General features: G+C 42.1%; 3 protein-coding genes and 1 non-coding gene across 6 annotated transcripts; all 4 read right to left on the reverse strand.

Moving 5' to 3' along the window:
* Positions 1-905: 905 nt before the first annotated feature.
* On the reverse strand, positions 906-19,397 carry LOC135550476 (amyloid beta precursor protein binding family B member 1-like). Of its 2 annotated transcripts, none has more exons than XM_064981323.1 (14): positions 19,284-19,397; positions 17,702-18,519; positions 17,333-17,538; positions 17,013-17,075; positions 16,784-16,860; positions 16,618-16,678; positions 12,612-12,758; positions 12,396-12,523; positions 11,119-11,233; positions 10,881-10,965; positions 9,337-9,417; positions 7,233-7,348; positions 6,921-7,097; positions 906-5,723 (listed from the first exon to the last, which is right to left on the reverse strand). In XM_064981323.1, the coding sequence occupies exons 2-14, from the start codon at positions 18,498-18,500 to the stop codon at positions 5,562-5,564; spliced, it is 2,217 nt and encodes a 738-aa protein (XP_064837395.1). In that variant the 5' UTR covers positions 18,501-18,519; positions 19,284-19,397; the 3' UTR covers positions 906-5,561. The 2 variants fall into 2 exon arrangements, with proteins under 2 accessions (XP_064837395.1, XP_064837393.1); XM_064981321.1 differs by having other exon boundaries at positions 9,322-9,417.
* A 2,043-nt stretch (positions 19,398-21,440) lies between these two features.
* Positions 21,441-30,567, reverse strand: LOC135549370 (fibroblast growth factor receptor homolog 1-like). The gene is made up of 9 exons (XM_064979357.1): positions 30,557-30,567; positions 26,677-26,834; positions 26,462-26,560; positions 23,975-24,135; positions 23,717-23,854; positions 23,514-23,625; positions 23,323-23,422; positions 23,106-23,205; positions 21,441-22,962 (listed from the first exon to the last, which is right to left on the reverse strand). The coding sequence occupies exons 1-9, from the start codon at positions 30,565-30,567 to the stop codon at positions 22,870-22,872; spliced, it is 972 nt and encodes a 323-aa protein (XP_064835429.1). The 3' UTR covers positions 21,441-22,869.
* Positions 30,181-59,830, reverse strand: LOC135550477 (ubiquitin carboxyl-terminal hydrolase 32-like). Of its 2 annotated transcripts, none has more exons than XM_064981325.1 (34): positions 59,578-59,830; positions 50,353-50,480; positions 48,584-48,689; positions 48,196-48,314; positions 47,679-47,838; positions 47,435-47,566; positions 47,241-47,348; positions 42,704-42,819; positions 42,510-42,572; positions 42,329-42,412; positions 42,168-42,229; positions 41,967-42,069; positions 41,666-41,858; positions 41,343-41,506; positions 41,086-41,226; positions 40,858-40,978; positions 40,046-40,200; positions 39,805-39,886; positions 39,647-39,721; positions 38,020-38,158; positions 37,767-37,872; positions 37,442-37,615; positions 37,084-37,258; positions 36,669-36,820; positions 36,441-36,564; positions 35,902-36,107; positions 35,609-35,793; positions 35,401-35,487; positions 35,189-35,309; positions 33,404-33,595; positions 32,957-33,176; positions 32,468-32,853; positions 32,252-32,344; positions 30,181-32,111 (listed from the first exon to the last, which is right to left on the reverse strand). In XM_064981325.1, exons 1-34 carry the CDS (start codon positions 59,633-59,635, stop codon positions 31,938-31,940), a joined length of 4,704 nt encoding a protein of 1,567 aa, XP_064837397.1. In that variant the 5' UTR covers positions 59,636-59,830; the 3' UTR covers positions 30,181-31,937. The 2 variants fall into 2 exon arrangements, with proteins under 2 accessions (XP_064837397.1, XP_064837396.1); XM_064981324.1 differs by having other exon boundaries at positions 32,957-33,200; positions 59,578-59,822.
* On the reverse strand, positions 50,760-50,835 carry trnaa-ugc (transfer RNA alanine (anticodon UGC)). The gene has a single exon. It is a non-coding gene; the product is annotated as a tRNA-Ala (tRNA).
* Positions 59,831-64,520: the final 4,690 nt, after the last annotated feature.

Raw genomic sequence — 64,520 nt, forward strand, 5'->3', positions numbered from 1 at the left:
GGAATCTCATTGATCAACGTATCTACCAAATATTACCAAACTCTCCACATTGAAATGACGCAGTGTGCCCAGTGGGCTCATTCATTGTTTAAACAAACCTTCAAATATAGGAGAAAATTATGGAAATAATGAATGATGTGATGAGTCTTAAAAAGCTGAATTACATTAAATCATGATTAGCACCTTGTGAATACAGGCAGAGTATAAAAACAGCTTTTTTTGTCTTCTTCATTTCAAACAGGGGAGCTGTAGGCCCATCAGCTGCATCGAAAGTAATAATCTATGATGACAAACAAAGCTCTGTGAGACAACAGCGTAGTTTGGACCAAGAAAGGAGGCGGCATACTGAAAATCAACAGAAGCACTGCTGGGGAACCCAACGTCTGTGACGATTAGAGAAACAGGATGAAAGCAAATACAGGGACGGGAGAATATGGAACTGGTAATCTACCGACTGTGTCAACTGGAACACAATATATTTACATGTGAATATATTTACCCCTGGCTGGGTGTGTGTGTAACTCATTTAGGATATTAACAGCAGGCAAAGTGGAAAGGGAGAATAAAACATTGAAATAATTGTAGATGGTGTTGGCTTTGTTTTATTGACACAGCCTCATAAATATTCATGTTAGTAAAGTCTTCAATTCAGCTGTAAACTGAGCTAACCAAGGGCATGACAATTATTCTCAATACTGTTCAGTCTTTTGAACAGTGGCACTCACGTTGATGATAAAATAAATATATCCAAGTAAGTCTTGGAGAACTGTGTGTGTATGCATTAACTCTGCAATAATTTACATTTGTTTTTAAACCATTCCTGGAGTGCATTGTGAATATGAGGTGATGTGTAAGTAGCTACTCACAGTGTTATTCAGCAAACACCACAATGGCCCACAAAACAATACAGTTCCACTTTTTATTTTGTCCTGTGACACAATATTAACATACATGTATATGTATACAGTACCAGTCAAAGGTTGGACACACCTACTCATTCCAGGATTTGTCTTTATTTTTACTATGTTTTACTACATTGTAGAATAATAGAAGACATCAAAACTATGATAACACATATGGAATCATGTAGTAACCAAAAAAGTGTTAAAAAAAATAAAAAAATATTTTATATTTGAGTTTCTTCAAATTGCCACCCTTCGCCTTGATGACAGCTTTGGCACTCTCTCAGTCAACTTCATGAGGTAGTCACATGGAACGCAATTCAATTTAACAAGGTGTGCCTTGTTAAAAGTTAAACGCCACAAATTATTTCCGTCTTAATGTGTTTGTGCCAATCAGTTGTGTTGTGACAAGGTAGGGGTGGTATACAAAAGACAGCCCTATTTGGTAAAAGACCAAGTCCATATTATGGCAAGAACAGCTAAAATAAGCAAAGAGAAACTGTCCATCATTACTTTAAGACATGAAGGTCAGTCAATCTGGAAAACTCCAAGAACTCTGAACATTTCAAGTGCAGTCACAAAAACCATCAAGGGCTATGACGAAACTGGCTCCCATGAAGACCGCCACAGGAAAGGAAGATCCAGAATTACCTCTGCTGCAGAGGATATGTTTATTAGTTACCAGCCTCCAAAATTGCAGCCCAAATAAATGGGCTGCATTTCACAAAGTTCAAGTAACAGACATCTCAACATCAACTGTTCAGAGGAGACTGCATGAATCAGGCCTTCATGGTCAAATTGCTGCAAAGAAACCACTACTAAAAGGACACCAATAAGATGAAGAGACTTGCATGGGCCAAGAAACAGTGACACTGTGATTTACTTAGAATTCAAGGCACACTTAACCAGCATGGCTACTGCAGCGATATTCCATCCCATCCGGCTTGCGCTTAGTGGGATTATCATTTGTTAGTCCCACTAAAAATGACCCAACACACACCTCCAGGCTGTGTAAGGGCTATTTTACCAAGGAGAGTGATGGAGTGCTGCAGCAGATGACCTGGCCTCAATCCCCTGATCTCAACCAAATTGAGATGGTTTGGGATGAGTTGGACCACAGAGTGAAGGAAAAGAAGCCAAGAAGCGCTCAGCATATGTGGGAACTCCTTCAAGACTGTTGGAAAAGCATTCCAGGTGAAGCTGGTTGAGAGAATGCCAAACGTGTGCAAACTATCAAGGAAAAGCATGGCTACTTCAAAAAAGCCTAAATATATTTTGATTAATTTAAGACTCTTTTGGTTACTACATGATTCCCTGTGTTACTTCATAGTGTGTCTTCACTATTATTCTACAATGTAGAAAAAAGTAAAAATAAAGAATTCTTGAATGTGTAGGTGTACAAACTTTTAATTGGTACTGTATATACATACACACACCTCATTTACATTCTTCAGATATGTAAATGACCACTTTTTTTGCATTACAGTCACCAGTGGATATTAAAGAAAATAGAAGCTAAAAAATACACATGGCTGACAAACAGGAGTGTGAACAAAAAGGTATCACTTCATTGTAAGGTTTCCTTAATAAGGCTTAATAAATACCTCACATCGAAAGGTTAACAACACACTGAACACATCTGAAAAACAAAAAGGCAGACATAAAAGTTCACGTTTGTTAAAAACTGAACCTAGATATTTTCCATGGCCTATGACAGAGGACATGATCACAGCCCTATCATATTAGTGTTGCGGTACATTTGGATCAAAGTCAGTTTCTTATCTTCAACACATGTAAATCCTTCAATAATTTATCTTAAGTTAAAGAAAAGCATGTATTACTCATTTTTATTGCAATGATTAATCCTTAATAAGACAAATATTTAACCTTGAACATCACCAAAGCAACCTAAATATCTTGAGCATTACAACAAGGAATCTACATTGACAATCCGATGGGGTTTTTGTTAGTAGGGCTAACGTATACCAGTACTCAGACTTCCCATCGTGGCCTATATTTGTCCTTACATAGCTGAAAACACACTGAGGACCCTCTGTGTCCCCTGTTCTGAGAAGCTAGGGTCAGTTCTTATATAACAGCCATGCAAAGTGCACCCACTGGTTAACATCTACACTGAATATATAAATGGGTTATAACTGATTTCTCAGCAAAACAAAAGAAACAGGTGAGCAATAAGTGGATTAGGGACATGTGCAGTGACAGTCACTATTGAAATGGAAAACATTTGACACGTGAAATGTACAGTCACATGTATAGCAACAACATGCACAAATTTTTGATAGTACTTTTGAGGCCTCAAAGCATGGTCCAATATTACAGTGTGAATTAAAAATAAGATATACTAACAGCAGGAAGCTCTGTTTGTACAAGGCAACCAATGTCTGACATTTACAGTAAGTAGTGTAGAGTACTTAGTGTGTAGAGTAAGGAGTAAAGATTATAGGCGTGATGAAAATTGCACAAATTCAGTTACAAAAAAAACAATGTCATACTAAAAAAAACTACATTGTACATATACGTGTCTGTTTTCATTAGTCAGTACTTAAGAGTGAGCGAGCAACTAAAGCCAGGCCAAAGCCTAACCTATGGCTTCTTGTCTGGTCAAATTGCTGTCCAAAACAGATGAGAGCTGGAGAAATGTGGCACAATAAAGTGAAGGAGGGGGATAAATAGTATGGTGATACAGATTTGGAAACACTGCTGCAACAGTGACCACATAGTGGTAGGAGCTGTTACACACACACACACACACACACACACACACACACTTAGAAAAATATAATAATTTAATTTAAAAAAAGAAAGTATTTTTAACCAATTGCATTCAAAAACAAAAAGGGAAGACTATGCTCTTGTCAGTCAACTATGGGATAGTGTATTTTAAAGATGTGTTTATCTGCAGCGAAGTGTTCATATGATTTACACATACTGCACGCTAAGGAGAACACTTCCACACATACAAAATGCATCAGGCTTGTTCGCGCTCCTGTTGTGTCGTCAGACACACTGCTAATGAAAAATAACTATTCTAAAGCCCAGCAGAGGGCAGTCAGGAGTTTATAAAGTGAAATAAAAAAAACAAGTGGGAGTTAAATGACTTGTGAGTTACTGACAGACACTGTCAAGTTCAGTGATGAATGACAGTAGTGTCTCATCCCTTAGACCCAATTAATTAGGAGGCATAAAAGTTGTCAGATCTTATAAACAGTTTGAAAGGACAAGGGGGTAGCTATAAATAGCCGTCACTGCTCAGATGTAACTAAATTAAAACAAGTTTAGACATACACAATGGAGTAAAGGAAAACAATTTTAACACTTGACACGTGTAAAAAAAAAAAAAAGTTCAACAGATAAAAAATAACTGGTTAAACAGACTAACATACAACATCTGATCACAAAAAAAGGATGACAAAATCAACTTCAGATCCATTTCCACACAATAGAAAGCTTCCATCTTCCTCCAACATACTGCCCAATTGGAGTGCAGTAACAGATAGCCTAAGCTTTCATTGAGACATGAGGTTTCACTAAAACTTGAGTCATGCTCTAAAAATATTGCATCTCCATTTTAGATTTGAGGAGTTGAACTACAGACATTTTACTGCAATTTGCAATACACATACAAATAAAATGTTGCACTTGCTGGTTTACCAGCTCCCCCAGAAGGAAGAGGGGACTTAAAACAAAATGGCATTACAACAAATGTACTATACAAACTATATATATCCAAAATATTTATTTGCCAAATATTATATTAGCTAGCTAGCATGTTTTAGTGCTTCCAGCTCAACACTCATTCACCATGCTGCATTTTATGTAGACTTCTCATGCCACTGTTTCTAATTTCTTTCAAGTCGATATCCATTTTGAAATGAAAACCAACATGATAGTGCCACAAGCACATGGCATGAGCTCAACCACATTCACAATTCAATTGCACATCTTCCATTTCTATTTTCACAAATAATATACTATATTTGTTCTGCAAAACAAATAGAGACAATGTTACAGAACATAACTGTTTTCCTAAGCATAGTGTTGGTACTTTGTAAATTAGACCAAGTTTAATCAACTCTTGCTGTCATTCAAACCACTGTCCAAGAGTCCAGCAGTTTCAGTAACAGACCAATAAGAAAGAGTTCCAAACATCTCTTCCGATAAAAATTAATTTTCGGTTCCCCCCCCTCAGACCACTCCCTGACAGTCCTAGCTAAATTCTTGAGAAACTGCTCTTTGCTAAGAAGCTGTTTTTGTTTATTTTTGACCATTTTACCTGAAAACAAATCACAGTAAAGTACTTTATTCTTACCCAGAAATTATTTGATATTGAGATAACTTCTGCATTGGACCTTTAATAATTCACAGATTAAACAAACAAGTGAAAAGATGGCCTACTTGTCCAACCAAAGGTGAAGTGAAGGAAGTGTAACACATGGAGGAGCTGTGGGCAGCGCTAGGTTTACTGGTACCCCAACCCAACAGGCAGCCCACAGTGCCCATGAGAAGGGAAGCAGGTTCTACGATAACACCTCAGAATGGGGGTGATAGAGAGATAGTGGAGGAGTGAGGAGAGCCATGGCTATCATGGTGGTCTTGGCCTGGGGGTAGAGTGGTGTGTAGTGGGTTAGTTGGCACCTCTCAGGGCGTCTGGGACCCAGACCTCTTGAAGCTGCCCAGCAGGCTCTGAACTCCCTTCTTGACACTTGAGCCCACACGGCGTGCCACAGAGTCAGCCGGCGGGCCTGGCAGGCAGGAGCTGGTACTGGGCGGCCTGGCGTCCAGACACTTCTGGTAGCGCAGCTGTCAACAGGCACACAAAATTAGCACCAAATCTCATTCGAAATATAAACTTGGAATTCAAAATATATGGTGCAACAAGGCTGTGTAAGTTTACTATTTTCTCTTCGTAAAACAGTCCAATCCTGGCAAACTCCTCATATCGAGAAGAACCTCTCACCCAGTGAAAAAGTTGCCATATCAAATAAGAACCCATCTGAATGCAGTAATTTGTTGGGTAATGCCTTTTCAGGACTACACATTGCTGATTCACTGATATCACATGGAAGTGACTACAATAATCATGCAAGGAGGAATGATAGCCTACCAAGTCAACGTTGGCTACTTGCACATCTCTGTCCACCTGGCTTGTAAATAATCTGTTTCAGTGTCAATCTAATTTTCCACTCGTCTGTGCCTCCATCCTTGGTACAGTAGCTAGTAAGCCAACTATAGCTAGCTTGATTTGCATTGTTTGGGGCATTTTTAAGCTAACTACACAACCAGGGATTAGATTTGAAGTAGAGGAGGGAAGCAAAAGGACTTCATCTAAATAGTCCCCCATGCTGGACTTCTATGACATTTCCGTACATTTTCTTATAGGTGGCAGCGTTCTTTTTTTTATTCGTTATTTTACCAGGTAAGTTGACTGAGAACACATTCTCATTTGCAGCAACGGCCTGGGGAATAGTTACAGGGGAGAGGGGAATGTACGAGGCAATTGTAAACTGGGGATTATTAGGTGACCGTGATGGTTTGATGGCCAGATTGGGAATTTAGCCAGGGCACCAGGGTTAACACCCCTACTCTTACGATAAGTGCCATGGGATCTTGAATGACCACAGAGAGTCAGGACACCCATTTAACGTCCCATCCGAAAGATGTCCCATCTGTCTTATAAGGATATCTAGCAAAACATAAAATAGTGGAACACTTCTCTCCTGTCTGCACACAACTGTCACAAACTCAGTGGCTCTTGAATCTTTGCAGGCAGAGCCCAGTTGATACAATGTTGAAAGTTTGCTAGCGAGAGTGTGAGCTCAAAACAGACAGGCAGAGTAGAGAGATGATGTGATTGAAAGACAACCTGAACCAAGCTCCATGAACGGCCTGTGAGATTTATAGAGGATATTGATTTTCAATAGGATATTTTCTGCCGGACAATTAATTTGTATCGGACAAAAGCCAGCAATTACTGGCTGATGGAAACATTGCACTCACCATGCAGGCGGCCTGCACGGCCTCACTGAGGCTGGCTGCATTGGGCTCACACCAGAACATGTGGCAGATGAAGTCCCCGGGGCCCTCGGCCATGATGAAGGCAAAGGTGTGGACGTCCTTCCCCACGCCCATGAAGGACAGGAACCGCACCCGGCACTCTGACAGAACCTCCTCTGTCTGCAAGAAACAACAGAACGCCTTGGGTTCTATTCCCACAGAAACTTAAACAACCTCAGACCTTCAAATTGGAAAGACATAAAAAATATGAGATTATGTGTATATTTGAGTGCGACCATCTATATGTGTACTCACCTCAGCAGTGATTATGGTAAGTGTGGCTGAGGCCACGTTCACAGTAACTGACGTCCACTCTTCCTTGACTTTGGAATTCATTGCTGTGTCGAGGGCAACATTAACTAGGTCCATACCTGGATAGGAATGACAACCACCTAGGTTAGCTAGCAGCTACATCTTCAGTGCATTCGGAAAGTATCCAGACCCATTCCCTTTTTCAACATTTTGTTTCATTAGAGCCTTTTTCTAAAATGGATTGAATCCTCATCAATCTACACACAATACCCAATAATGACAAAGCAAAAACCGGTTTAGATTTTTGTGGCACCAAAAATGTTTTGCAGCATTGAAGGTCCCCATGAACACAGTGGCCTCCATCATTCTTAAATGGAAGAAATTTGGAACCACCAAGAATCTTCCTAGAGCTGGACGCACGGCCAAACTGAGCAATCGGGGGAGGAAAGGGCCTTGGTCAGGGAGGTGACCAAGAACCCGATGGTCAAAGCTCCAGAGTTCCTCTGTTGAGATGGGAGAACCTTCCAGAAGGACAACCATCTCTGCTGCATTTCACCAATCAGGCCTTTATGGTAGAGTGTCCAGACGGGGAAGGGGATACCTCATCCGTTGTACAACTGAATGCCTTCAACTGAAATGTGTATTCCACATTTAACCCAACCCCTCAAGCAGAGAGGTGTGGGGGCTGCCTTAATTGGAATCCACGTCTTTGGCGCCAAGGGAACAGTGGGTTAACTAACTGCCTTGCTCAGAGGCAGAATGACAGATTTTTACCATGTCAGGTCAGCGATTCGATCCAGCAACCTTTCGGTTACTGGCCCAACGCTAACCACTGCCGCCCCCGGTAGCCACTTCTCAGTAAAAGGCACATGACAGCCAGCTTAGATTTAGCCAAAAGACACCTAAAGGGCTATCAGACCAGGAGAAAAAAGATTCTCTGGTCTGATGAAACCAAGATTGAATTCTGTGGCTTGAATGCCAAACTTCACGTCTGGAGGAAACCTGGCACCATCCTTACGATGAAACATGGCTAAGGAAGCATCATGCTGTGGGGATGTTTTTCAGCGGCAGGGACTGAGAGACTCGTCAGGATCGAGGGAAGGATGAACGGAGCAAAGTACAGAGAGATCCTTGATATAAACCTGCTCCAAAGCAATCAGAACCTCAGACTGGGACGAAGGTTCACCTTCCAACAGGACAAGGACCCAAAGAACACAGCCAAGACAACACGGGAGTGGCTTCTGGACAAGTATCTGTAAGTCCTTGAGTGGCCCAGCCAGAGCCCGGACTTGAACTGATAGCTGTGCAGCGACGCTCCGCATCCAACCTGACAGAGCTTGAGAGGATCTGCTGAGAAGAATGGAAGAAACTCCCCAAACACAGGTGTGCCAAGCTTGTAGCCAATAAGACTCAAGGCTGTAATCGCTGCCAAAGGTGATTAAACAAAGTACTGAGTAAAGTGTCTGAATACTTATGTAAATGTAATCACTTTTTTTTTATATATATACATTTGCTAACATTTCTAAAAACCTGTGTTTGCCTTCTCGTTATGGGGTACTTATTGAGGGGTAAAAAAACATAATACATTTTTGAATAAGGCTGTAACGTAACAAAACATGGAAAATGTCAAGGGGTCTGAATACTTTCCAAATGCACTGTACATCTGTCAGAGTACACTCAATACCTGAGAATATTAGGAAAATGGAAGGAATGAATTACTAGAAATGTGTTAATTCATAATTCACTGAAAACCAAGAGAGTTAAAAGCTCAATATCCATAACAAGAGGATAGCTCATTGAAGTTGAGACTTCACACAGTAAGAAATCGGTATCACAATCTGTAGGAGAAATTAGTAGAATACGTGCAATAATTTGAGACATTCAATTAAGTAAACGTGTATTGAATGCATTTCATTGAGTGAAACCAAACTTAGTAGAAAGTTAGCATTCATTTAAACAATACCAACATACAGGAGGACAAGTGGAATGTTAAATACAGGCAGTGACTGAGAAGTTTCCCTGAAACATTGTTCAAAACACCACAAGATACACCAACAAACAGCTAGGAAAGAGAAGAAAAAGCATTCCTTACCAAAGCGTTCCTTACCTACGGGTTTGGCCACAGGCACGTTACCTAGGTAACATACCTGGAAGCGCTGGACTAGCTCATTCTTTGGTGCAGGGAATTCTGTAGGGAGAATAGAGCAGAGTGAGAGAGACAGAGCTCATGCTTAAACCATACAAAGGACCATAGATGCATTTGGTTTCAGATTATACATAGTATATAGTCATTAGGGATGACGAATGTTACCGAACCGTTCTGTATGCCCCCTACGGTTCAATACGCACACGTGAACAGTGGAATTATCGTATGCTTGTCATTTTCCTATCATTTCCAAAACTTGCTTATTGCGCTGCAGACTACACGCACGTTGTACATTCAAATCCACAGAAGCAAACGCTCAGCTTGTGGCCGTTAGGGAGCTCCTGGGGCTGACAAACTTTACTCCACAGCAATGTCTCAAAATGTGGCAACCGCAGTGACCGCAACTCCCTCAAACAACCAATGGACGATTTGCAATGACATCTCAGTAGGAAACCTCCCTAACGGGGCCCCATAAAGAGAGGGGAAACTAAAAAGAAATATTCTCTCAGCTCCAACGTGACAAATGGCGTGCACCAACGAGACAGAGAGAAGCAAATTTGAAGAAGCACCGCCGTCTTTCAAATCCGCTGTGTGGGAACATTTTGGATTCAGAGTTCAATACGACGACGAGGGTAAGAAGACCATAAACAAAGTAGTCTGCAAGCATTGCTTTGCCACTCGGCGACTCAAGTGGAAACACTTCCAACATGATGCGTCATTTACGTGGCCATAACCCGGCCGTATCCCTTGCAGATGGAGTAAGGAGAGTCCACCCGTTAGCGAAAACACCACATTCTCTCGCTACTGCCTTCTAACAACAATTTGCAACAAATTCAGAAAAACATAAAGAAATAACGAAAGCAGTGGGAGTACTCATAGCCAAAGATTTGCAGCCCTATTCGATGGTTACTACCTCAGTACTTTGTCACCTGATGGAAATTTTTTAACTGCGTTACAATGTCTCCTGCACACATTTCAGCAGCAAAGTAATTCCCAAACTCGATGAAACATCACAGAGAGAAATAGAAAACAAATTGACATAGACACCCCATCTAGCTCTCTCCACTGATAGTTGGACCTCCAGAGCAACTCGAAGCTACCTCCACTATGTACTGGAAGCTACCTCACTGTGACGGTTCACTATGTACTGGAAGCTACCTCACCATGTACTGGAAGCTACCTCACTGTGACGGTTCACTATGTACTGGAAGCTACCTCACCGTGACGGTTCACTATGTACTGGAAGCTACCTCACTGTGACGGTTCACTATGTACTGGAAGCTACCTCACCATGTACTGGAAGCTACCTCACTGTGATGGTTCACTCTGTACTGGATTGTATGACACTCATCCTCTGTATGAGTGTCATACAAGCACACACTTTTCTTAAATAGAAAGAGACTGAAACCGTACCGTGGCCCACAAACCGTGATACATACCGAACCGTGGGCTCACTGTACCATTACATCCCTAATAGTCATACAGTAAAAGTGCCAGTGTTTTACCCTGGAAAGGAATGTCTGACAGTTTAGAGGGGTCTGTGTTCAGTCTGTTCAGAGAGGACTTGGATGACTTCCTCTGGGCCATTATCTACAGATAAGGAAAGACACAGTTTAGCCTTAAATTCAACATTTGAAAAAACGAGGACCAACATCTATCCCTGAACCAGTTTCACAGTCATGTGAAAAAAGTTACATTTGGAGACCAGAGTATGGTGCAATGCACCATAGCAGATGGGCTTACCTTAGAGCAGATGTCATGCATGCTCGTGGCAATGTTCTTAGCAGGTGTGTCACACCTGAACACATGGCACTTCAGGACATGAGTCAATTTGTCTCTCGCCACGTAGGCAAAGTCCCTAAAGTTAGCACAAACACACACAAACAAAAAGAGGTATGACCAGAGAAAGAGGCTGTTATAAAGGCTGATCATGACAAATGAGGCTGATGAAATGGACAATGCGGAAATCAGTCAATACTGATAAGGATCTTTGACCAATATTGTTCAGTCTCTACTCAAGAGAACTATCAACCTAATAGTGTAAGTTTTCAAAAATACAATGAACAAATGTAACCACAACTATGACAGAGAACACTTAACGTAGTCTGACTATTATTGATGGCTAGTCTTCACTGAGTGTACAAACATTAAGAACACCTGCTCTTTCCATGACAGACTGACCAGGTGAATGCTATGATCGCTTACTGATTTCACTTGTTCAATCCACTTCAGTCAGTGTAGATGAAGGGGAGGAGACAGGTTAAAGAAGGATTTTTAAAGCCTTGAGATATGGATTGTGCATGTGCCATTCAGAGGGTGAATGGGCAAGACCAAAGTTTTAAAGTGCCTTTGAACGGGATATGTTAGTATGTGCCAGACACACCAATGTGTCAAGAACTGCAATGCTGCTGGGTTTTTCACACGCAACAGTTTCCTGTGTTTATCAAGAATGGCCCACCACTCAAAGGACAACCAGCCAACTTGACAACTGTGGGAAGCATTGGAATCAACATGGGCCAGCATCCCTGTGGAACACTTTCAACACATTGTAGAGTCCATGCCCCACGAATTGAGGCTATTCTGAGGGTAAAGGGGGGGGGGCAATATTAGGAAGGTGTTCTTAATGTTTTGTACAGTGTATAGTTGCTACTTTCAGAGAAACTGATCGAAAGTCATGGGTGTGAGTGAGAAACATCAAGCATTATGGGATGGGGGTGTGGAATCAACAACTGACAAGCCAATGTTGTAACTATGACAACCACAACCTATGTGACGGAAGATGGTGGATACAACCATACACTACCTCTCCCTGTGTGCCCAAGTGCAGCAGGTTAGAGAGAAAACACCAAATCAATTCAACAGAAAAAGCAGGATTCACAAAAGGCAACTCGAGATTCGGTTAAAAGCCAGGCAAATAAAACTAAAATAAGAAACATTTCCTATAGCAAACTGGCAAAATCGGAAATGTAGATTATATTAATAAAAAATAAAAAAAATAGTTAGAGTAGCAGGGGACTGGCCTGCCGTTGTCCCGGCCCACTCCCCACACTCGGATGCTGACGATAGGCTGGGTGTGCAGCAAGGTCTGGCCCAACGGATCTATCAGGTTCAAGATCTCATTCTCCAGAACAAGGAGCATGTCTTTTCCCTGTGTGGAAACATTACACAACATTTCTCTAAACATTGTTCTACCAACATTACGAGGTTATATTCCCATACACAAGTCATTATCTGACCTCTCCCCAGATCCCAGCCGTGTCGTGCAGGTTGTGTTTGTGGTAGGAGAGCTGTCTGATGCAGTTGTTGACAGCCACACTGCTCTTCCCTGGAGCCATCTCCTCCTCTGATATCTCCACCCAGCCAAGAGACCGGACTGCAAAAACCTATTCAAATCCATTTTTATTGTCACATGCTTCGCAAACAGGTGAAGACTAACAGTGAAATGCTTACCAACAATGAAAAAATAAAAACAATATGTAACGATAACTTGGCTACATACACAGGGTACCAGTACAGAGTCGATGTGCAGGGCTACGAGGTAATTGAGATAGATATGTACATATAGGTAGGGGTAAAGTGACTAGGCAACATGACATAATAAACAGTAGTAGTAGTAGCAGCTTCTGTGAGGATTGTGTGTTTTTCCTGACAGTATGCCTGTGTGTATGTGTTATGTGTGAGTGTATGTAGGAGTGTCAGTGTGTGGGTAGAGTCCAGTGTGTGTGCATGATTCAAAATAAGTTAGTCCAGGAAGCAATTTGACTACCTGCATTGACCCTTTTTGCACTAACTATGTAGCAGTCTTATGGCTTGTAGGTAGAAGCTGTTCAGGTTCCTGTTGGTTCCAGACTTGGTGCATTGGTACGGCTTGCGTTGCGGTAGCTGAGAGAACAGTCTATGACTTGGGTGGCTGGAGTCTGAGCATTTTTAAGGCCTTCCTCTGACACCGCCTGGTATAGATGTCCTGGATGGAAGGGAGCTTGGCCCATATGTACTGGGCCGTACGTACTACCCTCTGTCGCGCCTTGCGGTCGGATGGCAAGCAGTTGCCATTCAAGCTGTGATATAGCCAGTGAAGATACTCTAATAATGGTGCAGCTGTAGAACTTTGAGGATCTGAGGACCCAAGCAAAATCTTTTCAGTCTCCTGAAGGAAAAGAGGCATTGTCGTGCCTTCTTCACAACTGTGATGGTGTGTGGACCATGTGAACTCCTTAATGACGTGGACACCAAGGAACTTGAAGCTCTCGACCCACCCCATCGATGTGGATGAGGGCGTGCTCGGCATGCTGTTTCCTGTAGTCCATGATCAGCTAATGTGTCTTGCTGACGTTAAAAGGAGAGGTTGTTATCCTGGCACCACACTGCCAAGTCACTGACCTCCTTATAGGCAGTCTCATCGTCGTTGGTGATCAGGCCTACGACAGTCATGTCGTCAGCAAACTTAATGATGGTGTTGGAGTCGTTCGCGGGCAGAGTCGTGGGTGAAAAAGGAGTACAGGAGGGGACAATGCACACACCCAAGGGCCCACACCATGTAGTGGGTCAGCGTGGCTAATGTGTTGTTGCCTATCTACACCACCGGGGGTGAGGCCTGTCAGGAAGTTCAGGATCCAGTTGCAGAGGGAGGTGTTCAGTCCCAGAGTACTGAGCTTAGTGATGACCTTGGAGGGCACTATGGTGTTTAACGCTGAGCAATAGTCAATGAACAGCATTCTCACATAGGTGTTCCTATTGTCCAGCTGGGAGAGGACAGTGTGGAGTGCAATAGCGATTATGTAATCTGTGGCCCTGTTGGGGCGGTATGCAAATTGGAGTGGGTTCAGGGTGTCTGGGGTGAAGGTGTTGATGTGAGTCATGACCAGCCTTTCAAAACATTTCATGGCTAGATGCGAGTGCTACGGGGCGATAGTCATTGAGACAAGTTACCTTGGCTTTCTTTGGCACAGGGACTATGGTGCTCTGCTTGAAACATGTATGTATTACAGACTGGTTCAGGGAGAGGTTGAAAATGTCAGTGAAGACACTTGCCAGCTGGTCAGTGCATGCTCGGAGTACGCATCCTGGTAATCCGTCTGGCCCTGCGGCCTTGTGAATGTTGACCTGTTTAAAGGTCTTACTCACGTCGGCTTTGAAGAATGAGATCACACAGTCAACCCGGAACAGCTGGTGCTCTCATGCATGGTTCAGTGTGGCTTGCCTTGAAGTGAGAATAGAAGGCATGTAGCTCTCCTGGTAGGGTCACTGGGCAGCTCATGGCTGGGTTTCCCATTTTAATTAGTGTTAGTTTGCAAGCCCTGCCACATCTGACAAGTGTCAAAGCCGGCGTAGTAGGATTCATTCTTTGCCCTGTATTGATGCTTTTCCTATTTGATGGCTCATCGGCGGGCGTAGTGGGATTTCTTTTAAGTATCCCAATTAGTGTCCAGCTCCTTGAAAGCGGAAGTTCTAGCCTTTAGCTCAGTGTGGATGTTGCCTGTAATCCATGGCTTCTGGTTGGGATAAGGTGAATTTGGAAAGAATTCAGACCCCTTTACTTTAACATTTTGTTACGTTACAGCCTTATTCTAAATCTACACACAATACCCCATTATGACAAAGAAAAAATGTTTGCACATTTATTAAAAATAACTGAAATATGACATTTACATAAGTATTCAGACCCTTTACTCAGTACTTTGTTGAAGCACCTTGGCAGCAATTACAGCCTCAAGTCTTCTTGGGTATGACGCTACAAGCTTGGTACACCTGTATTTGGGGAGTTTATCCCATTCTTCTCTGCAGATACTCTCAAGCTCTGTCAGGTTGGATGGGGAGCATCGCTGCACAGCTATTTACAGGTCTCTCCAGAGATGTTCGATCGGGTTCAAGTCCGGGCTCTGGCTGGGCGACAAAAGGACATTCAGAAACTCGTCCCAAATCCACTCCTGCGTGGTCTTGGCTGTGTGCTTAGGGTCGTTGTCCTCTTGGAAGGTGAACCTTTGCCCCAGTCGGAGGTCCTGAGTGCTCTGGAGCAGGTTTTCATCAAGGATCTCTCTTTACTTTGCTTCGTTCATCTTTCCTAGGAGACCAGTCAGGATCGTAGTCCTTGCTGCTAAAAAAAAACATACCCACAGCATGATATTGCTACCACCATGATTCACCGTAGGGATGGTGCCAGGTTTCCTCCAGACATGATGCTTGACACTCAGGCCAAAAAGTTCAATCTTAGTTTCATCAGACCAGATTATCTTGTTTCTCATGGTCTGAGAGTCCTTTATGTGCCTTTAAGCAAATTCCAAGCGGGCTGTCATGTGCCTTTTACTTAGGAGTGGCTTTTGTCTGGCCACTACCATAAAGGCCTGATTGGTGGAGAGCTGCAGAGATGGTTGGCCTTCTGGAAGGATCTCCCATCTCAACAGAGGAACTCTGGAGCTCTGACCATCGGGTTCTTGGTCAACACCCTAAACAAGGCCCTTTCCTCCCCCGATTGCTCAGTTTGGCCGGGCAGATAGCTCTAGGAAGAGTCTTGGTGCTTCCAAATGTCTTCCATTTAAGAATGATGGAGGCCACTGTGTTCTTGGGGACTTTCAATGCTGACAAAATGTTTTGGTACCCTTCCCCAGATCTGTGCCTCGACACAATCCTGTCTCGGCACTCAACAAACAAGTCCTTCAACCTCATGGCTTAGTTTTTGCTCTGACATGCACTGTCAACTGTGGGATCTTATATGGACAGGTTTGTGCCTTTCCAAATAATGTCCAATCAATTGAATTTGCCGCAGTTGACACCAATAAAGTTGTAGAAACATCAAGGATGATCAATGGAATCAGGATGCACCAGAGCTCAATTTCGAGTTTCATAGAAAAGGGTCTGAATACTTACGTAAATAAGTATAAGTAAAATAATAATTATTTTTTTAAATAAATTTGCTAACATTTCTAGAAACCTGTATTTGCTTTGTTATTATGGGGTAGTGTGTAAGATTGATTTTTATTTTATTTAATACATTTTAGAATAAGGCTGTAACGTAACAAAATGTGGAAAAAGTCAAGGGGTCTGAATACTTTCTGAACGCATTGTATGTTCGTACAGTGAATTTGGGGACGATGTTGTTGATGCATTTATTAATAAAGCCACACAAAGACATGAGGACAGAGAAAGAGCGACTGAACATGGGTTGAATGTTGACAGAGAGAAAAATATGTGTGGGATTGGAGTGGAATGATGGTTATGTCCATGTGTCCAAGTGAGAGTGCATACCTTAGCCTCCGGGTCATTGATGAGCGAGTTCATCTTTTCCTTTTCTTCAGATTGTGAACAGCTAGGAGGTGAAAGGAATCAGTTAGTTGTCATCTCCACAAGTCAGGAGCATCTAATGATAACAGACACCATACATGGTGGGGGTGGGGGGGGGGGGGAGACTCACTTGAGGTTGATAGAGGCATAACGCAATGTGGCTCCTTCAAAATCCTTTAGGGTCTGATCAGCCATGGCATCTTCCTCCTGAATTTAAAACAACAGTAAGAAGTCAAAATCACCAATCATATTTCTACATTTGATATAGTAAATAGTAAGCAGTTGATACCTATCAATGTTAATGTAAAGGTTTTCAAACGGAATTGATGTTGGGCTTGTTTCAAGTAGTTGGCCCTTACCTTCCAGAAGTCCTCGTCATTAAATCTGTTGGGGCGGGACTGGTTGAGACTATTCCACATCAACTGAAAATACAAAAAAAGAGACAAGGACCAATTAGAAAACTAAATCAGTTCGCACTAGCAGTGGGTGGAAATACAATGACTGTGCGGCACGGGCAGGCATTGAGTACCGGCAGATGGGTCAACGCACGTACAATCCACTTGCTCAGACAATTTTTTATTCACAGTCCTGATACAGTATGTGGAACAATGTAGTCTTCTATCAAATGGCAAGAACAATGTCCTCAACACAGACTCCATCACTATCCTCTAGCGCTCACCGTTGGCTCCGCGTTGGGTGTGATGGCAGGGGAGGTACTGGAGGGTCTTTCTGGGGCTTCTCCCTCCTCTAGGGGAGAGGGGGGCTCCCACTGTGTGGTGCCTGTTGGGATGTGCCAGTAGTAGGTACCCGACTCGTCTCTGACCCGCATCCACCCTGCAGGCAGGTCTGTGTCCGTCTCAAACGCACTGCGGTCCCAGTAAGACTCTATACAACAAGGAAGAACGGTGAGATAAATATAAGATAACCCAGAACACAATTGGACTGTGTCCCACTTCCTGTTTGTGACAAAAAAACAAAGTGCGAATCTTACACACAAACCTACATTCAAAGCCCATCCATTGTTAAGACATTTTGTTTCCCCTCTTACCTGGGTCACTGTCTGGCGTGCTGTTGGCTGTGCTGCCCTGAGACAGTGACATGCAACTGGAGTCCTCATCACTGGGTGCTGCGTTTCTGCCCCGAAACAGCAGGCATGTGTCCTTCACTTCTCCACTGTCATATCTCTGAGACTCACTGCTACTCTGCGCCTCAGACGAGTCTGTGTCCCTCTCTCCACCTGTTGGAAGTAGTGGAGACTCTTCCTCATCCCCGTCCTCTTTCTCTTCTTCCTCCTTCCCATGAGGGGTCTCTGAGGTGTCGATCAGCAGAGGCTCATTCAGGTCAGAGCAGAGGGACCTCAGGGTCTTAGAAGACGGGTTCTGCTCACTGTCTTCCTCCTGCTGGTCCATCACTAAAGAGTTATGGTTGGGGTTTCCATCTGGGCTCTCGTTGTGATTCAAATCCTGGTCAGAATTTATATTCTGGTCCTGCTGCCTCTCTGCCACTTTGCGAAGTTGATTCTGACCCTCCTTGAGCCACTTGGCATTGGTCCCAGTGCAGTGCTGTCCCTGCTCGTTCTCCTGGTTCCGGACCCTCTCCTCCTCTCTCTGTTGACTGGACTCTTCCTCATCGATGCAATTGCTACCCATGGTGCCATTCAGCAGGTCCAAAGGTGTGGATGTGGCATAGTTGTGGCGCTTCTTGGTGGAGGAGGTGGTGGTGCCTTTGGCCTTCTTGCTCAGGTCAGAATCAAACTGAACACTATGTGGGTAGCGGAGGTCAAGGGTCAGCGAGGATGGCAAGCATGTGTTCTCATTGGCCAGGTCGGAGGTCTTCTCCAAAGACATGGCAGGGAGCTTAGAGCCACTGTTTGGACGTGGGGGAAACAGAAAATCAGGTAGAAAGATTAACAAGGGTGTTTGTCTACGACAGCATACACAACTGCGTGGAGACAGAGTTAATGTATCAGTGTTTAAATGGTCTGCATTAAATAGATCTAATTTGAGTTTCATCTGATTTCTAAAATGTAGCATGAATATGATTGCAACCCGTTAACTACTAGCAAAGCTTGGCATGCAGTGATTTCAGCTCCTCCCAGTTGGACTCCAAGGCTCTGCAAGCAACACAAACTATAGAATAGCTAAAGTTAGGTAAAAGCCCACACTAACGTTACATGTTATGCTAGCTGACGTTAGCTCGTAAAGGCCCACTGCATGTCTAGTTCGTTGCAAGCCTGTAAGCAAGTTAGATGCTACTATGCACAAAAAAAGAGGGACAGAAGACATGTCATCTTGCGAGCTAGTTTGCCCTACATAACGAACAATGTTTGGAATGTTTGTTTCTTAGCTAGCTAGCTAGAGCTGCCAAAATTGAAGAAAAAAGGCTATCAATAGTTATTAAACCACGTATTGCACACATATTAGCTAGCTATATAATTATATTTCGTATAAAAGCCTAGAAGCCGTCAAATGCATCACATTAGCTAGTTAGCTCGAGTTACTAGCAAGCTGTTTGCTAGCTTGCTAGCTACCGTAACATTCGCTAGTACGTTAGTTGTGACTCACGTAGCACTATCATTCTCCAGTTATAAACACACCCTTGTCTTGGGCGCCAGCGACATTGTAACTTACCCTAAATTGTATTTTCCACACCTTTATTTCAGTGGTAAATAGCTAAATGTAATGGTTTGCGACATTGAAGAGGACGTGGAACGAAACCAATTTTGTGAACCGCAAAAGCAGCAAACTACGTCACTCGTGAACGTCATTCCGTAGATTCGAAATGATCCGTAGACGCAGCTGCAGACCTAGGATCAGCGTTACCCTCCTACATTTGAACCTTTTCTGTTATGGAAAACATTTTAAAGCTGATCTTATAACAGTGTGTATGGGCTTCGTCCTCTATAAGTAATGATAGCCAGACAAGATCAGGGGTGGGAAGAGTACTGAAAATCTGTTATTTAGATTGTAATTTACTCAAGTAAAAGTAGCCCCCTGAAGAAACTACTCGTAAGCGTAAAAAATTATCTGGTCAGAAAACTACTCAAAGGACAAGTCAGCCCCTTTTAACATTTGGTTGGTTATTATGAATCATTTAGTGATGCCCATCACAGTTTTAGTGTCATTTTATGATTTCATGTCTATTAACTGTTTAGTGATGAGGAAAACCGGAAATTGCTTCTCTGTGACGTTTATGAATAGGATCCATGAGGTGACTTTAAATTATGGACAGTCATTTTCAGCGAATTATCATAACCTGTCTGTAGTTGTGATTATAATGGAACTCCCTGCAATTTGTTGCTCAGGCTGTCTTTGTCTAATAATATCTGCAAACTGGGTGACTGAAGTCTTTGACAATTTTTTGGGCTTCCTCTGACACTGCCTGGTATAGAGGTCCTGGATGGCAGGAAGTTTTACCCCAGTGATGTACTGGAACGTAGGAACTACCCTCTGTAGTGCCTTACGGTGCAATGCCGAGCAGTTGCTATACCAGGTGGTGATGCAACCGGTCAGGATGCTCTTGATGGTGCAGCTGTAGAACTTTTTGAGGATCTGGGGACCCATGCCAAATCTTTTCAGTCTCCTGAGGGGGAAAAAAGGTGTTGTCGTGCCCTCTTCACAACTGTCTTGGGGTGTTTGGACAATGATAGCTTGTTGGTGAAGTGGACACCTAGGAACTTGAAACTTTCGACCCCCTCTTTTCAGTCCCGTCGATGTTAATGGGGGCCTGTTCAGCCCTCCATTTCCTATAGTCCACGATCAGCTCCTTTGTCTTACTCACATTGAGAGAGGTGTTGTCCTGGCACCACACAGCCAGGTCTCTGACCTCCTCCCTATAGGCTGTCTCATCATTGTCGGTGATCAGGCCTACCACTGTTGTGTCGTCAGCAAACGTAATGATGGTGTTGGAGTTGTGCTTGGCATGCAGTCGTGGGTGAACAGGGAGTACAGGAGGGAACTAAGCATGCACCCCTTAGGGGCCCCAGTGTTGAGGATCAGCGGGTCAGATGTGTTGTTGCTTATGACATACTGTAAGCAATATATTTAGACTAAACTTAATCTGGGCTTGATAGCCAGCTAGCTAAACTAACTGTGGGCTAACTAGGCGGAGCATTGCATCATAGAAGACTAAATGCACCCTAGGAATCATAGTATCCTGCAGAGGGCAATGCAGAAGCTTAAAAATGACAAAAACAAGAAATCGTGGAGTAAGACTAACAACAAAAAGGGCAACAAATGTTTAGCAAATCTTACAGCAGTGCTAATAACAGCATAATAACTGGTTATAGAGTGGCAGAATTGCCTACTAACAAATTTAGTTTGGTAATTGTTATACCATATGGTAAACTGTAACAGCAAACAGAAAGAACAACAACTTAGTGTAATTGATTTGACATTCATTTATTATTTCACCCTGCCAGCACTATAACCAGCACCAGTTGTTGACAGTGAACATAATGTCCCTCCCGGGAACATGCTACTTCAAGTACAGCCCACAGAGAGTAACTAGAAAAGTACTAGTGACTAGTGACCCTTACTTAAAAAGATTGCAGTCTCAGTGCAGTTTAACAGCAGTTCAACTGCAGTACACTGCAGTTATTCTGAAATTACTGCGTCCAAAATACCACAGTCGACTGCAGTTCCTGCACTTTTACTGCAATTTCAAAATCTTTTTTTTGTAAACAGAAAATGTGCTTAAAGATGCATTATGCAGAAATCACTCTGCCATTTACTGGTTGCTAAAATTATAATAGTTTGCCTAATTGAATTTTCTGTGACAAAAGTTTAGAGAATCATTGTACCATCTGAATCGCTGTGAAATATTTTTACAATAACCAAAAATATTGTATTTTCAACTGTTTGAAACTGGTGGACAAAACCAAAAATAAAAGACACAAAAACTAAAGTAAAAAATGGGGAGCATAGAAATAGCTCACAAAGAACAGATCTACTGCTTCTTAGACATATCATTCTTAGACTTGCTCTCAAATAGAATGACAGATCTATAACTCACATTTCTATGTGATTTTTTGTTGGGTTACCCCAAAAAGGTACGTATTGCAGCTTTAAGTACATGTTACTTGTAGAGCGTTACTACCCACTGCTGCCAAAGATAGGCATGGGACTGGGTCTCTAGACTGTCAAGCAGTGTTTGTGGTGTCTTTTTTCAAGAATTTAGCTGGCTAACTAGCTACTCCCCTTTATTTCAAATCCATAAATCTTAGTAGGCCTAACCCAAATTCTTGCATGAACCCCTGGACAAAACCCTGAGTCCTGGGCTATGCTACATATAAATTGATTTAAAGAAAGTCAAAATCCCTAACAATTGTAGCCTATTTAATGACATGTACAACTTGTCTAACACACACAATGAAAATGTTGCATTGGAACCAAATCCTGTGCACCAGTTAGGTACTGTATCACGTGAATAATGTTCTTATTATTTGTACCTGAGGGAATCTGTAGGCCTTTTAGGATGCATTATTCTATATCGTTTCATTGTAATAGACCTACAGTATGTCATACCAGGGGTGGAAAAAGTACCCATTTTTAATACTTGAGTAAAAGTAAAGATACCTTAAAAGAAAATGACTCAAGTAAATGTGAAAGTCACCCAGTAAAATACTACTTTAGTAAAAGTCTAAAACTATTTGGTTTTAAATACTTAAGTATCAAAGGTAAATGTAGTTACTAAAATATACTTAAGTATCAAAAGTAAAAGTATAAATAATTTAAAGTGTCTTATATTAAGCAAATCAGACAACACAATTTTCTTGTTTTTAAAATTTGCGGATAGCCATGTGCACACTCCAACACTCAGACATCATTTCAAAACAAAGTATTTGTGTTTAGTGAGTCTGCCAGATCAGAGGCAGTAGGGATGACCAGGGATGTTCTCTTGATAAGTGCGTGAATTAGACAATTTTCCTGTCTTGCTAAGCATTAAACATGTAATGAATACTTTTAGGTTACAGGGAAAATGTAAGGAGTAAAAATTACATTATTTTCTTTAGGAATGTTCTGGAATTAAAGTAAAAGTTGTCAAAAATATAAATAGTAAAGTACAGATACCCCAAAAAACTACTTAAGTAGCACTTAAGGTATTTTTACTTAAGTACTTTACACCACTGCCTACTATCCTAAGTAAAGGAAAACAATGATTTTGCAAACATGCACATCCAAACATGTTATGCTACTTGAAGTAACTTACACACATTTAGTCCCCGTGAAGGAGAGTGGGCAAGATTTGACCTTGGTCGCCAAATTCAATATTGGCCATTGGGACTCTGTTGTCCACTTTGACGTAATCCTGCAGTGCAGACAATATACAAACACAAGGAACTGCATGAAAAGGTAAAATGTTGCATGCCCAGATAGCCTCTTAAATCATTTGAATCCACAGAGTAGGATATGAGTTGCAGAAGGAATGCTAACGGAAGAAGCCACACATACTTTATCATCCTCCAGGATGTTCTCGAGGTCTCTGACTATGTCGTTGAAGGAGGGCCTTTGGGTGTTTTTCTCCAGCCAACAGTCCCTAATCGTCTGCAGTCTAGAAGTAAAGGGGTCAATTTACTAGCACACCAGTATCATGCAAATAGACAAGAGCAGTTGATATTCCTGGAAATATGACATGTAAAAATGAACCAGAAAGGGGACCATTTCTCACATCTCTGGCCTACATGTCTCTGGGACTGAGTTCCTTTGTCCAGAGCAAACATAGCGCACCACCAACTCTGGAGCCTCCAGGTTAGGATATGGTAAGGTCCCTAAGATTAAGATGAATCATTAATGACTCATTATTAAAACATTAGTGAATATATTTCATTCAGTTAATCTCAGGTGCTCTTTCCATCTTACCAAATGTTTGCATCTCCCACAGCACAATGCCAAATGCCCAGACATCCCCTTTGAAGCTGTAGTAGTTGTTTCTGAAGTACTCTGGGGGATACCAACGCAGGGGCACACTTTGCTGTGAAGCGAAGCAGAAAGAACAGCCAAGTTAGAGATAGCTTAATGCTCTCGTCATAATGTCTGGGTGACTTCAGTACAGTCCTCCTCACCATGTGGTCCACTTTGCAGCTGCTGCGATGGCTCCTTTTGTGAGTCAGGTCTTGGGCCAGTCCAAACTCTGCCAGCTTCACCTCTCTGGGAAAATGGTTCACCATAATGTTCCTCAGGGCTAGGTCACAGTGCACCACCTGGAGTATGAACAATTGTGGAACAGAACTGATGGGGTCAAATATGTTTGTGTGGTGACCACAGGAAAAATATTGAATATATGACATTGTTGATGGATTTTTAGAATTATTTTAATGTACCATTTTAGAGCACAGGTGTATCATGGCATGGGCAATGTGATATGCTGCTGTGGTGAAGAAATGTTGCAGTTGACTGTCCCTGCTCAGTTGGTCTTGATTCACTTGAAGGAAACTGCGCAGTGTCCCACTGCTCACCGACTCTAGGATCAGCATGTAAGGAGCTGGAGTAAAGGGAAATAAAACACACACAAAACCACCTTTCCACTTTTTGCCATGGGACAAGATGCAGAAACAATCAATGGTAAATAAACGATACTGAATAAAAATATAAATGCAACATGCAACAATTTCTAAGATTTTACTGAGTTACAGTTCATATAGTGCCTTGCAAAAGTATTCATTCATCCCTCTTGGTGTTTTTACTATTTTGTTGCTTTACAACCTGTAATGTAAATGTTTTTTTATTTGTATTTCATGTAATGGACCTACACAAAATAGTCCAAATTGGTGAAAGGAAAAAAATTACTTATTTAAAAAAAATGTGAAGCCCCTAAATAAGATCTGGTGCAACCAATTACTGTCAGAAGTCACATAATTAGTTAAATAAAGTCCACCTGTGTGCAATCTAAGTGTCACACGATCTGTCACATGATCTCAGTATATATACACCTGTTCTGAAAGGCCCCCGAGTCTGCAACACCACTAAGCAAGGGGCACCACCAAGCAAGCGGCACCATGAAGACCAAAGAGCTCGCCAAACAGGTCAGAGCCAAAGTTGTGGAGAAGTATAGATCAGGGTTGAGTTATAAAAAAAATCAAAAACTTTGAGCATCCCATGAAGCACCATTAAATCCATTATAAAAAATGGAAAGAATATGGCACCACAACAAACCTGCCACCCACCAACACTCACGGACCAGGCAAGGAGGGCATTAATCAGAGAGGAAAGAAAGAGACCAAAGATAACCCTGAAGGAGCTGCAAAGCTCCACTGCAGAGATTGGAGTATCTGTCCATAGGGCCACTTTAAGCCGTACACTCCACAAAGCTGGGCTTTATGGAAGAGTGGCCAGAAAAAAAAGCCATTGCTTAAAGAAAAAAATAAGCAAACACGTTTCGTGTTCGCCAAAAGGCATGTCAAACATATGGAAGAAGGTACTCTGTTCAGATGAGACTAAAATTGAGCTTTTTGGCCATCAAGGAAACCGCCGTCTGGCGCAAACTTATCACCCCGAGACACCATCCCCACAATGAAGCATGGTGGTGACAGCTTCATGCTGTGGGGATGTTTTTCATCGACAGGGACTGGGAAACTGGTCAGAATTGAAGGAATGATGGATGGTGTTAAATACAGGGAAATTCTTGAGGGCAACCTGTTTCAGTCTTCCAGAGATTTGAGACTGGGACGGAGGATCACATTCCAGCAGGGCAGTGACCCAAAGCATACTGCTAAAGCAACACCAGAGATGTTTTAAGGGGAAACATTTACATGTCTTGGAATGGCCTAGTCAAAGCCCAGACCTCAATCCAATTGAGAATCTGTGGTATGACTTAAAGATTGCTGTACACCAGCAGAACCCATCCAACTTGAACAAGCTGGGGCAGTTTTGCCTTGAAGAATGGGCAAAACTCCCAGTGGATAGATGTGCCAAGCTTATAGACATACCCCAAGAGACTTGCAGCTGTAATTTCTGTAAAAGGTGGCTCTACAAATATTGACTTTTGGGGGGGGGTTGAATAGTTATGCACGCTCAAGTTTTCAGTTTTTATTGTCTAATTTCTTATTTGTTTCAAAGTGGTAGCCATGTTGTCTAAATCAAATGATACAAATTTTACAATTCCAGGTTGTAAGGCAACAAAATAGGAAAAATGCTAAGGGGGTGAATACTTTCACAAGCCACTGTATGTTATATGGATGTCACATGACTGGGAACACAGATATGCATCTGTTGGTCACAGACACCTTTAAAAAATGGGCCTCACAAAAGTTTCAGATCTCGTCATTGTATTTCTGTGCATTCAAATTGCCATCAATAAAATGCAATTGTGTTCATTGTCCATAGCTTATTCCTGCCCATACAATAACACCACCACCAATGCCAAATTCTCAAAAACAACGTTGGAGGCGGCTTAAGGTAGAAAAATGAACATTACATTCTCTGGCAACAGCTCTGGTGGACATTTCTGCAGTCAGCATGCCAATTGCATGCTCTCTCAAAACTTGAGACATCTGTGGCATTGTGTTGTGTGATAAAACTGCACATTTTAGAGAGGCCATTTATTGTCCCCAGCACAAGTTGCACCTGTGTAATGATCATGCTTTTTAATCAGCTTCTTGATATGCTACACCTGTCAGGTGGATGGATTATCTTGGCAAAGTAGAAATGCTCACTAACAGGGATGTAATCTAATTTGTGCCCAACATTTGAGAGAAATACGTTTTTTGTGCGTACGGAAGATGTCTAGGATCTTTTATTTCAGCTCATGAAACATGGGACCAACACTTTATACGTTTATATTTTTGCTGAGTGTAGTATGTGACTCTTACCCTGTGTGATGTTCCAGTCTAGCAGCTGCAGCACGTTCTTGTGGATACCTAGCTTCCTCATGATGCTCACCACTCTGGCTACCCTCCTGTGAGTAGCCCCTACAGATGGTGAGGGTTGCAGGGCATTACTCTGTGATTGATATTATTGTAATGATTAAAGTGCATTGTCTCTTTGATTGATGATGTGTTAGTGAGCTTGATGGATGTGTCCTAACCCTCTTTGATAATCTTGCAGGTGACAATGAAGTGGCCCTTGCAGGTGCCACGTATCACCTTAGCCTTGTAGTACACCCCTTCCTTCCCTGCTTTGATGATATGCTGTAGACCTAGCCCAGACGTGTTGAAGCAGGAAACCTGGGAAATTAAGTCCACACTGTTACACCATTTCACATCTAAATTCAAATTTGAGAATGTTTTTTTTTACACCGTTGCTTTTTCTACACAGTAAGTTTACAGTTTGCCGTGGTCTCCAGAGAGACCTAGAAGCAGACTTGGTTGTCTGCCTTTCAAGGGGAGTGGTTAAGTTGGTGTCCTGTGACTCCTGTCCCAGAGTGACAGAGACAAGCTCTCGTGTGGGATGGCTTCTTGTCTCATGCCCCAAACACTTCCTCAAGGTTAGGGGACTTCTAGATGGGGGGTTAGATGGAGGAGCTCTGCCCGATAGACCCTCAACACCCTGCAGGTCTCAAATGGTGTGAATCAAAGTGCGATACCTGGAAAGGATATGAAGCATGTTAGTAGTATTATACACTAGTAGTATAATACACTACCAGTCAGTTATACACTACTCATTCCAGGGTTTTTCTTTATTTTTACTATTTTCTACATTGTAGAATAATAGTGAAGACCACCAAACTATGAAATAACACATGGAATCATATAGTAACCAAAAAAGTTTACTTTTTCGGGATCGATGTTCTGTCCAATGTAGGCTAATGCGCTTAGCATGAGGTTGTAAGTAACAAGACAATTTCCCAGGACATAGATAGACATATCTGATATGGGCAGGAAACTTAAATTCTTGTTAATCTAAATGCACTGTCCGATATACAGTAGCTATTACTGTGAAAGAATACCATGCTATTGTTGGAGGAGAGTGCACAATTTTGAACATGAAAAGTTGTTAAAAAACAAATTGGGCACATTTTGGCAGTCTTGATACAAAATTTCAAACAGATATAGAATGGTTAATTGGATCAGTCTAAAACTTTGCACATACACTGCTGCCATCTAGTGGACAAAACCTAATTGCACCTTGGCTGGAATAATACATTCTTACCTTTCTCTTTCATTTCAAAGATGATGGTACAAAAAAATACAAAATAACTATTTTTGTCTTTGTATTATCTTTTACCAGATCTATTATGTTATATTCTCCTACATTCCTTTCACATTTCCACAAACTTCAAAGTGTTTCCTTTCAAATGGTACCATGAATATGCATATCCTTGCTTCAGGGCCTGAGCTACAGGCAGTTATATTTGGGTATGTCATTTTAGGCGAAAATACATTTAGGTTAAACAAATCAAAATATATTTTATATTTGAGATTCTTCAAAGTAGCCACCCTTTACCTTGAAGACAGCTTTGCACACTCTTGGCATTCTCTCAACCAGGTTCATGAGGTAGTCACATGGAATGCATTTCAATTAACAGGTGTGCTTTGTTAAAAGTTCATTTGTGAAATTTCTTTCCTTTTTAATGTGTTTGAGCCAATCAGTTGTGTTGTGACAAGGTAGGGGTGGTATACAGAAGATAGCCCTATTTGGTAAAATACCAAGTCCATATTATGGCAAGAACAGCTCAAATAAGCAAAGAGAAACAACAGTCCATCATTACTTTAAGTCATGAAGGTCAGTCAATTAGGAACATTTCAAGAAGGAGAGTGATACAGTGTTGCATCAGATGACCGGACCCCCACAATCACTCAACCTCAACCCAATTGAGTTGGTTTGGGATGAGTTGGACCACAGTGAAGGAAAAGCAGTCAACAAGTGCTCAGCATATGTGGGAACTCCAAGACTGTTGGAAAAGCATTCCAGGTGATGCTGGTTAAGAGAATGCCAAGAGTGTGCAAAGCTGTCATCAAGGCAAAGGGTGGCTACTTTGAAGAATCTAAAATACAAAATATTGATTGACTTGTTTAACACTTTTTTGGTTACATGATTCCATATGTGTAATTCATTGTTTTGATGTCTTCACTATTATTCTGCAATGTAGAAAATAATAAAAAATTAAGAAAATCCCTGGAATGAGTAGGTGTGTCCAAACTTTTTACTGGTACTGTATGTTAAACTGTGTTTGGTGTAGTAAGGTTCCATCCAGTATGGAAGAGTCACATCTACTACCGATACTGTATTTAGGAAAGGTACAAATGTTTGATATCTTTACAAGTGGTGTAAGCTTACTTCCTCGTCCACAGAATTGCCATTAAAATGACAATGGTGACAGTAAACCCAGAAATACTGATTAGAATGTAGAACATCCCGTTTAATCTGCCATCTCCTTAGAAAATACACATTCACCAGTTACATCAGAGCTTGAGAAACTGTCAACAACAGTAAGCTTTCCATCTCACATTACATATGATTACACGACTCACCTACTATAGGATCTGAGAATTTATAACCAAGATCATTTGTTATATTTGAGTTCCTGATGAGGGAAGTTTCTGTGTGATTACTTGTTGCATTCCAATATGACATTTCTCTGTTGAGTGTGTATGTTGCCTTCATCTGAGGACTCAAGAGAAAAAATATGAAATGGTATGAAACAAATTACATTGAAAGGGTTCTAAAGTAGGCAAAGAGCTATGACTTTTCCCCCCAGAGTTATACACATTTAAATTGTATGGAGAAAGAGAGTACACCTCACCCACAGTGCCCAAGCTGGTAAGATATTCAAGCAACTTCTGTCCAAATTCATGTGAAATATTTTCTATTGCAACCACTGAGATGACCACTTCTGCTCGTTCTTCACCTCACTTTGTTATGTGGCTTCCTGTCGTCCCTCACTCACAGGAAGGAGCGGCTTTGTCATCAGCATCACTATGTCTCGCTGGATAAATTAAGCTTTCAAGTCATTCTATATTCATGTACTCCTATGAGTTTTGGGGTGACAACGGCAACTGGTTAACATTTTACAACTGGCCACTAATCATTTCAAATGAAACATGACCATATTGGACCCCAATATGACTAACGGTTATCAAGGGAAGTGTGTGTCAGATAGTGCTATGGGTGGGAGGCATTTTCATGCTGTGTTCTGATGCGCAAAGCTTACTTTCACCAACAGTAAAAAGGTTTGAACATAGATTGACAAAGCCCACACACAGTTCTAGGTTGTAAGGGAGGTGGCGGTGACATGGCCTCTTTGTGGTTTTCTATGTTTTCAGAAATAGTACTAAAATGTATTTTCTCCCGACAGTTATTTGAGCTGTGCTTATCGAAAGTATGTGGCCCTGAGAATGTTGTCTAGCTTTACCTTGGCTGCTGGACATTGTTATTAAGTTATGACCAATAAGGTACAAAATCTGTCGTTCTGCCCCTGAACAGGCTGTTAACCCACTGTTCCTAGGCCGTCATTGAAAATAAGAATTTGTTCTTAACTGACTTGCCTAGTTAAATAAAGGTTAAAAAATAAAGAAAAATAAAATAGAAATGTACATTCCATTCAATTGCTCATGTTAACCATCCTAATAAGACTGTACATGAAAAGGGACACAAAAGCTGTGTATTTTATTGGCTGCCTGCTTTAATAGTTAGATAAACTAATCACTCCATATACAAGACAGATCTTTGCAGTTCATATTCCAATACATCCTTTTTCCAAAAGTATTTATGTACAGTACATGTTCATTTTTCCACAAGGGTCAGTGCAAAGTAAATTTAGACTATAAACATTTTAGAAAAAGTACATTAAATTAAGAATAAATCAAAAGAAAACATTACAACTAAATAGACAAAAATAAAAAATAAACATTCAGTAGTAATCGCTGTATCAAGGTTTTCAGAGGGTCAATACTGAAAATGACCACTGCAGCAGTTAGCTAAGGTTACAAATGTTTAAAAAAAATCAATGACATCAGAATGCTTACCGTACTACCATCATACGTCAGGTAGAGTGGGTAGGTTTCTGTCCAGATGTTATAATCAGTAATTGATTAACCAAATAAAAGCATACACCTCAACAAACCTTTAAAGACAGAGCAGAAATGAGAGCTGTGGATTGTAACAGATATAGCTCAGGGCCTAAACAGTTAGATTTTTGTGTCTTCATATGATTAGATTAATTGAACTCCTTGTGACAATGTTTCACATAGTGCATGTCAACATAGCTACAATAAATACATGTTTTCCGAAGCGCGTAGGGGAAAAGCTATCTATTCACATGTCACATAACGGTAAGGTGCAACCACCCAAAACTAAGAAATGTCCCTCTGCCTAAATCAAATACATCATACCTATGGCATTCAGAAAGATGCAACATTATCCACAACTTATGCTCTTTGAAGTTGTGATATCATTACTTGCATAAATAATTGTGTTAACTTGGGCACAATAATAAAGTATGTCATGGCCTACTGGTAGCTACTATAATGAAAGTCAACTGTTGATGTGATAACATCACAATGTTGTCATGGCACAGACTGATATGTTGTTGGAATGGACCTGCACACAGATTGGGACAAGCAGACGCTACAGGAAGATTGTCTCAGATAGGTAAGGGGTTCTGAGGCTTTGTTCTTAGCAGACCTGGCGTGATGAACACCAAAGACAGAGATACATTGCAATGCAAATACATGAATGTAGTTCAGCAACACTGAATTTAATCCAGGCCTATTGATCTGGAGTCTGACTCCTTTACATTTGAAGAAGACAAAAAAGGGTATTTTCTAAAAAAGACATTTTAGAATTGTGACTATGGATTTGACTACTGTCCAAAGCAGGGTATGATGAGGTAGTGAACACTTGCTACTACTGCAATCATTTTTTTGTAGATTTCAATGGGGGGGTTCAGTTACATTTCACTAGATCAATTGTATTATAACATCTTTAACTACAGAGAATACCAATCAAATGTGTCTAGTGTCAACACATATTGCCACTGGCATTGGTTTACAAAACAAACAAACACACACACACACACTTGTCACATCTGGCCTAGGACCAGCACCATGGGCCTAAGCATGGTCACCCTCCGACAAGGTGTTGATGCTGAAACAAACCAATACACAGCCCTTCCTTTTGTTTGACATCGCTAGCGCAAAATAACTTGAGTACCATTGCTTGAAAAAAATGTCTATCCACTAAGAAGAGGTGGTGTAAAAATGGTTTGTGGTCCACTTCTAACCACCAGGGATGATTTCTAAGGTTCAGCTCATCTCAACCTGAGAGATTTCAGATTCAAATAGTAAGGTGGTTTTCTAGCACAAGCATGTCGATGAACCAGCAGCACATTGACACATCAACAGTTAATTACTGAAGAACACAGTACTTCTTATAATCAGACTCAAAGTCCTCGTCCATGCTAGTTGTGTCGGCAATCTTTTTGCCGTCAGTTTTGGGCATGAACAGAGAATAATCCACTCCCTGCTGCTCGTAGAACAGGATATAGGCAGAGTCTGCATCAATCTCCTCTGATCTCAACTCCTGAACACAGAAAACACAGTGCAGCTTGGTTTATACTTGTGAACTTCAAATTGCTGCGTTATAGATAACAAATGAACAATGCATCACATACCAGAGATTGTATTCCAAACACAGCATTTCAAACTCATGACTTCACTTACCTTACAGCTACTGTCGTTGTAACAGTACCACTTTTCATTTGGGTTTTTGGCATATGTCACATAGTGGCCTCCTCCGAGGATCCCTGAATGGCACTGCAGACACAAAAGTGATTGGTGGTTAAGAGGATATTTCAGGTGGTACAGACACAAGAGTGCAAAGTGACTTCAGGTTATAAGAGCAATATTCTTAGAGAAAAACTAATATTTAATACTTACTGAAATTGCATACAAGTTGTACATGGGGTCTATGCAGATTTTGTCTCTTTGGTCCTGGGAGGCCTCCAGATCTATGCTGTCCTCGGTGTAGCCATTGCTCTCCAGCTCAGACACAGACGTTGTGTTGTCGCAGTCCCTAGCCGTGTCCTCTCCAGAGGTAGAGTCGCTGAGGCCCTCTCCCCTGCTCCCCATCCCGCTGGCCTCGAGCTCCATGGGGCTCTCCCTGCCACTGTCCAGACTCTCTTTACTGAGGGATAGCTGATACCTGCTTTCCAGGGGCAACACCCGTCCGCGGCCCTGCCTCCTGCCCTCACTCTGTGGGCTGCAGTTGGGGCTGACATCTCTGCTGAGGGGAGTGCTGGCCATCCTCCCTGAGCACAGAGACTCTGAAAATAGAACATACATTCATAGATGAACACCAGCCTGTCTAAAGGAATAAGTGGGATGTGACAGCTACATCTGAAACCCCAGTCAAGACTCTTTACAAACCTTTCCCATTGTTGAGAGTTGGGGTGGGGTTACAGACAGTGTCTCCACCCCCAGATTTTGGTACTCCTCCCTCTGTGTCGTGTAGCTCCTCCCCTAGCCCGTCCCTCCAGCTCTGTTGGCTTTGGTCTGCATCTCTCGGAGTCAGGAAAGCACTGGGATCAAATGTCTCCCTGGGAAACCTCACAATCTTCTGGGATTTGATCCACCGCCCATTCATAAACTGGAAACGTTTTAAATGAATAATCTGTCATTCAAATGGGCAGAATAAAAGCGTTTTAGAGTGGGTGATGTCCTGTGCAGTCTTGCAATTCAGACATGACATTCAAACTGTTGGACTGGGGGTTTCTTTCTCTCTTTGCATAGGTTTCAACTGTTGCCTATAGACACTAAGATTAATAGGGAGAGGACTGGGGAGTTAATGCAGAGGGAATGAGCTGTATATCTGACCAGGATGGGCGGCAGCCTCCACAGGTCCAGTTTCTTGGTGGCCAGGCGGTGGGTCTTGCACTTGGAGCAGTAATAGAGCTCATCCTCTCCCAGCTCTTCCTCACTGGTAAAGGCCTGCAGACAACTGTCCAGACTGATGGGCTCTGCCTGGGCCCTGCGACTCTGTTCCACACTGGGGTGCTCCTCCACGATCTATAGGACACACTCATTACTTAGTCAATGTCGTTGTTCCATTAGATATGGAATAAATTAGGTATGTGCATCTTTCCTTTTCAGGACGATTCCATGCATGATCTCCCAATACAGAAACGTTAAGTTTTAGTTTGAAACGATTCGGTTTGATTAGAGGGACAAATCGATGTGACACATTAACATTGGTTGCATAAACACATTCAGTAAAATCTGCTGCTGATGGGCCTCTCTAAGCTGACATCTGTCTGTGTGTATATATACATTTTTGCACATAAAAAGTGAGAGATAGTAATGTATCAATATTGATCTTACATTTTCTATGACATAACCAATTAATTTATAGCACAACTTTGGATTTCACCTCTGTCTCATAATCGAATGGTTTAGACTGTTTGGAAGTTGACCGACTCGGAGTGAACTTCTCTTCTCCCACTTCGACCATGCGGGTAGCAAAAGTGATTGCTGTCCTCGTTATGAAATTAATCAACTTTACCCTGAATATCTAAAAATTACAATACATTTATTTTTATTCAACCTTTATTTAACTAGGCAAGCCAGTTAAGCACAAATTCTTATTTACAATGACTGCCTACCCAGGCCAAACCTGGACGACGCTGGGCCAATTGTGCACCACCATATGGGACTCCCCAATACATATTGATTGTTTTAAGCAAAACTACCAAAACTACTGCTGATGGTGAACCTGAACAACTGAAATAAAATCTAATGTCCCGATCAGCATCTAGCCTACCTATAGCCAGATGAGCGTAGTCTCCCTGGCAGTAGCTTAGGCTACTTTTACTCCGGGAAAAACTATTTTCAACAGCGCATTTGATAAGAATAACCTATCAAATTACATTGGTTGATGCTCAACTAATAAAGCCTAATATTGCACAAGCCATTTTACAAACATATAAATGCTGAAGGTGACGCACAGATGTGCCAGATCAGGAATAGGTCTTCCTCTTGTTGGTCTACGAGTGAAGCTGGGTATAGTGCGCAGTTTGACTAGCCTACTGTTATTGCCTGGGGTTGTTCTGCATGCAAAATGACTTGTAGATCAATGACTTAACACAGTTACATGCTTAGTTCAATACTGAAGGAGAGAGGACGCATCGGTTGTCACAAAAGATTAGGTATTTTCAGAAGGTAAGAAAAATAAAATGTTGTTATTTGACCTGCGATCTGTAACATTTTAATAGATTTTCTGACCGATGCATGCTACATTGGATCAGTTTGTGGTCCTGCGGACCGATGCACTCATATCTTAAACACTTGGACCGGGGACCGATGCATATTGGTGAATCAGGTAGCCTAGTGGTTAGAGTTGGACTAGTAACTGGAAGGTTGCAAGATCGAATCCCTGAGGTGACAAGGTAAAAATCTGTCATTCTGCCCCTGAACAAGGCAGTTAACCCACTGTTCCCCTGTAGGCCATCATTGAAAATAAGAATTTGTTTTTAACTGACTTGACAAGTTAAATAAAGGTAAACATTTTTATTTAAATAATCATTACATCCCTAGAATAAATATATTGATATGACCTCTAGGGTCCCACTGCTGTGTTTATCCCCAGCCTCATGTCTCTCTTACCCTCTCCTGAGAGGTCTGGTAACGGAGGTGTAGAGCAGTGGGGTCCCAGTCCACAGCCATGAAGGCATTCCCCACAGCAGCCCTGTCATCGTTACACTCCACTGTGCAGCCTCTGCAGAACCTGTGGGGGACACCAACAGAAGGTATAAATTAACACCTTCTCCATCTTCAACCGTATTGTGATATGTTGTACTGTGAGGGCAGATTATTACCTGTACCACGGACACCAGGCGCAGGAGTTGCCATCTCTCTGCACCACGCGCAGGGTGAAGGGATACTGGTAGCCCATGCTGTCATCACTGTGTTCACAACAAACAAACAACAAACACAGCACAGTATCACACACCTGTGCCGTTCGGATAAGACTGAGCACTGCAAAGCCACCTGACAGAAAACACAGAGTGGTCTGGAGAGACTGACCAGTCCTGGGCGTGGTTGCTGGCCTCCTGAGGGGGTAAGGGACTGGCCAAGCGGGACACCTGGGTCCAAACAGCGTCATACAGGTCCCTGGTCCTGGTGTGGACTGTACACGGCACGATCAATGGCATCCCAAACAGACTGGGTCGGTTTTTCTGACTGGACAGGAAGTATAACTCTGCCCGCATCTACAAAACAAACAAAAACAGTTTAGAAGTGAGCATTATATAGACTTTGACTAATCTTGATGCACTGATAATCTGGTCTCCATCTTTAGCCCATCCTGCAGTTCTCACCATCTTCCTATGGATGGCGATGATGTACCCAGCAAAGGTGCTGTCCAGAGGGGGCATCACGTGGCCGTTGGGGAGACCATTGGCATGGCTGCCCTCTGTGACACAGGGCACTACAGTGCTGGGCATGCCCTTGGGGATCATTCCTAGTTTCAGAGAGTTAATCTCAGTTACCTTGGCAGCATTCCCATTTGCTAGCGCTGGAGCTTCTGGAGATGACATGAAGAACAAACAGCTTGTCAAGTTGTCAGTGAAGACTTAAATAAGACATAACAGCAGTGTTGACAGCTACTGTGATGGTCATTTAGCTTTGTTATATTGTTCAGTGTCAAAGTAGCTACCTTTCCATCAGTTATCTAAAACCTGTGCATTTCTTGAAATTCTAAAATGTTCTTGGTTGCTACTATGCATTCATCACTTCGCACTGATTGCTTATAAAAAAGAGCCTTATATGACAAAGGCTTTGATTGAATAACTTTCCAAAAAAGTGCCTTTGAAAAGAGAAGAACAAACTGATAAACAGAAGAACCAAATCGGTATACCATCACCATCTGTTTGCGTGGGGGAGGACACCACAGATGTGGATACGCCTGACACCGGGATCTCAAACGCACACAGAAAGCCGCTCACCGCCCGACGCACTTTCTGGTTGTCCAGTGGGAAATTCTAAAAATTGGGTAGACAGACTTTCACTAGTCTATGTGCATATGAACAGAGTGATAGTTGGATGGACAGTGATGAGGACAGATGATGGCTGGTGATAGCTCTACCTTGATGTTAGAGGCATGGACTTCAGCCAGGAGGATCTGCTCAGGGTTAAGGCAGCAGAGTTCACTCAGGAGTCTCTTCAGGCCTGTGTACTTCTCATCCGCATTGAGCCGGAGCCCATACCGCACTGGGCATGACCCATCCAGCTTAATGACTGGACAGAGGAAACAAAGGCAAAAGTGTTGCAGAGGCACGGGATCCAATATACTTTCTCTCACAAGACAACAGGAACAAAGGAGCTTTCTATTCAAAACCACACTGTTACTGTAAAGCTCTGAGGCGAGCACAGGAAAGGGTGGACAGGCGACAGACATCCTGAGACAAATATCTCCAATATGATGGTAATCTTTGATGTTTCGGGAAATATTTTCTGGATGTTGAACTGTAGTACTGTATACATTGCATTATAAGGCTCACCTATGATCTCCAAGTGCATGGAGTTATCCATGGGTAGCGGGAGAGAGAGGAAGTTGAAGGGGTCGAAGCGTGCACTGACATGGCCACAGGTCTTGCACTTGACCTGTGACCTGAGCTGGCCATGGAACAGATCCACCACGATGGAGCGGTTCCTCCTCAAGTGATTCTCCCACGCCTGGGGGAACACAACACCACATCCTCACACCAGATAACTTCTAGCAGTTCAAGATGGCACAGAAAGCTAATATTACACCCACAAATCAACATTTACACTCAACAGTTACATGAGGTAATTCACCCAGGGTCTGGTTTCTGGATTGCTCCACTATGAAAAGAGGAAAAGTGTCTGAACTCTGACCTCAGAAGCCACCTCCCAGTCTGGCCGCCCGTCGCTGTCCTTCAGCTCTACGTAGGGTTTCTCGTGAACGCGGTTCAGGTCCTCGTGAAGGCCATCCAGCAGGAAGGCCAGCAGCTCCTGGGAGTCCTGCTGCTGGAAGCCATTGAACCGCGGGGCGTACTTTGCTATCGTCCACTGACGGAAGAGACAGGGGAGAGACAAGGACAGAAGGGAAAAGACAACCGTTTGACTCTCGTTTTTTAGGTTGAAAGACTGTACTTTTTAGGTTGGTAGACTCTAGCGTTACTGGGGGGGGTGTCAGTTGAAGGATTGTTTGTGGACGTACTCTGAGTTTCAGAGGGGCCAAGTTCTTTTGTGTTCCGCTCCACAACTCTTGTACCAGATCGCCATAGCATTTGGCCATGTGACCACGCATCCCAATGGGATTGGTCCTGTTATGAAGAGAAACAGTACAAATAATCTTACACACTCATCTCTGCTTGCTGTGGGTTTATTTAAGTTGTGCTCAAAGTATATAACAAGCATTATTTTATAATAAGAATGCATTCTTGTAAATCTAAGATAATGCACACGTATACCTGTTGAGCTCATAGAGGTGGTTTCCTGAGGTGAAGTAGTCTGTGAGAGGCTTGGTGTTGCTCACACACTGGATACTGGAGTTCATGAAGCACGTGTTGCCAAGGTTGCTCAGTCCAGTCGCACCTTTCTCAGTAGGGACTGTGAACAGGAGGAGGCAAGAGTCTGAGGCGGCTATTTAACCATCAAAGGCTTCTACAACAGTCAGTACGACCCCTTTAATGTTGTGTGAAAGCAAAACGAGTATTGTCTGACAGGCTTATCTATAATATATCAAAGTACTTATCAGCTCAGTTAGTGTTAAATTCTTAATAGAGTCATTCCATGTCAAATCAGCAAGCCATGACACCCACCATCACAGATTATTCTGAAATTGTTTCTAAAGTTAGAAACAGATTTGTATTTGTATTTTTATTTAACTAGGCAAGTCAGTTAAGAACAAATTCATATTTACAATGACGGCCTACCCTGGCCAAACCCGGACGACGCTGGTCCAATTGTGCGCCGCCCTATGAGACTCCAAATCACGGCCGGTTGTGATATAGCCTGGAATCGAACCAGGGTCTGTAGTGACGCCTCTAGCACTGAGATGCAGTGCCTAAGCCCGCTGCAACACTCGGGAGCTAAGATTAGCATTCCTGCAACATTATTTTGTTGACATATAATTTGATCTCTGAGAAATTGATTGCACCTAAATTGGCCATTTTAAAATGTAAAGGATATACATATTATATTCAATTAATATAATAACCAACATCCAATTTGGACCAAACTTCTTCCGACCATTGAAAGACAATAAAAAGCTCAAAAGCCACCCACGGACTCCCCCACACACACCACCACAACAAACAGTATATACAGTATCAGTATGGAGCTAAGGCTTGGAGTATTGATTCTTCATCCTACGTAATGTATTCCCTGTGAATCTGGCGATGTCCCCTCCCATTTAGAGAAATTAGCCATTGAAGTTGCTTGCATTATTTACCATAAATTAGTGTGAAAGTACCAGGTTATTCCCACCTAGATGCTGCAGTTCCTGCTATGGCCACACGCTTTTATCAAATTTTCTGGTCTCTTGTGTTTATTAAATGGATCACAAAAATGTTCTTTGCAATTTTGGGTAGAAAATAAATAGCTTTTGGTGAAAAGCTATTGGTGAAAATAAATCGTTAAGCCAGTCCTCCATGAAAGCAATTCAGTTTGTCCTTCTCTTAGCAACCTAATGCTTCAACCCAATTCTCTTTGAATAGTCCAACAAATGGCAGTTCTCTGAGGGCTAACCCTATGTTGCTTGTGGGTGGCTGTTGACCATTGTATTGAATGCCTCATGTCTTACTCATTGTTAGGAAGAATTATGGTCCAAAATCAGATGTTCGGTATATGAATACTAGAAATTAAAAATGGCTGGGTGCAGTTGGGTGCAATCAATTAGTTTAATTTCTCAGAGATCAAATTATATTTCAACAGAATAATGTTTCAGGAATGCTAATCTTATCCTTTTCCAACTACAGAAATTGAGATGGTGGGGGGTCAAAATCCTCTTTCTTGTGCTTTTTGAGGTGGACTGACCCAATAAGGATTACACAATAGTAGTACTATTGGTGTAGCTGTATGCAGTAATGGTCTTACCATTGTGTCTGTTCATCCTGTTGTTGTTAGCAATGAAGGACATCTCCTCAGGCCAGCTCATGTCCTTGCTCCTTACTAATGAACACAAAGAAACCATCTACTCATCCTGACAATACATGATGAATCTATTTAACACAGAGACTTATTATGATAAACACCTTCTATAACCATGTACTGTTCATCTGGGATCTTCAACCCCTCCAGGGAATGGTCTTCATCATCAAGAAGGGTCAGATAATTCTGTGGAATACATTGTTTTGAAAGGTATTTGAGATTGAACTGTAAAAATACAAATAAAATGTGGAGTGCATGTGTGTGTGTGTGTATCGGAGCTTAGGTGTTTACTGTGCGTGTGTAGTGTATGTTAATGATGGGTCAACCTTCTGAGTCCCCACCCACCTCATTGTTAAAGAGCCACAGGCGCATGTCTTCCTCCTTGATGCGGAGTCTCTGGGCCAGGTACTCATGGATGTCTTTGATGGTGCCCATCCTACTGAAACAGCCCGTGTAGACCAGCACACGTTTTAAGGGGGCACTAGGAGAGGGGACATTACCTAGGGATGGACCGGGAGACACCATTGATTACTGTTCATAGATGGAAAACTATAAACGCTTGTGGTAACTCATTTCCAGAATATTTTGCTGTGGCCAAAGGCTCTGCCAATCATTGAGGCCCAACTTGAGAACCGCGCAGATCATGAATTGACGTCAGTGGATCGTGCACATCTTAGGATATTGCCCTGAGTGTCACAGAAAAAAAAGGTGTAGGCATAGTGAGCACCCACTTTCCCACACAGAAGTGATCTCACATGACTGAGATTAATGTGACCCCGTGCTGCCACCAGTCTTGTGACGTCCACGTAAAAAAAAAAAAAGATTTATTGGTTGTGTGGAGAGAATAGATAGCTGATCTCACAAGCTGCACACGCGGGAACTATTATTCAACAAGACAAACTATTCTAGAATTACAGAAGTGCAAAAATAGTACAACTTTTTGAAATTAGTTGAATGTAGAGTATGATCTAATCAGACACGCTTCAGACAAAAGGTCTGACTGTCAGATAATCAGATTACAACACGGAGGTAAAAATAGACTCACAGTGTGGCACTGACCCTGCCACACTCTTGGAGCAGAAAGTCACTAGGCCATTGTGCTACTCTTGTCTCTCCTTTGGAGAGGTGCTGGAGACACATGCAGGGGAAGCTCTTACCCATATTGACCCAGACGTTGTTCTGGGGGGTGCGGGCGGGGGGCTGCTGCTGCCTCAGGAAGAGCAGGTGGCGGGGGAACAGCTCTAGCTCAGCACAGTCTGTCTTGGTGTTTCTGATCACCTGGGAATGCCCACAGGAGAAGAGGAGAGGGGACGGGAATATGAGGTTAACACAATATCAGGATTAATAATGGTAACTGGAAAATCCACAAGTTAAACTGTACATACCGGCCTGGGTAGACTCAGGTTGGCTCCGTACCAGTGGTAGAGCGCCCTCCACACTGGCTCTGGCACAACCTCAAAGTCCCTGCTTAGAATCAGGGATGGGGAGCGCCTCAGTAGGCCCCCCTCCATGGTCAATGTAGGAGCCTGGGGGAACAGTTCAAGAGGGGCAGGTTTAAAACTGAAACAATATGGCAATGTCAGTTTGAGGAATAGGAACGTACTTCCACAGTGTTTTTTGTGGTGGTGGTGTCTACCTTTACCTTTAAGGGCTCCGACATAACCAGAGGCTGGTTGTCGATGGCCCCAGGCCTTAGAACCGCCATGTTCACATCAGCCCCCAGGAAGCACTGGTTGTCTGCATCTGGGGTCTCATGCTGCCGGGCAAAGCAAATATCCGTAGCAGTCGAGCCCAGGGGTAGAAGGCCTAAAGAGAGCAAATTGTTTTAATTGTTTTCAGTGACATTCAATGGAAGACTCACTCTCAGGTATACAATAGTTAACAACTAAGTGGAATATTTCCTTGAGCTATACAAGTATCCAACTGTTTTGCTAAATGCAATGCTGAGAATTCTTAGCCACTCACTGCCACTGGTTGTCTCAGAGGCCTCTGATGCACTGGAGATGTTGTCTGAGAACTTTTCCTCTGGGGAGCTGTGGGAGCTGGCCATGCTCTCCCCCTCTGGGCCCTGCTCTGCCCTGGCCTGCGTCTGGGCCCCTACACCACTCCTCCCTGTGCCAAACACTGACGGCTGTTCCACCACGATGTGCGTGTTGTCCTGGACGAGGCGCCAACAACCACAACAGCAAAGAAATGATATTGTAGAGTGGGCACATTATGAGAAACAGATGATCATGGTGTCAAGCAGCTAAAAAGCCTTGCTTACATATTTGACGTAGTCTCTCCACTGCTGCCACCACAGCACTGCTATGAGGAACCAGTAGTCTCCTGGCTGGAGGCCATGTCTGCTCTCTCTCTCCAACCAGCCCCTGCAGACACAAGTCAATAAGTTTGTGAGTGGTAGATTGATGAGGGACATGTGTATGACAGCAGGAGAGGACAATGACATGATGACAGACACACACACCTGATTATCTTTCCCTCCTCTTCACACGAGGCAGGCCGCAGCCCCAGGACAATATGGCACACCTAGGGACCAACAGGAGAGCAGAAGACTGGTGATCCAGCAGAAAAGCACACGCAGCACATAATGATGACCAAAGTAGAAACACAGTGGCTGGCTCTTACCTGAAATAACAGGTTGAGGAACTCATTGGCAAGTGCACTCATCACACTCCATATTTGGTAATCCTCCAGGGTCAAATGCCCTTTCTTAAGAACAAAACAACAAAATTCCAGTTTCAACATCTTCTGACAAAATTGAAGAAATATGTAAAAATTCAAAGCAATGCAGGCAATAAGGTAATACCTTAGTGGTATCATGCTCCTTCAGGATGTCTTCCACAATGGCATGGACATTACTGTGCGTTTCCTAAGGGGACAGAGGCAGCGTAAGGTAAGTGATTACGGGACAGGTTAAAACAAACTAACTACAAACACTACAACAGTTAACATTTTCTACATTATGTCATCATATGTCCAGAATGGCCAAATGTTACTTACAGGTAGAGGGTCTGTGCGATTGTCTTTCCACACCTCCAGTAATGCCCCAACCATTTCTGTGATTTCCTCCCGAGACAGAAGCCCATCATGGTCAACATCAAACACTTTGAAACAGACTGGGGAGAAGAAACAAGGGGAAAGTCCCACATTGAAACAGTTAATAGGCAGGTTTCCATTAACCCAGGGTTATTCGACAAAAGCAATGTCGTAAACAAAATCCTTGCGCCATGTGTAATGGAACTGACCGATGAGAAATTTCAACATTTTTAGCAGTTTGATTTAGTCAAATTTGGTGTTTTTAGAATAAATTACAATTGCTGAATAATTTAAGGTATGCGGGGCACATAATTTAATAACACAACTATAAAACGCCACTCCACAATTAATTCTAATGCCTAATGCTTGCAACATCTATAAAAATGATGTTCCATTGCAGGACAAGGATTGTCCTGACTTTCAATAATGCCTGAATTCCTTCGCCTTGTTTTCTGGTTGGCTGAATTATTTCAGATCTACAGGAGTGCAAGTTTCACCATGTTACGGACCGTGGTGATGTGTTGTCACGTGAGAATTATTACAATATGGCAAATATTCATCCATGCTGGCTTTCGCAGGCTACCTGAGACATACAGACAGGTGGGAGGGCATACAGGCAGGCAGACAACTATTTATTAATGCGCAATTTTCCTAAATGGGTAATGGAAACACTTCATTTTTATTCAACACTGTAGTTTTTTGAGAAACAAAGTTTTTATTTTAGGTGTGACTAGGGCTGTGGCAGTCATGACATTTTGTCAGCTGGTGATTGTCAAGCAAATAACTGCCGGTCTCACAGTAATTGACCATTAATTAGCATAAACACGTTTAGCATGTACTGGCTTCCAAGCATAACCAACAAGACATTGATGAGGACCTTTGGCACATCTACATTTTAAAAAGTCTAATAAATCCATTTAATATAGCCTCCACCATCATAGTCCATTTCAGAAGAACAGAATAGCATATACTTTGAGTTGTCCTTATGTTAGGCCCTGATCTGGCTATGCCATATGGCTGTAGGCAACACTAGTTCATTTAGCAGACAATATTTGCTTAGAATTCCGTGGCATCATTTTAAAAAATATATATATTTTACAGTATGAAGAATACAATTGAACATAGCTTAATAAAATAAAGGATATTTCATAGGAATGTCATGTGGCTATTCTGTGTTGAGCAGTTAACTAAGAAACTGGTCCTCCTACATACTTAGAGTTTTTTATGCAACTTTAGCTATGATACAAACATTGGGCTATATGTTTTGATGTTTAATACATTCTACGGCTTCATGATGGGACTAATGATGATTTGAAAAAAGTACGCTGCACACACTTCAGTCTCTCATTCACAATTTGACAAGCACTTGATAATATTCTCTCCAGGCCTCGAATGTCCCAGCGGCATCTCCCTTGTGTGGCCGTGATGCCCCCTAAAAAATTCCAATCATTGTACAGCCATTGTGCCCTTGGGCTGAATATAATAGGCTAATTATAATTCCCTTCTGCCGACTGCCGTGCTCCGAAGCACCTCTCAGTCACATGGTACTCTCAGTTGTAGCCAATGCCCATCACGTGATCGAGTCCTTCTGACAGGCATTTTACCTAAGAAGTAGGCTACAAATTAATGAAGACAGACACATCTGGGACACAACTGTGAGCATCCCTCAAATTCCAAGTCGCATATTGAAGATGTTAGAACTGTTCACTACTTTTCATCAGCCACTAAGATGAGTAACCCTTACGGATAGCAAAAGCACAAGCCTATGTCAATCTACTATCCCCCAAAGTACAAAAGTTTACCTATTATATTGGTCAAACTTGTCCTTCATTCAATAAAAACATATTCCAAACATATCTCTGCGACAGTAGTGGGATCAGACAGCTGCCCAAATTAAATACAACCACTAGTATCAATTTTTTTTTTAAAAAGCAATGAGGCTGACCGTTTAGCTTAAAATGTTGATCAACTATTAGGCTATTCCTTCACATAAGCACGGCGCTCCGCACACCCGCAGTAGAGTATAAGCATGAATGTAACAATATGCAATCAATTAGCGAGTAAACAAGTGATGGCAAATTATGCCTGTAATGCTTTATTATAAAGGGGCATTTTATGGTGAAAATTATCTTGCCCAAACTTCAATCTCACAAGCATTTGGAAAGTATTGTTACGCTACAGCCTCATTCTAAAACTGACTCAATATTATTTTTCCTCAGCAATCTACACACAATACTCCATAATGACAAAGCGAAAACAGGTTTAGAAATTGTTGCAAATGTATTAAAAATAAACAGAAATACATTATTTACACAAGTATTCAGACCCTTTGCTATGAGACTCGAAATAGAGCTCCGGTGCATCCTGTTTCCATTGATCATCCTTGAGATGTTTCTACAACTTGATTGGAGTCCACCTGTGGTAAATTCAATTGAATGGACATGATTTGGAAAGGCACACACCTGTCTATATAAGGTCCCACAGTTGACAGTGCATTTCTAAGCAAAAAAAAACATTCCATGAGGTCGAAGGAATTGTCAGTAGAGCTCCGAGACAGGATTGTGTCAAGGCACAGATCTGGAGAATGGTACAATTTTTTTTTTGCAGCATTCAAGGTCCCCCAAGAACACAGTAGCCTCCATCATTCTTAAATGGAAGAACCAAGACTCGTGTGCCTAGAGCTGGCCACTCAGCCAAACTGAGCAATCGGGTGAGAAGGGACTTGGTCAGGACCAAGAACCCGATGGTCACTCTGACAGAGCTCCAGAGTTCCTCTGTGGAGATGGGAGAACCATCCAGATGGATAACTATCTCTGCAGCCAGAGCCCGGACTTGAATCCAATCGAACATCTCTAGACCTGAATATAGCTGTGCAGCGACACTCCCCAGCCAACCTAACAGAGCTTGAGAGGATCTGCAGAGAAGAATGGGAGAAACTCCCCAAATGCATGTGCCAAGCATTGAGCGTAATATCCAAGGAGACTAGAGGCTGTAATCGCTCCCAAATGTGTTTCAACAAAGTACTGAGCAAAGGGTCTGAATACTTATGTAAATGTCATATTTTCTAAAAAAACGTTTTTGCTTTGTCATTATGAAGTATTGTGTGTAGATTGATGAGGATAAAATACAATTTAATCCATTTTAGAATTATGCTGTAACGTAATAAAATGTTGAAAATGTCAGGGGGTCGGAATACATTCCGAATGCACTGTATGCCAGTTAGGCTCTACACCGGTTATAAGGCAGATTAATGTGGTTCATTTTAAAATAAGTTATTTGGCCTTTGTGATACAAACCTTGTCAAAACATATAGGCCTATAGGTTAGCATACATGAGGTGTGTGACTATGATTTGAAAAAGACGCAAAAAAAAAAGGTATGCACTGTTTCTTGCACAAGTTGGGCATCATTCACAAGTGATGGGTGACAATATTGGCCTATCAAACTATTCTTTAGTTAATGTTGTCTTTACATAGTAGGTCTAGCCAATGGAAATCTGACGGGATCCTCTGTTTTCTCACACAATTGCATAGCCTATAGAAATGTTGCCCAACATGAGCTCATAGGCACTCATGAAGTGTTTGATTAAACAGCCATCACTTACATTGAGTGGCTGCTGCCAACATACTGACTCAACTCTAGCCACTTTAATAATGGAAAAATTGATGTAATAAATTTATCACTAGCCACTTTAAACAATGCCACTTCTATAATGTTTACATACCCTACATTACTCATCTCATATGTATATACTGTACTCTATACCATCTACTGCATCTTGATGTAATTAAATGTATCACTGGCCACTTTAAACAATGCCACTATATATGTTTTCATTCCCTACATTACTCATCTCATATTGTATATACTGTACTCTATACCATCTACTACATCTTGCCAATGCCGTTTGGCCATCACTCATTCATATATTGTTATGTACATATTCTTATTCATTCCTTTACACTTGTGTGTGTGTATAAGGTAGTTGTTGTGAAATTGTTAGGTTAGATTACTTGTTAGATATTACTGCTCGGAACTAGAAGCACAAGCATTTCGCTACACTCGCATTAACATCTGCTAACCATGTGTATATGACAAATAAAATTGGATTTGATTAGATTTTCGATTACATTTGCGTGAGTGATTACAGGAACAATAGAGTGCTGAGTACCAGGCAGTTAGCAAGTTTAGTAGGCTACTAATGACCATCGGCAGCATTAGAGTCTGAAGAAGCCTAATTACGTGACAAACGGTCACATTGAATTTGACTGCGGTCATGACTCGTGACGACCGGTGTCCCCATAACAGTCACAGGTGTGACGTCACTATGTCCAGCTGTTTTGAATCGACATAAGATATTTTAATAGAAACGCACTAACAGGCAATTCTCATATACAATTTTCTAAGTGTAAAAAAAAAACACTGGAATAGTTAATAGAAACATAGCTAAAGTAATGAAGAAATGACAAACAGCAAGGCTTAATGCTTGTGTATCCACTTACACTTCTGTCTCTCTGCCAAAGGCCCTCTGCAGCAAGCAGATAGGCCACACGAGATTTCCTTGAAATCTATGTGATTGTCCCTGTTTTCATCAAAGGCATGAAACAAACCTGGACAAAGAGAAATGTTGAAGATGGAAGTAGTAACAATTGCCTTCAAAATAAGTATCCAATAAATCAATCCTGTTTTCTCTTACCTTCACTTAGGGATGCATGAATAGGGGGAGAAACTAACGGGACAAAGGTTTCCAGGTCAAATCGGCCGGTCCGAGATTGAGCTTTCAACAGCCAGTATCGCTTCTCCAGGTCAATGATATCTGATTCCTCTACTGCAAGAGAAAAATCAATAAGTGGCATGACAAGACTAGTGATCATATCAGACCCTTAGCCTAGGCTATTGTTTAGTATATCTCCCAAAGGATCAGCATGAGCATCACTCACAGTGGGTTACTCCAGCCAAGGTCTGGTAGAAGGTGGGTGTGTCACTATCGTCTGTCAGAGTGACACACACCCCACTGGACAGGAGCCAGCGGGAGAAGGTGAAAGCATCCTTGTTCTGCAGGAGCCAGCTCTTAAATTTCTCATAATTTACCTTCTCACCCTGGCAAAGAAAATAACAAAAAGGTACAAATTATCTTTCTGTGTTAAGTAGCATTAGCAGCCCTGTGCACTTGGTTAAACAGATAAGAAAGCCTAGGTGTGCTAAGTCCTGTCAGCAGTTTACAATTAGATAAAGCATGAGGGTAGATTAGGATGTGGCATTATTGTAGTGAACAGATGTTGCAGATAAAAATAGACCTGGTAATAGAACAAAAAGGTAGCCTAATAAATAACGGGCCACTGAATGGTAATAACAGATTTGCACCCACCCTGGAGGTCATAAGTGAAACATGGCTGTCAAAAGTTGTGTTTAAAACAGTAAAATACATATTCAATCAACTAAGGCATACGAGCGGACCTCTGAGAAACACTTCCTGAGAGAAAGTGGGATCTCTCCATCCACGGTCTGCAGCATGCTTTCCATGTCCTCTCGCGTTGCATGATTGCCCGAATCGCTGGCAAACAGACTAAAAATGTCTGAAGGAGAGCCACAAAAGAAGGTTAGCTTGTTATGCAACTCAGTCACATGTGATATTTACAAGGGGATGAATCACAGAAGATATTTTTAAGAAAATAAATGACATACCACACTAAGTGTGAAGATGGTCCATTTGTTTAAACTTTGTTTAAATATTATTCTAACAGAGATCCTATTAAATTGTTTATATTATTCTGATTATTCTTGAAATTACATGGTCAACACAAACATCTCTAGTGGTTTCATAAGTCTGTCTTACAATACTCACATTTAGCTTTTTCCTCATCACGTCCTCTAGTCAAGAGAACCAGCCCAACAATGAGGTTGTTGAAGTGCAGGCCTTTAGGGGTCCCTCCGAATGAGCTGTATATCACCTAGAGATAGGGGAAGGGAGCCAGGTTGAGTTCAGGTAAACATGTCAACTCATTCATGCCCAGTCCTGACCTACTTTCATTGACAGGTTGTTTTTTGTAGAGTGAGCGCTGTCATAGAAATCTTTAAAAAAACAAACATTTTCACCATGCAAATGCAAAAGATGAAGATTAATTAGAGCTTTAAAAAAGGAGAATGTAGCTTTTTCACAACCAAATTGCAATTTTTAAAAATGTAAATGGCATGTTATAGAAGGGTACAGACACTTTTTTTGCGGCTTCCCTTGTTTGAGAAACTTACTCCAACCAGCGATTCACATCCTCATCCTTGTGGTGCAGTACAGGAGCTCAGAAAAAACATGAACAAAGGCTCCAAAAACACCCAAATATGTCCTTTTAGAAACGGGAATGGTCTCAGTATAGTGATGACGGTCTTTAGATGTTGTACACGTGAGAGTCATTCAGAACTTTATCCACAATGTTATGTCAATGTTGTTGTGACTCGAGCAATACCTCACCGTCTATCCTAACAGTAGGCTCCACAAATAATGTTCGATAGGGGAAACAGCTCGATGTGCACAAAATGGAATAAAACGATGTGGATAAAGTTCGGAATGACCATTTCCATGTATATAACATCTAAAAGACCTGTGTCACTATACTGAGAGCGTTTCAGTTTTTAAAAGGATGTATTTGTGTGTCTGGAGCATTTGTTCATGTTTTTTGAACCCCCATACTGCACAATGAGGATTTGGAATTGAATTACTGGTTGGGGTAAGTTTTTCAAAAACAAGGGAAATTGCAAAAACAAAAAGTGTCTGGACCCTTCTATAACATTCCATTTACATAAAAAAAATCTGTTAGTCACTTGGGTAACCAAAATTTGACTACTGATTAGACATACACTGAGTGTACAAAACGTTAAGAACACCTGCTCTTTCCATAACAGACTGACAAGGTGAATCCTGGTGAAAACTATGATCCTTATTGATGTCACATTAAATCCACTTAAATCAGTACAGATGAAGGGGAGGATATAGGTTAAAGGATTTTTAAGCCTTAAGACAATTGAGACATGGATTGTGTATGTGTGCCATTCAGAGCCTGATTTAAGTGCATTTGAAGGGGGTATGTAAGTAGGTGCCAGGCGCACCGGTTTGTTTCAAGAACTGCAACGATGCTGGGTTTTTCCTGGTCAACAGTTTCCCCTGTGTATCAAGAATGGTCGACCACCCAAAGGACATCCAGCCAACTTGACACCTGTGGGAAGCATTGGAGTCAACATGGGCCAGCATCCCTGTGGAACGCTTGACACCTTGTAGAGTCCATGCCCCGCCGAAAGGAAGCTGTTCTGAGGGCAAAAGTTATGCTCAACATAATTTCACTGTCAAGCATAAGTGAAATTATGAATGCTCTGACTTGCAGGACCACATTCCAAAAGCTGTTCGGAAGATTCAAGCCCGTTTGCTGCTAATGTGAACTAACATTGGAAGAGCACAATAGGCTACAATCCATCCCATCAGACTGGGGCCCTCTATTGGTTTAAATATCAAATTAAAAGTATTTATACAGCCCTTCTTACATCAGCTGATATATCAAAGTGCTGTACAGAAACCCAGCCTAAAATCCCAAACAGCAAGCAATGCAGGTGTAGAAATAGGCTCACCTCAGCAACCCTGGGTGGTACGACATCTCCCAGCACCTCCCTGAGGAAGCACTGCTGGCTCATATAACAGGACAGGCCACTGGTCCTGCGGAAGGCATCCTTCAGACGCTGGAGCTCCACATCAGTGACTGGGAGGAATAGAGAAACCGTAAGTGTTTAGAAAATATAATCGCTTTTCTGTAAATGAAACATGGACTATGGTTATGGCAGAGCATCAAACCATGATCACCAATACAAGCAAAGGCTATCTGCTTAACTCCTTTACCCCAACCCACAACCACCATGGCTGTTAAATTGTATTACAATAGCTACCAACATAACTAATATAATATATATATCCCATTTAGCAGACGCTTTTGTCCAAAGCGACTTACAAGTCGGCTGGGGCCACTACTTTTACATATGGGTGGTCCCAGTGGGAATCGAACCCACGACGCTTGGCGTTGCAAGCGCCATGCTCTACCGACTGAGCCACACAGGACCCAAAACAAACAGACTTTTCAGGTAGCCTACTGGTTAGAGCATTGGACCAGTAAGCAAAAGGTTTTTGGATCACATCACCGAGCTGACGAGATAAAAATATATCGTTCTGCCGCTGAACAAGGGGTAGGCCATTACTGTAAATAAGAATTTTTTAACTTACTTGCCTAGTTAGGTTAAATAAAATAGTAGCCGATGCAAGTACTTGAAGCAAACATTGAAAAACAATCTTTCTTGTGAACAAAACAAAGGTAAATAACCAAGAAACACAATAAAGTCTCACTTTTGTACTTGCGTAAATTAGACCAACTTTTATGCATGTGCACAGCGCTTCTAAAAATGTACCTTCAGCCCATCTATCAGTGCACACAGCTCCCCAGCCAGGCAGTGTTGCTGCGCGTTGCACAAGGTAGGATATATATCATATGATTAGTATTTGTGTGAGATTCACTACCAGCTACGAAACAAAACGACACTTTGAAAACAGCTACTGCTGCATTAATTTAGCTATAAAATGTGTACTTGACTTATTGACTGCAGGTGAAGCCCTGACCACCTACCAACGTGGCTGGTGAAATAGACATCTGACCCATCAATGCCAAAATCTACTCGCATTTGGCAGGGGTTAATTTTAGGCCCTGTAACTGATCAATAATTGTAGGAAGATGCATCTCTGCAACCCAAAGGAAATGGCAAAATTACTAATAACCGACGGTTATGGATGAAGACTGTCATGAAAATAACATAACCGTAAAATAAATAAATAAATAAATAAATAAATGTATATATATATTACATACAGTGCCTTGCGAAAGTATTCGGCCCCCTTGAACTTTGCGACCTTTTGCCACATTTCAGGCTTCAAACATAAAGATATAAAACTGTATTTTTTGTGAAGAATCAACAACAAGTGGGACACAATCATGAAGTGGAACGACATTTAGATTTGGAGATTTGGATAATATCATTTGGATATTTCAAACTTTTTTAACAAATCAAAAACTGAAACATTGGGCGTGCAAAATTATTCAGCCCCTTTACTTTCAGTGCAGCAAACTCTCCAGAAGTTCAGTGAGGATCTCTGAATGATCCAATGTTGACCTAAATGACTAATGATGATAAATACAATCCACCTGTGTGTAATCAAGTCTCCGTATAAATGCACCTGCACTGTGAGTCTCAGAGGTCCGTTAAAAGCGCAGAGAGCATCATGAAGAACAAGGAACACACCAGGCAGGTCTGAGATACTGTTGTGAAGAAGTTTAAAGACGGATTTGGATACAAAAAGATTTCCCAAGCTTTAAACATCCCAAGGAGCACTGTGCAAGCGATCATATTGAAATGGAAGGAGTATCAGACCACTGCAAATCTACCAAGACCTGGCCGTCCCTCTAAACTTTCAGCTCATACAAGAAGAAGACTGATCAGAGATGCAGCCAAGAGGCCCATGATCACTCCGGATGAACTGCAGAGATCTACAGCTGAGGTGGGAGACTCTGTCCATAGGACAACAATCAGTCGTATATTGCACAAATCTGGCCTTTATGGAAGAGTGGCAAGAAGAAAGCCATTTCATAAATATCCATAAAAAGTGTCATTTAAAGTTTGCCACAAGCCACCTGGGAGACACACCAAACATGTGGAAGAAGGTGCTCTGGTCAGATGAAAGCAAAATTGAACTTTTTGGCAACAATGCAAAACGTTATGTTTGGCGTAAAAGCAACACAGCTCATCACCCTGAACACACCATCTCCACTGTCAAACATGGTGGTGGCAGCATCATGGTTTGGGCCTGCTTTTCTTCAGCAGGGATAGGGAAGATGGTTAAAATTGATGGGAAGATGGATGGAGCCAAATACAGGATCATTCTGTAAGAAAACCTGATGGAGTCTGCAAAAGACCGGAGACTGGGACGGAGATTTGTCTTCCAACAAGACAATGATCCAAAACATAAAGCAAAATCTACAATGGAATGGTTCAAAAATAAACATATCCAGGTGTTAGAATGGCCAAGTCAAAGTCCAGACCTGAATCCAATCGAGAATCTGTGGAAAGAACTGAAAACTGCTGTTCACAAATGCTCTCCATCCAACCTCACTGAGCTCGAGCTGTTTTGCAAGGAGGAATGGGAAAAGATTTCAGTCTCTCGATGTGCAAAACTGATAGACATACCCCAAGCGACTTACAGCTGTAATCGCAGCAAAAGGTGGCGCTACAAAGTATTAACTTAAGGGGGCAGAATAATTTTGCACGCCCAATTTTTCAGTTTTTGATTTGTTAAAAAAGTTTGAAATATCCAATAAATGTCGTTCCACTTCATGATTGTGTCCCACTTGTTGTTGATTCTTCACAAAAAAATACAGTTTTATATCTTTATGCTTGAAGCCTGAAATGTGGCAAAAGGTCAAAGTTCAAGGGGGCCGAATACTTTCGCAAGGCACTGTGTGTGTGTGTGTGTGTATATATATATATATATATATATATATATATACACATACACGCAGAGTCAAAAGTTTCCACATGTACTCATTCAAGGGTTTTTATTTGTACTATTTTCCACATTATAGAGTAGCCCTTACACAGGTGCCAGAATAACAACCTATCCCTCAACGTAACCAAGACTAAGGAGATGATTGTGGACAACAGGAAAAGGAGCACCGAGCACGTCCCCAATGTCATCGACGGGGCTGTAGTGGAGCAGGTTGAGGTCTTCAAATTCCTTGGTGTCCACATCAACAACAAACTAGATGGGTCCAAACACACCAAGACAGTCGTGAAGAGGGCACGACAAAGCCTATCGAGAGCATCACTGCCTGGTACGGCAATTGCTCGGTCTCAGACAGCAAGGCACTTCAGAGGGTAGTGCGTACGGCCCAGTACATCACGGGGGCAAAGCTGCCTGCCATCCAGGACCTCTACACCAGGCGGTGACTGTTCTCTCTACTACCGCATGGCAAGCGGTACCGGAGTGCCAAGTCTAGGACAAAAAGGCTTCTCAAGAGTTTTTACCCCCAAGCCATAAGACTCCTGAACAGGTAAACAAATGATTGTCCGGACTATTTGCATTGTGTGCATCCCCCCAAACACCTCTTTTAAGCTGCTGCTAATCTCTGTTTATCTTATATGCATAGTCACTTTAACTATCCATTCATGTACATACTACCTAAATTGGCCCGACCAAACAGTGCTCACGCACATTGGCTAACCGGGCTATCTGCATTGTGTCCCACCACCCGCCACCCCTCTTTTTAATCTTCTGCTACTCTGTTCATCATACACTGCTCAAAAGAGTAAAGGGAACACTTACACAACACAATGTAACTCCAAGTCAATCATACTTCTGTGAAATCAAACTGTCCACTTCGGAAGCAACACTGATTGGCAATAGATTTCACATGCTGTTGTGCAAATAGAATAGACAACAGGTGGAAATTATAGGCAATTAGCAAGACACCCCCAATAAACGAGTGGTTCTGCAGGTGGTGACCACAGACCACTTCTCAGTTCCTATGCTTCCTGGCTGATGTTTTGGTCACTTTTGAATGTTGGCGGTGCTTTCACTCTAGTGGTAGCATGAGACGGAGTCTACAACCCACACAAGTGGCTCAGGTAGTGCAGCTCATCCAGGGTGGAACATCAATGCGAGCTGTGGCAAGAATATTTGCTGTGTCTGTCAGCGTAGTGTCAAGAGCATGGAGGCGCTACCAGGAGACAGGCCAGTACATCAGGAGAAGTGGAGGAGGCCGTAGGAGGGCAACAACCCAGCAGCAGGACCGCTACCTCCTCCTTTGTGCAAGGAGGAGCAGGAGGAGCACTGCCAGAGCCCTTCAAAATGACCTCCAGCTGGCCACAAATGTTCATGTGACTGCTTAAACGGTCAGAAACAGACTCCATGAGGGTGGTATGAGGGCCCGACGTCCACAGGTGGGGGTTGTGCTTACAGCCCAACACCGTGCAGGACGTTTGGCATTTGCCAGAGAACACCAAGATTGGTAAATTCGCCACTGGCGCCCTGTGCTCTTCACAGATGAAAGCAGGTTCACACTGAGCATGTGACAGACATGACAGTCTGGAGACACCGTGGAGAACATTCTGCTGCCTGCAACATCCTCCAGCATGACCGGTTTGGCGGTGGGTCAGTCATGGTGTGGGGTGGCATTTCTTTGGGGGGGGCCACACAGCCCTCCATGTGCTCGCCAAAGGTAGCCTGACTGCCATTGGGTACCGAGATGAGATCCTCAGACCCCTTGTGAGACCATATGCTGGTGCAGTTGGCCCTGGGTTCCTCCTAATGCAAGACAATGCTAGACCTTATGTGGCTGGAGTGTGTCAGCAGTTCCTGCAAGAGGAACGCATTGATCCTATGGACTGGCCCGCCCGTTCCCCAGACCTGAATCCAAATGAGCACATCTGGGACATAATGTCTTGCTCCATCCACCAACGCCACGTTGCACCACAGACTGTCCAGGAGTTGGCGGATGCTTTAGTCCAGGTCTGGGAGGAGATCCCTCAGGAGACCATCCGCCACCTCATCAAGAGCATGCCCAGGCGTTGTAGGGAGGTCATACAGGCACGTGGAGGCCACACACACTACTGAGCCTCATTTTGACTTGTTTTAAGGACATTACATCAAAGTTGGATCAGCGTGTAGTGTGGTTTTCCACTTTAATTTTGAGTGTGACTCCAAATCCAGACATCCATGGGTTGATAAATTATCAATGGAAATTAAATGTATGTGTGATTTTGTTGTCAGCACATTCAACAATGTAAAGAAAAATGTATTTAATAAGAATATTTCATTCATTCAGATCTAGGATGTGTTATTTTAATGTTCCCTTTTTTTTGAGCAGTGTATATGCATAGTCATGAACGATACCTACATGTACACACTACCTCAATAAGCCTGACTAACATGTGTCTGTATATAGCCTTGCTACTCTTTTTTCAAATGTCTTTTTACTGTTGTTTTATTTCCTTTACTTACCTACACCACACACACACACACACAACCTTTTTTTTCCTCGCACCATTGGTTGGAGCCTGTAAGTAAGCATTTCACTGTAATCATCTCTCCACTTCGAACGATCACAACTCCCAGAGTGGCGGGGCACGTGCACATCCATGCCTCCTCCTCCACCTGTTGTATTCGGCGCACGTGACAAATAAACTTTGATTTGAAGATGCGTTGGGTCATTGTCCTGTTGAAAAAGAAATCATAGTCCCACAAAGCTCAAACCAGATGGGATGGCTTATCATTGCAGAATTCTGTGGTAGTCATGCTTGTTAAGTGTGCCTTGAATTCTAAATAAGTCAGACAGTGGCACAAGGAAGACACCCCCACACCATCACACCTCCTCCTCCATTCTTCACGGTGGGAACCACACATGCGGAGATCATCCTTTCACCTACTCATCGTCTCACAAAGAATCTCAAATTTGGACTCATCAGACCAAAGGACAGATTTCCACCAGTCTAATGTGCATTGCTCGTGTTTCTTGGCCCAAGCAAGTCTCTTCTTATTATTGGTGTCCTTTAATAGTGGTTTCTTTGCAGCAATTCGACCATGAAGGCCTGAGTCGCACAGTCTCCCCTGAACAGTTGATGTTGAGATGTGTGTTATTTGAATTCTGTGAAGCATTTATTTGGGCTGCAATTTCTGAGGCTCTGCAGCAGAGGTAACTCTGGGTCTTCCTTTCATGTGGCGGTCCTCATGAGCCAGTTTCATCATATCGCTTGATGGTTTTTGCAACTGCACTTGAAGAAACCTTCAAAGTTCTTGAAATTTTCCAGATTGAATGACATGTCTTAAAGTAATGATGGACAGTTGTTTCTCTTTGCTTATTTGTACTGTTCTTGCCATAATATGGACTTGGTCTTTCACCAAATAGGGCCATCTTCTGTATAACACCCCTACCTTGTCGCAACACAACTGATTGGCTTAAACACATTAAGAAGGAATGAAATTCCACAAATTAACTTTTAACAAGGCACACCTGTTAATTGAAATGCATTCTAGAAAACTACCTCATGAAGCTTTGAGAGAGAATGCCAAGAGTGTGCAAAGCTGTCAAGGCAAAGGGTGGCTCCTTTGAAGAATCTCAAATATATATTGATTTGTTTAACGCTTTTTGTTACTACATAATTCCATCTGTTATTTCATAATTCTGATGTCTTCACTATTATTCTACAATGTAGAAAATAGTACAAATAAAGAAAAACCCTGGAATGAGTACGTGTCCAAACTTTTGACTGGTACACTATATATATATTTATTTTAGTTATTTAACTAGGCAAGTCATTTAACAAATTCCTATTTACAATGACAGCCTACTGGGGAACAGTGGGTTAACTACCTTGTTAATCTAAATAAATTTGGCTGTATGTATTTTTAGATATAGGCCTATTATAAATGTGTATTGTTGATGCGTCACCATATTTATTGCAAAAAGAAGTACATAACTTGAAGCTACATATTATTTTGACAGAGGTAATGAACTTTCCATTGATCAGCACAGCAATTGATAAAACAGAACCATGTTTGAAACACAAGTGATTCTGAGCTTAATTCAATATTACACAGGTAAGCCAGCAGTTACAGAAATCAGGAATGCAGGCAGGCTCTATCTGAGCTACTGTGTCCAACACACCACCACTTTCTGTTATGATGGGCATGATGGGCAACTACTGAACAAAAAAAAGGATGTTATTATGATTACATGTTTTGCTAAAATAAAGGTTTAAGGAAATAAAGGCAGGCACCACAGTACTACAAGACAAAACAGCTCAATCAAGCCTGATGGTATTGTAAGTATAAAAGCAAAGCTTGCATTCATTTAATTTTAAAAAATATAAAAAAGTAGCGTAATGGGATAATGTCATACTGTGGTGTGTGAAGAATCCAATACTGTACCTTGTATGCTGTACAAATCACATTATTGTGGAAGCAACTCCTCTAAGTGTTCCAATTGGGCTGTTTGAGAAGGTTTGAATTCTAAGCAACCTGCCTACTCATACGTAATTTGAAGCACAATACCAACATAGCGAATGTAGTAGGTCAAAGCAGTGTGCTAGAAAACTTGGTATAGCATGGGTGGAATAGACATTGTGGTGCTCATGTGAATTTCCTTTCTTTTTCATCTTCAGACCAATGACTATTCTTACTTAACTTTTTTTTTTTATCTTCATGAATATGATAAAATGAAACATTGGCACAGCACCAGACAGACAACATCAACGATACAGTACTGGCAGACACACACATACACCATCATCGTCAGTATAGCTACTACTAGTTAGCTCTGTCAGCTCTAACTACCGGTAGGGCACTAGTGGTGCCTCGGTCTAAGTCATGCATCTCAGTGCTAGAGGCATCACTACAGACCCTGGTTTGATCCTGGGCTGTATCACAACTGATTGGGAGTCCCATTGGGCGGCGCACAATAGACCCAGTGTCATCCGGGGTCGGGTTTAGCAGGGGTAGGCCATCATTGTAAACAATAATTATTTCTTGACTGACTAGTAAAATACAAATAAAAACAATTATAAGATGGCCTTACAGGTCCCTGATTGCACAGTTGCTGTTCCAGCGCTAGGCTAGGCCTGAATATCATAACATACCATACCATGAATATGATAAATTGCAAACTTAGAGCACCAGAAAGACACAGGGTTTGTTGATAAATGCACTCTGGCTATCTTCGCACTACACACACACGTACATTGTAATATTGTTGCATGGTGGTATTATATATCTACAATGCAAAATGTATAGTGGTGTAACTATGTTATATGATGTACTGTTTTATATGTAATGTAAGTGCCTTGGAACCCAGGAAGAGTCGGGGATCCCTAATAAATACAAATACTCCAATTTAAAAGCACTTTTGTCCGAGTGTGCCAGAGCGCAGAATAACAGACTTAATGATTAACGCCCAACACCCGTTGAATATGACTATTGCCAGTAAACGTATGCAAAGAAACGTTATTAAATTGACAATGTATCGCAGTGCTAGCTGTGCCACTAGAGATTCTGGGTTCGAGTCGAGGCTCTGCGGTGACCGGCCGCGACCGGGAGACCCAATTGGCCTAGTACCAACGGTTAAGCTGGGTTGCATTTCGGAGGACGCACGGCTCTCGACCTTCGCCTCTCGAGTCCGTACGGGAGTTGCAGCGATGGGACAAGACTGTAACCATTTGGATACCACGAAATTGGGGAGAAAACGGGTGAAATTGACAATGTCAACAAACAGCTAGCGTTAGCCTCTCAGTGCAGCTGCTACTTGGTGGTGTCATTCATGCACTTCTAGATGACAGGGCACTGACAGTTACTGTACACAGCTAGCTGTGAAAATAAGCTCTAGGCCTTATTTTCCGGTCGTTGGCCTCTCCCCAATACCTATGTCATCATCAACCTATCCTGATCCCGAGGGCAGCACTTTAACGTACATCTTTAGGGTAAAAAAATTATAATAATAGTATGTAAACTAACTAACCGCAGTACTGCGTCTTATTACCGTTAATGCTAGCCTGAAGCTAGCAGTACTAGCTACCCATTTGAATTAAACCTTAGTCCACTAACGTTAGCTAGTTAATTGCCTGCCCTAACGTTAGCTAGCTAGTAACGTTAGCAACGTATTACTCATCCAACAGAGCTAGCATAAACGAAGTTAGCCAGCTAGCTAATGAATCTAACGCTAATGTTGACAGCTAGCTAGCCAAGGTTAGCAAATGGTCAATTATGTTTACCTCTGTTGATAGCCTCGTCATACGAAAGGAAACCTATCCTTGACTCTTTGGCTCCCATGTTTTCCTCATTTCATAGCAGCAGCCTTACAAATATAAAAGGCAGCTAGCAACTGCTTTGTTCATTTAACTAGCTTGTACACTGCGGTCGAAACTATCTAATAATGTCTTGGGAGCCTTGCGTATACCGAAGCTTTGCCGATGCCTCTTCGACTAAAAGTCACGTGATCACCTGTCAAGGCCAATAGTATCCAGCTGCAGCCCCGCAGAAGGCAGTGACTATTGCCGCGTTCAAAACAACTGGGCCCTCGGATAACTAAATCAGCGTTTTCAAGACCACTGGGAGCTCGGGGAAAAAACGATATTTCTAAAGCTTCGACTTTCCAACCTGAAGATCACAGAATTCATGATTGACCTCGGTTATTTTCGAGTTCCTATTTGTCTTGAAAACACCATAAAACTAGCTTGTCACTAAATCAATACTCATCTATTGTCCGTGGTTAATCCCTACCACATAGATGTGAATTTTTATTTCCTAGATTCCTTTCCTTGCTCCCTTGCATTTCCTAATTTCATTTTCTTCTTCCTTTCCTTTCCTCTCTACTGGTCATAAAATATATCCCATTTAGCAGACGCTTTTGTCCAAAGCGACTTACAAGTCGGCTGGGGCCACTACTTTTACATATGGGTGGCCCCAGCGGGAATCGAACCCACGACGCTTGGCGTTGCAAGCGCCATGCTCTACCGACTGAGCCACACAGGACCCATAGTTAATCTCAACCACATACATGTAAACACCTTTTCTTTCTTGAAATTAATTTCCTCTCCAATCCTAGCTTCCTCTCCTCCTTCCAAATCTCTCTTTCCTTATCTCCTTACCTTTCCTAGTTAATTTTTTCCTTTCCTAGCTCCCTTGTCCTAGCTTCCTTTCCTTTTTTCCTTTTCTCGCTCCATTTCCTTTCCTGGTTCCCTTTCTTTTCCTCTTTTCCTAGCATCCTTTTCTTTCCTAGCTTCCTTTCCTCCTTTCCTAGCTTCCTCAACTCCATCCCTAGTTCCCTTTCCTTATCTCCTTTCCTAGCTAATTTCCACCTTTCCTAGCTCCCTTTCCTTGTTCCTTTTCCTTCTTCCCTTTCTTCCAAAATTTTCTTTCCTAGATTCCTTTTCCTTGCTCATTTTTTTGTCCTTTCCACTCTCCTGTCCTTTCCTAGCACCCTTCTTTTCCTCCTTTCCTAGCTTCTTTCCTAGATTCCTTTCTTTCCCTATCTCCTTTCTTTTCCTAGCTTCCTTTCCTTCTTTCCTGGCTTCCTATTCTCCCCTACCCCCATTTCCTCGCTCCCTTCCCAATCTCCCTTTCTTTATCTCTATTTTCCTAGCTCCTTTCCTCCTTTCCTAGCTCCCTTTCCTTGCTTCCTTTTCTCTTTCCTTTAATTTCCTCATTTTATTTCCTAGAACCCTTTCCTTTCCTTATTTCATAGTTGACAGGACGAGCAGCTGGCGAGAGCCTATTGGCTCGTTCTTACAAGCCTGGGCAGTTCCAAATCAAGCAAGTATTTTTATATTTCCATTAGGGAGCGCCTACTCTGTGAAGTGCGCATGTGCAATAACTCAATTCGCCCTTGCACTGATTCTGAACAACATCCTTTTTTATTTGTTTATATATATAAAATTATTATTTTACTTTTGCATATTGTAAGGTGTACAAAACTTAGTCAACTCTGTTGGCAACAAATGTTCGTTTTGGGAACAGAAAACTGTTTTGAAATCAAATGTTTCATCGATGAGAAAATGAGCAGAAAGTCGGCGAAAATCCTTCTAGTTCCATCTTCTCTCACAGCCGACCACTGGGCTTCCTCTTATCACCATATTTGGTGGTGAGTGGAATCACCAGCAGGATACTTCAGATCTATAAATCCGATTAAACATCTGGCTCATTCTATTTGTGCCACGACTAGTAGTTAGGAAAGGAAGAAGGGAGCGAGGTAAGAAGGAAAGGGACATATTTTCCTTCCCTGAATTAGGAAAAGATGAAAGGATGCTAATAAAGTAGGAAGGAAGCTAGGAAAGGATGATTATTAAAGGGAAATTACTATTTTACCGTTCAATTTAAACGGGGTGGGGACGTCCCAAGGATCCCGGACAGCAAGGACCGAAAAAAAAGAGTTCACATGTATGTGGTGAAAAAAAGAGTTCACATGTATGTGGTAAGGATTATAACCACGGCCAGTAGATGGCGATAGTATTGGTTAAGTGACAGGCTAGTTTAAGTTACAGGCTACTACGGGGCTGCAACTGGATGCAGTTCATCAAAGCCCTTGAAATGTTTCAGCAAGTTTACATAATCAAGACTTACTGACTTTAGTAAGTTTGTGTTATTGCCAAAGAATAACCGACACAGATTCATAATGTACAAACAAGTTTAATATCATTTAATGGTGGTGCATTGCGTTACACAAGCCAAATAACGTTCATCTATCCATAAAAAAGCGCACTGTGGCACTAATGATGATGTCGACGTTTACATGTATCTTTTCATTCATAGACATGTCAATATTCCTTCATCTTTTCAGAGCTTTGTAAAACGTTAATGAAAAAATGTACAAAAACACAGTAGTGTTGATATGAAACAAAAGGAGATTACTGAAAGTCCTTTCATTTCATATTGTTTGTGCAATTTCATTTAAAGATTCCATCCTATGACAGAATAATGGGCTGACCTGTTGCCATCTGTTAAAATTTAGGGGGTACTGCTGAAGGCAGTACATAAAATGAAATTTATTTACATGTTCTCAGTACACACATTCCTCCAATTTCCTCTTACCTTTCTGGGTAGCCATGGATGTCATGATGAACAACCACTAAAGCCACTCTTACTAGAGGACTGTATCCACAACTATGCAGCAGGCAGTACTTCACGCAGTATACAATAAATACAATATCTCAAAAGATGAATGCACACCACAGTTCTTTAAAAACTCTGATACAGCATGTATGGAATATCTGCATATCTGCAATCTAGTTCTGCAAATACTTCTCTCAGAGTCATACCTAAACTCAAAATGTGTGTGTGTGTAACCTCTTTTAAAAACAGATTTAGGGCCAGTTTCACAGACCAAGATTAAATGACTCCAGGAGTTGGCCAAATTACCTTTCGATAATAAAGACCATAAAATTTCAAGAACATTGTTTAACTAACTATGGATGAAATACAGGGTAGTTTCTGATGCAAACCGTTTAAAATGAAGTTTAGCCATAACAGTAGTCATAGTCAAAAGTACAATTTAGTCCAAGAGTGGGCTTAAAGTAGGTCTGTGAAACTTGCCCATAGTTATACTTCCAGAATTAGACCATTTTCTATTTACATGGGAGTTTCAGAGTGAGCAACGGTTAAAATGTTAGTGTGGAAATAAATGTGCTTTACAAAAGGCTTGCGCCTTGCAATGCATGTGAGGATATAGACAGCACGTAGTAAAAACTAAATAAAAAAGCTACATGGGCTGCATTTGCTCCAGTTTCAGTGGAAAACATGTCTCGAAGTGATCAACTCTCAATAGATGTTCCACCTATAACATACAAAGATGAAACTCCTGATTGAGATGCTATGCCTTGTTCCAGAGAGACGTCTTCAATGAATCTTTTAGCAGTCTTGCTGACACTGACAGACGTAAAGGCCAGGGGGGGGGGGGGGGCTCAGCCCCAAATTCATGTGTGCAGCAATCACAAATACCATCAGATATTCAGACCCAAACAGTAACATTCACCAGAAACAATTAAAGCCTTGTAAACAAAACCAGGGACATAAAGACAACCATATACCAGTCACCACAGTTTACGAGGAGGTGGAAAACTTTTTGGAACATTCAATTTCTTAAATCTAAAATGGTTTTTATTTTCAGATGTACACAGGCAAAGCACTTGGGGGTAAAAGGGTTGAAATTTGAGAATGTCCATTTGCTTCACCTGTTCAGATTTTAAGATGTCTTGTCCCTTGATCTGCCTCAGAACGGCCTTCCCTGTCGTCTTCTGTCTCTAAGCTTGAACTCGGTTCATCCTAATTCATCACCCATGGTGCAATACTTTTCACAACTAAGCTGTTGAGTCAAGCTGGCTGACAAACAGTGCTGGCGGTCTTCCCTCAGAAGGACTGGGTGTCCTTGATTTGAGGACAACATGATCAGTCTTAGCTTGAAGAGACAATACATGGCCAAAAGTATGTAGACATCTGTTCGGACATCTCGTTCCAAATTCATGGGCATTAATATGGTCTCCCCTTTGCTGCTATCACAGCCTCCACTCTTCTGGGAAGGCTTTCCACTAGATGTTGGAAAATTGCTCCGGGGACTTGCTTCCATTGAGCCACAAGAGCATTAGTGAGGTCGGGCAATGATGTTGGGCGATTAGGCCTGGCTAGCAGTTGGCGTTCCAATTCACCCCAAAGGTGTTCGATGGGGTTGAGGTCAGGGCTCTGCGCAGGCCAGTCAAGTTCTTTCACGCCAATAAATACCTTGCTTTATGCACGGGGGCATGCCGAAACTGGAAAGGGCTTTCCCAAACTGTTGCCACAAAGTTGGAAGCACATTATCATCTAGAATGTCATTGTGTTCTGTAGCGTTAAGATTTCCCTTCACTTGAACTAAGGGGCCTGCCCGAACCACGAAAAACAGCCCCAGTTCATTATTCCTCCTCCACCAAACTTTACAGTTGGCACTATTCATTGGGGGCAGGTAGTGTTCTCCTGGCATCCACCAAACATAGATTAGTCCGTCGGACTGCCAGATGCTGAAGCATGATTCATCAATCCAGAGAACTCGTTTCCACTGCTCCAGAGTTCAATGGCGGCGAGCTTTACACCACGCCAGCCAACGCTTGGCATTTGCGCATGGTGATCTTAGGCTTGTATGCAGCTGCTCGGCCATGGAAACCCATTTCATGAAGCTTAATTTGACGAA

Source organism: Oncorhynchus masou, chromosome 12 (assembly GCF_036934945.1).
Source record: "Oncorhynchus masou masou isolate Uvic2021 chromosome 12, UVic_Omas_1.1, whole genome shotgun sequence".
Classification (NCBI taxonomy): Eukaryota; Metazoa; Chordata; class Actinopteri; order Salmoniformes; family Salmonidae; genus Oncorhynchus; species Oncorhynchus masou.

What these genes read in the sequence shown, in the direction of transcription:
- LOC135550477 (XM_064981324.1), bottom strand. Translation starts at nt 59,635, where the DNA reads ATGGGAGCCAAAGAGTCAAGGATAGGTTTCCTTTCGTATGACGAGGCT. An exon ending in GAGGAGGGAAAGATAATCAG is followed by an intron (nt 42,070 to 42,167) that starts GTGTGTGTGTCT and finishes TTGTGTCTGCAG; the next exon opens with GGGCTGGTTGGAGAGAGAGA. An exon ending in AACTCTCAACAATGGGAAAG is followed by an intron (nt 32,854 to 32,956) that starts GTTTGTAAAGAG and finishes TTCTATTTTCAG; the next exon opens with AGTCTCTGTGCTCAGGGAGG.
- LOC135549370 (XM_064979357.1), bottom strand. An exon ending in GCTGCAAAGTGGACCACATG is followed by an intron (nt 23,626 to 23,716) that starts GTGAGGAGGACT and finishes TTCGCTTCACAG; the next exon opens with CAAAGTGTGCCCCTGCGTTG. An exon ending in GTGGGAGATGCAAACATTTG is followed by an intron (nt 23,423 to 23,513) that starts GTAAGATGGAAA and finishes TCTTAATCTTAG; the next exon opens with GGACCTTACCATATCCTAAC.
- LOC135550476 (XM_064981321.1), bottom strand. Translation starts at nt 18,500, where the DNA reads ATGTCTTTGGAGAAGACCTCCGACCTGGCCAATGAGAACACATGCTTG. An exon ending in TATGCCTCTATCAACCTCAA is followed by an intron (nt 16,679 to 16,783) that starts GTGAGTCTCCCC and finishes TTCACCTCCTAG; the next exon opens with CTGTTCACAATCTGAAGAAA. An exon ending in TCAATGACCCGGAGGCTAAG is followed by an intron (nt 12,759 to 16,617) that starts GTATGCACTCTC and finishes GGATTTGAATAG; the next exon opens with GTTTTTGCAGTCCGGTCTCT.